Raw genomic sequence first — 71,920 nt, forward strand, 5'->3', positions numbered from 1 at the left:
AGTGACACCCCCATCTGGTGGCAGGCATGGTGGCAAGTGACATCCGCATCTGGTGGCAGGCATAGTGGCAAGCGACACCCCCATCTGGTGGCAGGCAGCGTGGCAAGTGACACCCCCATCTGGTGGCAGGCAGCGTGGCAAGGGACATCCCCATCTGGTGGCAGGCAGCGTGGCAAGGGACATCCCCATCTGGTGGCAGGCAGCGTGGCAAGGGACATCCCCATCTGGTGGCAGGCAGCGTGGCAAGGGACATCCCCATCTGGTGGCAGGCAGCGTGGCAAGTGACATCCCCATCTGGTGGCAGGCATGGTGGCAAGTGACATCTCCATCTGGTGGCAGGCAGCGTGGCAAGTGACATCCCCATCTGGTGGCAGGCATGGTGGCAAGTGACATCCCCATCTGGTGGCAGGCATAGTGACAAGTGACATCTCCATCTGGTGGCAGGCATAGTGGCAAGTGACATCCCCATCTGGCAGTGACAAGAGATGGTGGCAAGTGACACGCTCAGGGCTCCCAATGATTCTGCATTATGGTGAGTTGAACTATTTCAGTTTATATTACAATGTAATGATAGAAATAATGTGTTTCAATTATCCTGACACCATAACAACCATGGTGCCGGGGATGATTGAAGCACTAACACCAGCCATTGCCTTGAAAATTTGCCTGCGAAAAATCCTTACCCCTCGCGTGCTTACCATGAAGTATTTTTAGTCTACAATTAAAGCCAGTTATTTTCAGTGTTCTCGTGTATGGAGATATGTTTTTAATTGATCTATTGTAGAAGTCATTGATAAAGGACGTGGTGTGTGTGTGTGTGTGTGGGCGGGGGGCAGCATTGAAGGACCCGGCCTTGGGGTGGCAAAGGGAGTAAATCTGGGCCTGATTGTACTCCCAGCTGTCTTTGAGGTTTGTGGCCCAAACCCTCCAGAAAGGAGGCCATCCTGGCTCCTACTGGAAGATACTGGTTGGGCCTACCTTCAAAGTCTTTCCACATGTCTAGCAACCTGAGCTACCTTTACTGTGATTTGGTAAATTCCAGCCTGGCCTATAAGATTTGGCCTCCTGAACCCTTCTCTTATTAGACTGTGGCCACGCTCTGGACATCTCTTCTGTCACTTGCTTCGTCCAATGTTTTGCCAAACAACAAACCTCCCATTATAGAGAATGTTATAAAGGGCTTGTGTGGAGGCTTCATCCACCCTCCAGTGGTACAACCAAAGCTCTTATCACTGTGACTTAATGTGCCAGCCCTAGATCTAGGTCTATTGAAGCCTCCGCCAAAAGTCAGCAGCCAGGTTCCAGTCCTCAATAACCATGTCCACAACTGCAGGTTCCACTTGAATTAAAGGCCATTTCTTAATGCTTCAACATCACCGTTTACCCTGTTGTTAGTCAACAGGTAAAAAAAACTCTGCCACCGTATAGATTTTCTGCAAGTCTGCGGGCAAGTTCACCACAATTTCAAAAAGGTCTTTCTGTATGCACATTTTTTAGGTGCTTTTTCAATGCATTTTGCCATGTTACAGATGCAGTCCATAGAGAAAAAAATGCAACATGTTCTCCTTTAGTTAACCGTACAGGAATACACTGCACTGGTGTAGCATTGGCCATTGGAATCCATGGTAAACACTGCATTTTTTACTCAAATAAAAATGCATTGGACTGTATCTGGTGTGAACCAGCCTTAAGTCCACTTTTCAAACCGTAGGATTCCAAAAGGTATTGAAAGGCAAAGACACTTGCATACCAGACGCTGGCAGGCCCCATCCACTCCTGGAAGTGCGTTGCTTAAACATGCATCAGCCAGCTTCATTGGATAAAGCTTGGGGACCTTTACCTGTAAATTGTCTTCTTATCACATTTCTCTCATTCTTCATCAATGAGCTTTTAACTCCGTCATTATGGGAAAAGAAGCCCTTCCCTTGGAAATATCTGCGTGCGTTTGCGATGGTTGGGCCTGCGTCTTGCCTGTGGCATGGATATTTGTCACATACTTTCCGCTACAGCCTCTAGGCTTTGAAATTTGTGCATAGGCTTCCTTATCCATTGGCATTTGAGGCAATCAATGCGAATTAATGGCCAATATGCATGGAGGGCTGGGCAAGGCATTTTCTATTGCGCTGATTTAAACGCTTGTGAGCCATTGCCACGTAAGCTGCTTGAGGAACATGAAAGCCGCCCTGTGCAGGAATGTGAGGAATGCATATTGTCCTGGTCAGCGGATGACCAGTGGCGGGTCTTATGTTTTCTGGAGTGTTTGTGTTTAGGGCTTCTGCGCCTAAAATAATGCTAAACACTATACTGTGCCTTCCAGGAGCATACTTTGATCACTCTTTTTAAAATATGTCCCACCCTGCCCCCTCTTATCTTTGCTAGTCTTCTGTGCCAATGACAGGTGTGGGAGCTCATACTGTATCTGCAAAAAAATATGGAAAAAAAAAAACATTCTGTCACCAAGAAAAAAACAGGTACCTTGTCTCTTTAAGACCCATGTGCTTTTATCTACTTACTTCAGAAGCAGCAGCAGGTGAGTCCAGGCAGCCTTCTAGAGGCAGACAGGAGACACAGAATCTGAAACAAAAACCAGTCAGACTGTCTAACATAAAAATGCCATAAAAATGCCATAGATCTTTCCCATAGTTTGTAGACACTATAACTTTTGCGCAAACCAATCAATATACACTTATTGTGATTCTTTTTTTACCCAAATTATTTAGAAAAATATATATTGGCCTAAAAATGATGAAGAAATTTGTTTTTTAAAAAAAATTGTCAGATATTTATTATACCAAAAAGTAAAAAATATTGTTTTTTTTCTCAACATTGTCGGTCTTTTTTTGTTTATAGCGCAAAAATTAAAAACCGCAGAGGTGATCAAATACCATCAAAAGAAAGCTCTATTTGTGGGTAAAAAAGGACTCAAATTTCGTTTGGGTACAGCATTGCATGACTGCGCAATTGTCAGTTAAAGCGATGCAGTGCCAAATTGTAAAAAGTGCTCTGGTCAGGAAGGGGGTAAAATCTTCTGGGGCTGAAGTGGTTAACTACAATATTCTATCCATACTCCCCATGTTGAAAAATATATATGTGCATATCCTTATCAGAAAAATGTTATATATGTTCCTTGTTAGGTGTAAATATGATATTCCACCCATAATCCCCATGTAGAAAAATAATTATATGCATATTCTTATCAGAAATAGGTTAAATATATTCCTAGGTATGTTTAACTACAATATTCCACCCATAATCTCCATGTATAAAAAGTAATTATATGCATTTTCTTATCAGAAATAGGTTAAATATTTTTTTTTTTCTATTTTTTTTTTTTTTTTTTGTATTGAGTTTTTTTGACATAACAAGGAAAGTAATATACATCATGGAGAAGTTACATGACTAATACGGTTTAAATGTGTACAGAACGATTTCAGTACAGTAGTAGAAGTATAGTAATCACTAAACAACATTTCTATCAGTAAAACCAAACCAAATAATGGATCTTGTGGAATTTGTGAAGAGGTCATCACGTATGGTAAGAAAAAGTCTCCCCCAGTGTTATTGGAGCAAGGAACAAGGTCTAGTGTGCATGTTTTGGTAAGGGTTAAAGCCAGGTAAACTTATATCTGCTCCCTTGGCATCCAGACACCCCGATCGGGTTCTTATTGTACAGACAGAGGAGTGTTATATTTTCTGCCAGTGGGACAAAGTGGTAGATTGGGTATCTTCAAGGGGGGTATAGCTAGGGAAGCACTTTTAGTACCGAAGGTCAATACAGTGAGGGGGATATAGTCATATAAATACCCAATGTTGTCAGGACCAGCCTGGACAACATCAGGTAGTGGTAGAACAGAAGGGTGAATAAGGGTGTGAGGGAATTTTTCTCCCGTGTGTGCAAAGAATAGGGAGGTAGCATTTTGCGGGTTGCCCCGGGTTGAATAGCAGCGTGTTAGGGTATGGAGTTGCGGTAGTCGGTTGTTTCTTTAAAATGTGACCAGCAAGCCCAGATTTTCTGGAATTTTGTGGGGTTATCTCTAGACTGATGGATAAGGGCCTCCATTTCTACAATTCTTTCTATGCAGCGAAACCACTAAGAAACAGTTGGGGGGTTGCTCTGTCTCCAAAACACTGGTATGCATTGTTTGGCCGCATTAATGAGGTGGAGAGTGAGTGATCTTTTGTATGCTGAACGTGGTATAGATGTGTGGTGGAGTTTATATTGGGCGGGAGTATAGTCAGGTGTGAAAGTTGTGATTTGGGCGGTTAGGCGGTGCACTTCCTTCCAGAAAGGTTGTATGAGTGGTCATTCCCACCATATGTGGAGTAGGGAGCCCTGTGTTACATTGCATCTCCAACAGAGTGGGGAGATGCTGGGGAGGTATTTATGTATCTGTACTGGGGTCCTGTACCATCTGGAGTATAGCTTGTATCCGTTTTCCTGTGCGGATATATTGATGGAGCCTTTGTGAATGTGTTCAAAGATCTGGTCCCATTCAACATTAGCTAGATCTAAAGAGAGTTCTCTTTCCCATTGCTGGCTGATTGTGTTAGACTTGGGACTGCAATCTAAGAACAGCAATGAGTATATAGTCGAGATCAGATGTCTTTGTGGTTCTGTGGCGGAGCATATGGCTTCGAAGGGAGTGTATTCTCTATGCCATTTGTTTAGAGGTTTGGAGCTTTGGATAAAATGCCTAACCTGTAAATATTTGAAGAATGGAATAGTCTGTTTAGGAAAGCGAGAGTAGAGGGTTGCATACATCGTGAACTCGTTCTTATGGAAAAAGTGTTCTGCTCTAAGGGAAGGGCACTGTCGTGTAGTGTCTATGTTGATTGGTAAGAAGCCAGGAGGGAAATCAGGATTTTGATCGATAGGGGTCAGGGGTCCAGGCGAGGATGCTATGTTGTGGTAATTACATGCCTTCCGGAAGTGGAGGAGGGTGGATTGTATAAGTGGGTGTTTTGTACAGTCCTTAGAGATCGTTTTCTGTGAGATCCATGGTAGGTGTGAGATCGGAATCCCTGCAAATGACTCTTCGAGTTTAACCCAGTCCTTAGTGTCAGCGTGAACCTGCCAGTCGACGATTCTGGTCAAGAGGCAGGACCGATGATATTTGTAGACATCTGGAAGACCAATTCCCCCCTTTGATTTTGGAAGGGTTAATCGATCCCACCTTAGTCTGGGTGCTTTGGAGGACCAGATAAAATTTCTGCAGAGTCGCCTGTAGGTCGTGAAGAATGTCGTGGGGATTCGGATCGGGTTGGTTTGAATAAGGTATAGGATTCTGGGCAGAATATTCATTTTTATGATGGATGTTTTTTCGAACCATGAGAAGAGGCCCAAGTTCCATCTGTGGAGGTCTTTTTAAATAGACTTGAGAATAGGCAGGATATTTTTGTGGTACAGGTTGGAGAGGTTTTTGGGGATCTGAATACCTAGATAAGTTATAGCATGGGGCTCCCATTCAAAGGGAAAATTAGCTTGACATTGCGTCACTGTTTCGTTAGGAAGGGAAACGTTTAATGCGTTAGATTTTGAGAAATGAATTTGGAGATTAGAGAGAGATTTGAATAGTGTAAGGTCTTTTAATAGGTTGGGTATGGATGTGATGGGGTCTGTAAGGAAAGGTAGTATGTCATCAGCGTAAGCTGCTATTTTGTATTGTTTGCATTTAATATCAATTTACTTGATATCGGGGTTGGCCTTCAGTCGGCGAAGGAGGGGTTCTATAGTAAGAATAAAGATAAGGGGCGATAGAGGGCATCCTTGGCGCGTGCCATTTGAAACGGAGAAGGCGTCCGACAGGTGACCATTGATTCTAATTCTGGCCGATGGTGTTGAGTAAAGTGCTAAAATTAGTTGAAGTAAGCGGTCTGGGAATCCCAAGAAATAGGTTAAATATGTTCCTATGTACGTTTAAATACAATATTCCATCCATAATCCCCATGTAGAAAAATATTTATATGCATTTTCTTATCAGAAATGGGTTAAATATGTTAAAATGTATGTTTAACTGTAATATGTCACCCATAAACCCCAATGTAGAAAAATAATTATATGCATATTCTTATCAGAAATAGCTTAAATATGTTCCTATATATGTTGAACTGTAATATTCCACCCTTAATCCCCATGTAGAAAAAATAATTATATGCATAATCTTATCAGAAATAGGTTAAATATGTTCCTATGTATGTTTACCTACAATAGCTGCTCTGAAAAAAAATGGTGTGGTTGTTTCAAGGAGCACAATACAATGATACTTGAACAAAAATGAGCTGCCTGGTGAAGCTTCCAAGAAGCCTTTATTACGCCAATGTTACAAAAAAGCTTGGTTACAATATGCCCAACAGCACCTTGAAACATCTCACAGGTTCTGGCACACTGTAACCTAGTCATTTAAGAAGAAACTGAGGTGGTCCTGTGCATATGGCTGATATTGGTTTCTGTGGGAGCTACTGCCTCTACTGGGACAACTATCGAGGTAGAATCTGTGATAAAGAGTTAACCCTTTCACACTGAAGCGCTGCTAAAACAACCATCAAAGTGCCAGACCTTTTTTGCGGTGCTTTAGTGGCGTTTTAGCAGAGCTTTTGCAGCGCCTTTTTTCAGGCGCTAGCGGGGCGGGTTTTTTAAGGACCTTAAAGTGGTTGTAAACCCTTTACAACCACTTTTTACTACAGGCAAGCCCTTTTTTCTCAGAGAATAGGTTCAGGAACCCACCCTCCCCAGTCAATTCTCCGCCCCCTCACCCCCCCAACCTCCCCCTATTCCCACCCCCAATACCGCCATTCCTTGGGAAAGAGAAGTAAAGTGTTCTTTACCTTCTCCCTCCCTGTCCACAGCTCACCTCCCCATCCACAGGTCACCTTCTCTTCTCTCGTCCACAGCTCACCCCCCACACACACACACAGGTTACCTTTCCCTCCATGCACAGCTTACCTTCTCTTCTCAGTTTACCCCCTCCCCTCTCCACAGCTCACCCCCTCCTCCCTCTGGTTACCTTCTCTTCTCTCGCCCACAGTTCACCCCCCCACAGCTCACCCTCTCCACAGTTCACCTCCCCCCCACAGCTCACACTCTCCCCCTTCCTCTCCACAGTTCACCTCCCTCCACAGCTCACCCTCTCCCCCCTCTCCACAGTTCTCCCCCTTCTCCACAGTTAACCCCCCCACAGCTCACCCTCTCCCCCTTCCTCTCCACAGTTCACCTCCCCCCCACAGCTCACCCTCTCCCCCCTCTCCACAGTTCACCTCCCCCCACAGCTCACCCTCTCCCCCCTCTCCACAGTTCACCTCCCCCCACAGCTCACCCTCTTCCCCTCTACAGTTCACCCCCCACAGCTCACCCTCTCCACAGTTCACCTCCCCCCACAGCTCACCCTCTCCCCCCTCTCCACAGTTCACCTCCCCCCACAGCTCACCCTCTTCCCCTCCACAGTTCACCCCCCACAGCTCACCCTCTCCCCCCTCTCCACAGTTCACCTCCCCCCACAGCTCACCCTCTTCCCCTCCACAGTTCACCCCCCACAGCTCACCCTCTCCCCCCTCTCCACAGTTCACCTCCCCCCACAGCTCACCCTCCCCCCCTCTCCACAGTTCACCTCCCCCCACAGCTCACCCTCTTCCCCTCTACAGTTCACCCCCCACAGCTCACCCTCTCCACAGTTCACCTCATCCCACAGCTCACCCTCTCCCCCCTCTCCATAGTTCTCCCCCTTCTCCACAGTTAACCCCCCACCGCTCACCCTCTTCCCCTTACTCTCCACAGTTCACCTCCCCCCCACAGCTCACCCTCTCCCCCCTCTCCACAGTTCACCTCCCCCCACAGCTCACCCTCTCCCCCCCTCCACAGTTCACCTCCCCCCACAGATCGCCCTCTTCCCCTCTCCACAGTTCACCTCCCCCCACAGCTCCCCCTCCACAGTTCACCTCCCCCCACAGCTCACCCTCTCCCCCCCTCCACAGTTCACCTCCCCCCACAGATCGCCCTCTTCCCCTCTCCACAGTTCACCTCCCCCCACAGCTCACCCTCCCCCCCTCTCCACAGTTCACCTCCCCCCACAGCTCACCCTCTTCCCCTCTACAGTTCACCCCCCACAGCTCACCCTCTCCACAGTTCACCTCATCCCACAGCTCACCCTCTCCCCCCTCTCCATAGTTCTCCCCCTTCTCCACAGTTAACCCCCCACCGCTCACCCTCTTCCCCTTACTCTCCACAGTTCACCTCCCCCCCACAGCTCACCCTCTCCCCCCTCTCCACAGTTCACCTCCCCCCACAGCTCACCCTCTCCCCCCCCCCCACAGTTCACCTCCCCCCCACAGCTCACCCTCTCCCCCCTCTCCACAGTTCACCTCCCCCCACAGCTCACCCTCTCCCCTCTCTCCACAGTTCACCCCCCCCACAGCTCACCCTCTCCACAGTTCACCCCCTTCCCCCACACAGCTCACCCTCTCCACAGTTCACCTCCCCCCACAGCTCACCCTCTCCCCCCTCTCCACAGTTCACCCCCCACATCTCACACTCTCCACAGTTCACCTCCCCCCACAGCTCACCCTCTCCACAGTTCACCTCCCCCCACAGCTCACCCTCTCCCCCCTCTCCACAGTTCACCTCCCTCTCCACATTTCACCCTCTCCACAGTTCACCCCCCATTTCATCTCCCCCCCACATCTCACTCTCTCCACAGTTCGCCTCCCCCCACAGTTCACCCTCTCCCCCTTCCTCTCCACAGTTCACCTCCCCCTCCACATCTCACCCTCTCCTCAGTTCATCCCCCCATTTCACCTCCCCCCCACATCTCACCCTCTCCACAGTTCATCTCCCCCCCACAGCTCACCCTCTCCACAGTTCACCCCCCCTCATCTCACCCTCTCCACAGTTCACCTCCCCTCCCCACTGCTCACCCTCTCCACAGTTCACCTCCCCCCCATTTCACCTCCCCCCCACATCTCACCCTCTCCACAGTTCACCTCCCCCCACCACAGCTCCCCCTCTCCACAGTTCACCTCCCCCCACATCTCACCCTCTCCACAGTTCACCTCCCCCCACAGCGCCCCCTCTCCCCCTCCACAGTTCACCTCTCCCCACAGCTCACCCTCTTCCCCTCTACAGTTCACCCCCCACAGCTCACCCTCTATACAATCCCCCCACAGTTCACCTCCCCCCCACAGCTCACCCTCTCCCCCCTCTCCACAGTTCACCTCCCCCCACAGCTCACCCTCTTCCCCTCTACAGTTCACCCCCCACAGCTCACCCTCTCCCCTCTCTCCACAGTTCACCCCCCCACAGCTCACCCTCTCCACAGTTCACCCCCCCCACAGCTCACCCTCTCCCCCCTCTCCACAGTTCACCCCCCCACATCTCACACTCTCCACAGTTCACCTCCCCCCACATCTCACCCTCTCCACAGTTCACCTCCCCTCATTTCACCTCCCCCCCACATCTCACGCTCTCCACAGTTCACCTCCCCCGATTTCACCTCCCCCCCACATCTCACCCTCTCCACAGTTCTCCTCCCCCCCACAGCTTACCCTCTCCCCCCTCTCCACAGTTCACCCCCCCTCCATCCACAGCCAGCTCACCCCCTCCACATTTCACAATTCACATTACCATGCCAGTCCCCTCCCCCCATCCACAATTCCCCTTTTACCTCTGTCACCATATCACCTCTGCACACCCCCCATGCACAGCTTACACCCCCAGTCCACAATCACCTCTGCACTCCCATCCACAGCCTATCTTCCCCCCCCCCTCCACATTTCACTTCTGCACCCCCATCTACAGCTCTAACTCTCTACAACCCCCCATCTTCCACCTCTGCACCCCAAGCCCCCCCCCCAGCACTCTTGACCCTGTGTACATTTCCCCCTTTCCATCCACAGCTCTCTCACCTTCATTAGAGCCGTGCTGAGCAGACTTCCGTTCTGTCAAATCAGGCCTCCCCCCCTTCAGCTCATTGTGCAGTCTCCTCCGTGCAGCTCCGCCTGTCAGATCAGTGTAGCAAAGAACGGAGGAGGAGTTTCAGAGAGCTTGGCTCCGTGCTACAATGATCTGAGACTGACAGACAGCAGGTGGGGAGAGCTGCCTTTAAAACCCGCTCAGTCAGCTGTGGAGCACATTCCCTGGATGCCTAGCATACAGAAGATGGTGGAGGAAGTGAGTGGTATAGAGAATTTCCTCTACCGGCTTCTGTTTTATGTGACAGACTGCAGAGGAGAGGGCTGCCTGAGGTGGCGGAACTGCGTTCCGGCAAGTTCCGGTAGAAAAAAAGCCCTGGGCAAGCCTATAATTAGGCTTACCTGTAGCTACACTGGATATCTCCTAAACTTGCACGGTTTAGGAGATATCCCCTGTATTTGCATGTGCCAACATCATCGGCACATGTGCACTTAAGCAAACTGAAGCAACAACACGTACGTGCCGTTGCTTCAGTTAGACTGTGCCAATACCGGCGGCTCCTGCGCTTCGACCAGCCGCGACACCCGGAAGTAACCCCCGGGAGCGATGTCGGCCGCCAGAGCAGTGAACGAGGACTGCTGCGGGGGCTTCGATCTCAGGTAAGTAATTCATAATGAGCTAGAATGCTATGCAGGTTTTTTTTTTTGTTTTTTTTAAGGTTTACAACCACTTTAGAAAAAAATAGAAAAGACCCGTTTTGCGGCGCTTTCGAATTACTTTTAAGGCCCTTTGGAAGCGATGCCCATTCACTTCAATGGGCAGGAGCGTAATTTGGAGCGCTATTTACAGCGCTCCAAACATGCCCCAAAGATGCTGCTTGCAGGACTTTTTCTATCGCCCCACAAGCGCACCACCCCAGTGTGAAAGCACCCATTCAAATGAATGGGAGACAGTTTTCAGGCGCTTTTCCTATTTTTAGTGCTAAAACGCCTGAAAACTGCCCCAGTGTAAAAGGGGTCTTAAGGAGTAACAAGTGTGGCTCCCCTCTACTAATAATGTTATATATGTGTGGTTCCCTTTAACATAGAAATTGAATTAAAGTGAAATAAGATGAAATAAAATGTCTTCAAAAACATGTCTGGTGCTCTGTGATTTGCAATGCGGTCTCCATAAAAAAAAACGACACATTTGAATCGCCAAACTGAATCAGTGAAAAATGATAAGTTTGTAAAGTGACAGGTGCTCTTATGGTGCTCTCATTATACTCTATAACAGTACAAATGACCAATTAATAATATGTGCAAGAAAGTCATTGAATAAGTAATCAGTCCATATATATAATTGGCAAATAGAGTGACAGGTGCTTGTTATTCGTGCGTAACCTCTTCTTCACAGCGGAATGGGACTGAGATCTGAAGGTATCTAAAGGAGAAAGAGAGAGGAGAAGACATTTACAAGCGTGGATCTGGGTCCTGCCTTACAGCAGTGCAGCTGTGATTTCGAGATACCTCCTTGAGGGGATAGCTCTCTGGTGAGTGCAATAGTATAAGGGAGCACAAAGTGGAGCACCAGAACAAGCATGAATTTGTGATAGGCATGAATAAAGAGCACCTGTATAACTTTATTAGTAGAGCAGCCCAACACCCACTACTCCTTAACTCTTTTATGCCCCGTACACACGGTCGGACATTGATCGGACATTCCGACAACAAAATCCTAGGATTTTTTCCGACGGATGTTGGCTCAAACTTGCCTTGCATACACACGGTCACAAAAAGTTGTCGGAAAATCCGATCATTCTGAACGCGGTGACGTAAAACACGTACGTCGGGACTATAAACGGGGCAGTAGCCAATAGCTTTCATCTCTTTATTTATTCTGAGCATGCGTGGCACTTTGTGCGTTGGATTTGTGTACACATGATCGGGAATTCCGACAACGGATTTTGTTATCGGAAAATTTTATAGCCTGCTCTCAAACTTTGTGTGTCGGAAAATCAGATGTAAAATGTGTGATGGAGCTCACACACGGTTGGAATTTCCCACAACAAGGTCCTATCACACATTTTCCGTCGGGAAATCCGACCGTGTGTACGGGGCATAACACTGTAATCTGTAGTGAAGAGACCTAAACAGAGCTTTATGGTTACAATCATAAGCGCTATGTTTGGAGAGGGGTCAACAAGGCCTATAGAGACCAGAATACAATCCCCACTGTGAAGCATGGTGGTGGCTCACTGATATTTTGGGGGTGTGTGAGCTCCAAAGGCACAAGGGATCTTGTGAAAATTGATGGCGAGACAAATGCAGCATGTTATCAGAAAATACTGGTAGACAATTTGCATTCTTCTGCATGAAAGGTGCGCATGGGATGCTCTTGGACTTTCCAGCACAACAATGACCCTAAGCACAAGGCTAAGATGACCCTCCAGTTGTTACAGCATAAAACGGTGAAGGTTCGGGAGTGGTCGTCTCCTCACTTTAATATTATCAAGCTCCTCAGGGGAGATCTCAAATGTGCGGTTCATGCAGGATGACCAAAGACTTTGCATGACTTGTAGGCATTTTGCCAAGACGAATGGGTAGCTATACTACCTGCAAGAATTCAGGGCCATGTAGACAACTATTACAAAAGAATGCATGCTGTTATTGATGCTAAAGGGGGCAATAAGCAATGTTAACCTCCTGCCAACCAGCCGCTATCATTATACTCCATTGGTGTACAGTATGTCGGTCTGTAAAAGGAGGACAGCGAGCGTGCACACCGCACACCGCTTGAGCGTGCCCGCGGATCCCGTGGACTTGATGTCCACCGGCAACCCACGATCACTGTGTACAGAGGCAGAATGGGGAACTGCCTATGTAAACAAGCTGATTCCCCGTTCTTCCTAATGACATGTCAGAGATCTTCTGCGATCCGGATCGGGAACAGCGATCTCTGTCATGTCCCAGTGAGCCCATCCCCCCTACAGTTAGAATACACCCAGGGAACACAGTTAACCCCTTGATCGCCCCCTACTGTTAACCCCTTCACGGTCAGTTCATTTTTACATTGATCAGTGCATTTTTATAGCACTGATCAATATAATAATGTCACTGGTCCCCAAAAAGTGTAATTTGGGGTCAGATTTGTCCGCCGCAATGTCGCAGTCCTGCTAAAAATCACACATTACCAGTAGGGATGAGCTTCGAGTTCGAGTCGAACTCATGTTCGGCTCGAACATCAGCTGTTCGCCAGTTCGCCAAACAGCGAACAATTTGTAGTGTTTGCGGCAAATTTGAAAGCCGCGGAACACCCTTTAAAAGTCTATGGGAGAAATCAGAAGTTCTAATTTTAAAGGCTTATATGCATGGTATTGTCATAAAAAGTGTTTGGGGACCTGGGTCCTGCCCCAGGGGACATGGATCAATGCAAAAAAAAGTTTTTAAAATGGCCGTTTTTTCGGGAGCAATGATTTTAATAATGCTTAAATTGAAACAATAAAAGTGTAATATTCCTTTAAATTTCGTACCTGGGGGGTGTCTATAGTATGCCTGTAAAGGGGCGCATGTTTCCCATGTTTAGAACAGTCTGACAGCAAAATGACATTTCAAAGGAAAAAAAGTCATTTAAAACTACTCGCGGCTATTAATGAATTGTTGGTCCGACAATACACATAAAAGTTCATTGATAAAAACGGCATGGGATTTCCCCACAGGGGATCCCCCGAACCCAAATTTTTAAAAAAATGGCGTGGGGGGTCTCCCTAAATTCCATGCCAGGCCCTTCAGGTCTGGTATGGATATTAAGGGAAACCCGGCCAAAATGTTTTTAAAAAAATGGCATGGGGGTTCCCCTCAAAATCTATACGAGACCCTTCAGGTCTGGTATGGATTCTAAGGGGAACCCAGCACCAAAATTTTAAAAAAATGGCGTGGGGTCCCCCCAAAAATCCATACCAGGCCCTTATCCGAGCACGCAACCTGGCAGGCCGCGGGAAAAGAGGGAGGACGAGAGAATGCCCCCCCTTCTGAACCATACCAGGCCACATGCCCTCAACATTGGGAGGGTGCTTTGGGGTAGCCCCCCAAAGCACCTTGTCCCCATGCTGATGGGGACAAGGGCCTCATCCCCACAACCCTTGCCCGGTGGTTGTGGGGGTCTGCAAACGGGGGGCTTATCGGAATCTGGAAGCCCCCTTTAACAAGGGGACCCCCAGATCCCGCCCCCCCTGTGTGAAATGGTAAGGGGGTACAAAAGTTTAACGGTGTTTGCGCGTTCGAACAAAGTTTTTGCCTGTTCGCATGTTCTGGTGCGAACCGAACAGGGGGGTGTTCGGCTCATCCCTACACCAGTAAAGACAATGAAAAAAAATTTTTAAGTCCCTAAATCTATCCCGTAGTTTGTAGACGTGATAACTTTTCAAACCAATCAATATATGCCTATTGCAATTTTTTTTACTAAAAATATCTAGAAGAATATATATCAGCCTAAACTAATGAATACATTTGTTCTTTTATATACAGTATTTTTTTGTATATGTATTATAGCAGAAAATGAGTTTATAGCGCAAAAAAAAAACCAGAGGTGATCAAATACCACCAAAAGAAAGCTCTATTTGTGGAAAAAAAGAGTGTCAATTGTTTGGGTACAACGTCTCACGGCTGCACAATTGTCAGTTAAAGCGGCGCAGTGCCGTATTGCAAAAAATGGCCTGGTCATTAAGGAGTTAAATTCTTCCGGAGCTGAAGTGGTTAAGAACTAAGGGGAGCAGACTTATGAACAGGGCTCATGTGATTTGTTTACTTGTTGCCATGTTTTGATTTATGATTGTGCCATTCTGGTATGACCTACAGTTATAGAATATGATCCCCATATGAAATACATGGGGGTTGCAAAGGCCTGGAAAATTCCTCATTTTAATATTACAGAAACTAAAAACAGAATTACCAGGGCCATGATACACGCTAAGGTTGAAGCTGCCCTACTGGACAGGATCAAGGAAAATTAAAGTATGTGTTAACAATGGGACCATTACCTCCCAGCTGACTTTGATGAAATGTTATTATCTCCTTGACTACCTTAGGCACACCTTTTAGGAGATTCCATGTAAGGTCTTCTGGATTCCCCCCCCCCCCACCCCAGTCTTTTCTTCCTCTATTCTACTTTCTCCTCCCTTCTGTTTCTTCTTTCTTTTCCGCTTCTTTTCTCTCTTCTCTTTCCTTGCTCCCCTACCTGTGGGCTTCCCTTATTAGTGATTGCCCATCTTACAGGATGCTACCCAATATGCCACCAGCCTCATCTGATTTCACACTAGTTCAAGACCCAACTCATGGGATAGTAGTTTATCTCCCTTCTGCATTATCAAGACCCTTCGTGCCTCTTTCACATTATAAGATATCTTATACCCCTCGTGACCTATACATTACTATACGGTACCAACCATTGGTTCAGATGCCATGAGGGTTTGCAATTGCATGATCTCAATGGGCACTAGTGGCAGTTATTATTATTATTATTTACATTGTTGCACTGCAGTTGTCAAATGTTTAATTCCACTGTTACTTTTATGCACTTTTGGGCTGCGTCCCTTTCATCTTGATGCGTTATTGTGCTTCCTGTTCCTTCCCCCTCTTTTTGGGGTGTATTGTCCTGTGTCTTTATTCTTTGTATGTTTACCTGTTTTTTTAATAAAGGCTATCTGGGCTCTCATGCATCACTCAGCCTGTAGTTACAGCTCCCTGTTTATGGGCCCACTCCCTGGTCCCTTCACAGGGTATCTCCTAGCACCCCAGGCTCTCTCACTTCTCAGAGACTTACCGATTCCCCCAGTCCCCCTGGACACGCCTAGTTGACCCTACTCTCCCAGTCTCCCAGATTCTCTCCCAGTCTCCCAAACTCACTTAGCCGCCTCAACTCTCTTGGTCCGATGGACATGGAACCTTTCCTCCAGCATGGAGTGCTGTCTTCTGAGTAGAGGATCTCTGTCTCCTAACAGGAACACACACCTGTCTCCAACAGTGAGCCTTGAGCTATGCCCAAGCCTATCAATATAACAGCTGTTTACATCTGCACACTCAGCCTGTTGACTGGCAGTGGGTTGAAGATTTCTTCCCTGCCAAAGAAGCACTTTGAAAATTTCCAAACTACAGAGCCCAATCCAGGAATACCAAAATCTGGAGAAAGCTGTAAAAGCATTTTTTTTCCCACTCATGATCGATACTCCAAAGTCCCACACTCTGCATAGGTGTGAACCCTGTGACCTTTTTATAACCATGTTCACAGTCACAGGGCCTCACACTATATGCATTCTAGACCACGTGTGTCAAGCCGGCCTCTGTTCAGGTATGGTCAATGTAAATGCTGATTCACCCAGAAAGGTTCAAACAATAGAAACCAACCAAAGTTCAACACAGTAAAGGAAAAAGTCATTCATTCTTCACACAATACATTGTGTCAACATGTGAGTGTGTAAGCAGTAGAGGATGTATATAAGGACCAGTTTCATCAAGGCAATTACTGGTGCAAACAGCGTGGAGCACATTGACAAATCCAGCAAAATGGCAAAGGTAAGGGCATAAGAACACTTAGGGGTCCCATTTCGAGAGCAAAACAGGCATCAGTATCCATTCTTCACTGGAGAATGCATAGTCCTCCACATTGAGTCCTGTTTTTTAGGTTTCATTTATAAAAACTACATTTGGAAGCCATTGTGTTTTCTGTAGGCCGATATGGAGTAGAGGCCAGGTACATGAGTTTGACAGGTCACATGATCAGGTTTACTAATGTCTTCATTTTTATCTCTATTCACTTGTACAACCCATGGCTTTGGAATTCTGCTAAGTAAATTTGGAAATTACTCCTCTCTGCTTTATAGTTGTGCATTTTTTTAAACGACAGTATGGTGGCAGTAGGTTGGGGTCCTGATTTTTATAAAACTAAAAATGAGTATCTAATTTTGATTCTACAAATTCTAAGACAAAAGCCTTCATACATGGTTTGATATTTTCTCATTCAGCCTGGGCACTGTATAAGAAAAAAAAAATTCAAATCCCCTATCTGTGCTAACAGCGTGGATGGAGGAATATCCACTGTCGACTATTGTATTCAGGCAGCCGTGGCATCTGAATACAACGACGTTGCTGAACAATAACTGTATCTGAAAGTTCAATCAAACATTTTCCACCTGACTTGTCGATTTTTCAATGTAACTTTAGACAAGCCAGGTGCTGCTTTTAGGGTCAACCACAACTAGAATGATTAACCAGGAATCAGATAAAAGTCAAGCCATCTATGGGGACCTAACTTTTATCTACATGTTTAGTAAGGAGAAATCCATCTACTCAATTTCTACATGTTATTCTTCATATCATATTAGACCTCCTGCTAAGATTTAACTACTATCTTGGTCCCTATAAAGGGGGTCCCCCCTCATTTCCTTTTCAGATGATGGGTGTTTTTAAAATATTATTATTATTATTATTATACAGGATTTATATAGCGCCAACAGTTTGCGCAGCGCTTTACAATATAAAAAGGAGACAATACAGTTATAATACAAAAAAATACAAAAGGATTAAGAGTGCCCTGCTCAGAAGAGCTTACAATCTAATAGGGTGGCGCAGGTGGTACAAAAGGTTGTAACTGTGGGAAATGAGCTTCTGGAAGTGGTAGAAGATTAGTTGGAGACTAATAGGCTTTCCTGATGAGATGAGTTTTCAGGGATCGTCTGAAGGTAGCAAGAGTTGGGGATAGCCGGACCGGTGAAGGTAGCAAGTTTCAGAGGATGGGAGAGGTTTCGGAGAAATCCTGGAGACGAGCGTGGGATGAGGAGACATGAGGACAAGTCACATGAAAGGCCACATGAAAGGTAATCAATGGGGATACAAGGGGTCTAACACTTCTCCACCCTATTCAAAAGTAAAGAAAAAAATGTTTTGCCTGATGTTGGGGTTTATTTAACTCTGAGCCTGAGTGTGTTCTCTCGACAGCTTTTAGATATACAGTATACTGAGTATTAAAAATCTATCCAAGAAGTATAGCCAAGAGGAGAGTTCTTTTTGAGGCTTAAAAATACATTTCTAGCCTTTTATTCCTCAGATCATCTTCTACGAGGACAGGAACTTCCAGGGTCGCTCCCACGAGTGTAGCTCGGAATGCTCTGACCTGTCCTCATACTTCAGACGCTGCAACTCCATCCGTGTGGATAGTGGGAACTGGATCCTGTATGAGCAGCCCAACTACAGAGGACACCAGTACTTCCTCCATAGAGGAGAGTATCCTGACTTCCAGCAATGGATGGGCTATAATGACTCCATTAGATCTATGCGTCTGAGCCCCCAGGTAACTCAACACCTGTGTTCTCTATATTAAAAATGATTTTGTTTACTCAGTTTATTTATTTATTATTTTAGATACACATATAATAGGGATCAACTTCCTGCAAAGTGTCTTAGCAATTTTAATCGAACAGAAAGGACTGCTTTGCGAGAACCTTTTGGATCCTACATCTACAGTGGATTCTTGTTTTGTTCCTGTGGTAATTTTTGGAGGGTGGTGACATCCCAGTGAATTTTTCTTTGGAATATATGGATAATGTTCTTTGAAAAGTGTTTTATGGAACTTTGTTCTATTGAACTTTGGCTGTCGTGATAGGACAGGAGACGGAAAGAGATGACTGTGCTGGGTTCAAGGACAGCAATAAAAATGAGGCATTGCACTGTATTCCTACCTCCTAAATCCAAAACTCTGCTAAAAATGATTGGATTAGTGTCAGTTGTATGATCACTTGCTTTTGCTGTTAATACCATTTTTTGTATTTTTGTGGTGTAATTTATTTTAACAGCACCAAGGTTCCTTCAGAATCAGGATCTACGAGAGAGAAGACTTCAAAGGTCAGATGATGGAGTTCACTGAGGATTGTCCTCATGTCCATGAGAGATTCCACCACCATGACATCCACTCTGTCCATATTCAGGAAGGCTACTGGATGTTCTATGAGGAGCCCAACTACAAGGGACGTCAGTATTACCTGAGACCTGGAGAGTACAGGAGATACAGCGACTGGGGAGCCGCAAGCCCCAGAATTGGATCCTTTAAACGTCTCCACCATTTCTATTAAAATTACAGAATCATAACTTACAGTATTTTCTGCACAATAAACTTGGTTAAAATTACTTGTGGTTATTACATTTTTTTTTGGTAAATATTTAATTATGTTTAAAGTAGACTTGAACTCAAACTGTAAAGTCTCTTTGTTAATGTAATTTCAAGGGTTTTCAATCCTTTTAAATCAAAAGTAGTCATTAGGTATTCCTTTCAGGAAGATCCTTGCTTGTCCATGGAACAGCAAATGTATTTCAAATGTACTCCTGCATTGTCACCCCATCACACCTTGTGACATGGTGGAGAGTACAGGCAGCTCTGCTAACACACATTATGAATGCATTGTCCACCATGGTCACTATCCAGAAGTTCCAAGCAATAAAGTGCAGCCAGTGTTGGGGAGAGTGCAAATAAACAGGAAGTTGATCTAGGAAGCTCCAGGAGATCAACCGCACTAAGATGCCAAAAGGGAATACAGAAGGGTGAACAGAATATGCTATAGAAAAAAATGACAACTGGTCATTATACACAGTGCTTTAGAAAACCCATAACAGACTCTCATCTAGGATAAGGGTCTAGTATAGATGAAGGCAATGCCCTTTGCTTACAAAGAGAGGGAAGCAATGTAAATGGTATTTTATTGTAAATGTCACGTTTACTTTAATCTAATAAACTTTATATATATATATATATATATATATATATATATATACACACCATATTACCAAAAGTATTGGGACACCTGCCTTTACACACACATGACCTTTAATCGCATCCCAGTCTTAGTCCGTAGGGTTAAATTTTGAGTTGGCCCACCCTTTGCAGCTATAACAGCTTCAACTCTTCCGAGTCCACAAGGTTTAGGAGTGTGTCTATGGGAATGTTTGTTTTTTCCAGAAGCATATTTGTGAGGTCAGGCACCAATGTTGGACGAGAAGGCCTGGCTCGCAGTCTCCACACTAATTCATCCCAAAGGTGTTCTATCGGGTTGAGGTCAGGATTCTGTGCAGGCCAGTCAAGTTCATCCACCCCAAACTCGCTCATCCATGTCTTTATGGACCTTGCATTGTGCACTGGTCCAAATCATTTGGTGGAGGAGGGATTATGGTGTGGGGATGTCTTTCAGTAATACTCCATATTCCCATCTCACATGTTCCTGGTATAAGCTCTCAAGGTTTGGGTGCTGCAGCAACAACCAGCTGGATACTGGTTCAAGTCACAACGTAGATATTTTCCAGCACACCAAGGATCGCCACAAAGTGGCGTCCAAATGGGTAGTTTATTGCATGATCACAACACAAGAAAGGTGCAACGTTTCGGAGTCACGCAGGACCCCATCACATGCCTGACGATGGGGTCCTGCGTGACTCCGAAACGTTGCACCATTCTTGTGTTGTGATCATGCAATAAACTACCCATTTGGACGCCACTTTGTGCAGATCCTTGGTGTGCTGGCAAATATCTACGTTGAGATGTTTTTCAGGGCTTGGGCTTGGCCCCTTAGTTCCAGCGATGGGAACTCCTAAGGCGTCAACATACCAAGACATTTTGGACCATTTCATGTTCCCAACTTTGTGGGAACAGTTTGGTGATGGCCCCTTCCTGTTCCAACATGACTGCGCACCAGTGCACAAAGCAAGACATGGACGAGCGTTTTTGGGCTGGAGGAATTTGACTGGCCTGCACAGAGTTCTGACCTCAACCCGACAGAACACCTTTGGAATTAATTAGAGTTTAGACTGGGAGCCAGGCCTTCTCGTCCAAAATCAGGGCCTGACCTCACAAATGTGCTTCTGGAAGAATGGTCTAACATTCCCATAGACACCCTCCTAAACCTTGTTCCCAGAAGAGTTGAAGGTGTTATAGCTGTAATAGCTTCAACTCTTCTAGGAAGGAAATAAATAAAAGAATTTTTGGAAAAAAGCTAAAAAAAACTCACCATGGCTCTTACTAAATACCTTGGACTGTCTACTCTCCAAAAAAGGGATCATTTGGGGGGTATTTGTACTGTCCTGACATTTCAGGGCCTCAAGAAATGAGATGAGGCCATCAGTACATCAGGGGTGATCAAATTTTTAATGATTTGCACCATAGCTTGTAAACTTTATAACTTTCACAAATAATATACAGAACACTAATTTGGGTTACTTTTACCAAAGATATGCAGCAGTATCACTACTGCCAACAAAATGTTCAAAAAGTTTCTTGGTGCTGTCTCAATTCTAAAAATGGCAGACACCTGAACTGGAAGTGATCACTGGTCACTGTAAATCTCTGATGTCTCTGGTGTTACACACAAATAGGTATGTGGAAGTATACATCAGCCAGATCGATTGACTCTAACCGGTCCTCATGCTGAACTATCTGTTTGCACGGACTCCATCTTGAACCTTTTGTTGTGTATGTACCCATTCAATTTCTTCAAACCCAGACAGTAGGGAAAACTCCTGATGCCTTGGGTACTAGAAAGAATGGGGAGAAACCCCCAGATTTGTTCTTTTAGTGGCAGCAGCACTATGGACTTGTTGCAGTATAATTCTTATACATAACCTTGCAGTAATTTCTTTCTTCTTGAGATCTGTTGGTCATGGATTTGGTGATTGTACTCCCAGCTGTCTTTGAGGTTTGTGGCCCAAACCCTCCAGAAAGGAGGCCATCCTGGCTCCTACTGGAAGACACTGGTTGGACCACATGTCTAGCAACCTGCTCTGGGTTTGATTCCATGCAAACAGGAAGTTTGAGCTCCCTTTACTGTGATCTGGTAAATTCCAGCCTGGCGCTTTTCCTATTTTTAGCGCTAAAATGCCTGAAAACTGCCCCAGTGTGAAAGGGGTCTTAAGGAGTAGCGGGTGTGGCTCCCCTCTACTAATAATGTTATATATGTGTGGTTTCCTTTAACAAAAATAAAATGTCTTCAAAAGCATGTCTGGTGCTCTGTGATTTGCAATGTGGTTTTAATAAAAAAAAACAACACATTTGAATCGCCAAACTGAATCAGTGAAAAATAATATACATGCAATTGATAAGTTTGTAAAGTGACAGGTGCTCTTATGGACCAGATATTGCGTAAACATTATACTCTATAACAGTACAATGACCAATTAATAATATGTGCAAGAAAGTCCTTGAATAAGTAATCAGTCCAAATATATAATTGGCAAATAGAGTGACAGCTGCTCTTTATTCGTGCGTAACCTTTTCTTCACAGCAGAATTGGACTGAGATCTGAAGGTATCTGAAGGGGCTAACGTTTTAAAGGAGAAAGAGAGTGGAAAAGACATATACAAACGTGGATCTGGGTCCTGCCTTACAGCAGTGCAGGTGTGATTTCGAGATACCTCCTTGAGGGGATAGCTCTCTGGTGAGTGCAGTAGTATAAGGGAGCACAAAGTGGAGCACCAGAACAAGCATGGATTTGTGATAGGCACAAATAAAGAGCACCTGTATAACATTATTAGTAGAGCAGCACCACACCCACTACTCCTTAACTCGTTAACACTGTATTCTGTAGTGAAGAGACCTAAACAGAGCTTTATGGTCACAATCATAAGCGTTATGTTTGGAGAGGGGTCAACAAGGCCTATAGAGACCAGACTACAATCCCCACTGTGAAGCATGGTGGTGGCTCACTGATATTTTGGGGGTGTGTGAGCTCTAAAGGCACAAGGGATCTTGTGAAAATTGATGGCAAGACGAATGCAGCATGTTATCAGAAAATACTGGTAGACAATTTGCATTCTTCTGCATGAAAGATGCGCATGGGATGCTCTTGGACTTTCCAGCACAACAATGACCCTAAGCACAAGGCTAAGATGACCCTCCAGTTGTTACAGCATAAAACGGTGAAGGTTCTGGAGTGGTCGTCTCCTGACTTTAATATCATCAAGCTCCTCAGGGGAGATCTCAAATGTGCGGTTCATGCAAGATAACCAAAGACTTTGCATGACTTGCAGGCATTTTGCCAAGACGAATGGGTAGCTATACTACCTGCATGAATTCGGGACCATGTAGACAACTATTACAAAAGAATGCATGCTATTATTGATGCTACAGGGGGCAATAAGCAATGTTAACCTCTTGCCGACCAGCCGCTGTCATTATACTGCGTTGGTGTACAGTATGTCGGTCTGTGCAAGGTGGATAGCGTGCACACGGCAAGCCGCTTGAGCATGCCCACGGATCCCGCGGACTCGATATCCACTGGCAACCCACGATCGCTGTGTACAGAGGCAGAATGGGGGACTGCCTATGTAAACAAGCCGATTCCCCGTTCTGCCTAATGACATGTCAGAGATCTTCTGTTCCCAGTGATCGGGAACAGCGATCTCTGTCATGTCCCAGTGAGCCCATCCCCCCTACAGTTAGAAGACACCCAGGGAACACAGTTAACCCCTTGATCACCCCAACTGTTAACCCCTTCACTGCCAGTGTAATTTTTACATTGATCAGTACATTTTCTTTTTTTTTTTTTTTTTTTTTTTAACTGACAATTTTTTATTATTTTCCACAGAAAAACAATACAGCATTATAGCATTGGGTACAGGGAGAGAAAGAGATCATATTGTCACATTTCAATTCGACATAAAATCACCCAAACGTTGGGCGGAGAAGCCTTTCAGTATGAACAGTTAGTGAGAAAGTGAAGTGGGTCTACTGGATTATAATACATCTCAGACATTGTATCTGTTAGTACCCTTTGCATAAATGTATAAATTCACAAAAAGAAAAAGGAAAGAAAAGAGTAGAGAAAGGAAGAAGAAGGGGGAGGGGACGACCACCCATCTCCAGAACCCGGGACAAGTCGGTGGGGGATGGGTCATAACTACATAAATGACACATATCATTAGGTCGCAGGAGTCTCCAACAGAACCCAGGGTTCCCAAATACGGTTATGCTTTTCAAGAGTATCATTTAATGAGGCCGTAAGATATTCCATTCTCTTGACATCTCTGATCCTGGAATGCAGCTCAGTCAGTGAGGGGGTCTCTCTCTTTTTCCACTTTAGAGCCACCAAACAACGTGCTGCAGTGAGCACATGGGCTAGGAGTTTTTTGGATATTTTAGAGAAGGTGGCAGGTGGAAGGCCCAAGAGAAAAATCCTCGGATCAAGGAGCACCTCAGCATCAAAGATGGTCTGGAGTAGGGATTGTACCATACCCCAGTAGGGGATGATTAGAGGGCAGGTCCAATAGACATGAAATAGTGTTCCCCTATCCTTATAGCATCTCCAACAGCGGGAGTCAGCCGTGGGGTATATGGAGTGGAGCAGGTCAGGGGTCTGGTACCAATGAAATAGAATCTTATATTGATTTTCTTTATAAAGCGTACATATGGAGCTTTTAGTAGCCTGGGTCCATATGGATTGCCAGGTCTTTAAGGATAAGTCTGTGCCCAATGCCTGCTCCCACTTAGCCATATATGAATGTCGCGGTCCATCTGGTGAGATATCAGTGACCAGTATCTGATAGGTGCGGGAAATCATGCCTTTGGGGGACGAACCCTCCAAACATAGCTTTTCAAAGTCCGTTAGAGGAGAAAATCTTAAATTCGACCTCAATGATTGTGCATAGTGGCGTATTTGTAGGTAACTGAAAAAGGCCTGTTTGGGAATACCAAAAGTCTCTTGCAGTTCTTGGAAGGATCGTAGCATTCTGGTTTTAGGGTCAATTAGTTGTCCATAGCGGAATATGGCCTTATCCATCCAGAAATGGGACATCTGTGAGGTTAAGCTGTCAGGGATATTGGGTGTAAATGGAATGAAGTAACTGGGGAAGATGTAGTGGAGAGCGGGTATTTCAATTTGGCCCGTCGCCATAGTGTATGTAAGAGAGCCATTGGTCCTAGCAATTGTGCGCTGCCGGGAGGAATATCAGAGCTCCAGAGCATGGAGTTTGGGTGTATGGGGGCTAGCCACAACTTTTCTATCTGTGTCCACCTATTGTAAGCATGTAGGGTGCACCAGGAGGCTATAGGCCTTAATTGAGCTGCTAGATAATACTTAGCTATGTTGGGGAACGCCAGTCCACCTTGGTTACGTGGAGCATATAGAACCGATCTAGCAACGCGGTGTCTTTTGTAATTCCAGAAAAAGTTTATCAGGTCACCCTGAAGTTTTTTTAGATGTGAGCATGGGATGGGGATAAAAAAGATATAGAAGTCTAGGTAGTATTGTCATCTTCAAGGTTGCAAGTCTACCAAAGAGGGACAGTTTCAGAGATTTCCATTTAGTTAGAGAGGCTCTGATAGAAGCGAACATTTGGGGGAAGTTGGCCTTGTATAGAGTATCGTATGTGGGTGTGATATGTATTCCCAGGTATTTTAAGGAAGAGGATCGCCAAGAGTATGGGAATGTTTGTGAGAGTGTTGAAAGTGTATGGGGGGATAAATTAAGAGGAAGAACCTCCGTCTTAGAACTGTTAATTTTATAACCCGAGAGGGTGCTATATCTCTCCAGCTCCACTTGTAAGTTCGGGAGAGATATGCGGGGCTGGGTGAGAGTGAGGAGAACATCATCCGCAAATAGGGATATCTTAAAATCTCTAGTACGAACTGGAATACCATGAATACTTGGGTTATTTCTGATATGGGCTGCTAGTGGTTCAATGCATAGGGCATATAAGAGAGGGGAGAGTGGACAACCTTGGCGAGAACCTGGGCTGTTGGGGCCGAGTATAGATGGGTGATAGCTCGGAGGAATGGGCCCTCAATACCAGCCCGGTTGAGAGTCGCGAACAGGAAAGGCCAGCCCAGCCTGTCAAAGGCTTTTTCGGCATCTAGACTGAGCAGTACTGCCTCCATTGTGTTCCTGTTCGCGACCTCCACCAGGTCAATAACTCTACGGGTGTTATCCCCAGCCTGTCGACAAGGGATAAAGCCCACCTGGTCCCTATGGACCAGGGACGGCATGAAGTTGTTTAATCTATTTGCCAGTAGTTTTGTAAAAATTTTTAAGTCTGTGTTGAGAAGTGCTATCGGTCTATAATTGGACGGAAGAGTGTGATCTTTCCCTGGTTTTGGGATTAGTGTCAGGTAGGAGTTTTGCATATCTCTGGGAATAGGTGTGTCAGAGAGAAATGAATTAAAGAGATTTGTCATATGGGGAAGTAAATGTGGTAGGAACGTCTTATAATAGAGGTACGGTAATCCATCAGGTCCAGGGGCTTTATTATTTGGCAACAGTTTAATTGTTTCCGCTATCTCCTCCTCTGTAATGGAGGCGTTAAGAGTCTCCAGAGCAGAGGGGGTAAGCCTAGGAGTGTCCATTTCCGCTAAATAGGTATGGATGGCCTGTGATAGGTCAGAAGGGGGTGGGTTGTGCGGAACATTCGGATCATTATACAGTGCAGAGTAGAAGTCATGAAAAAGTTGTGCTATTTTGTCAGGGTGGGACCGAAGGACGCCATTTGCCTCCCTAAGTTGTGTAGTAGCAGTTGTTGCTGCTTTGTCGCGAAGTTGCTTCGCCAAAAGCGTATGTGGTTTGTTGGCTTTGTCATAATAAGTCTGTCTAAGCCTAATCAACGCCTTTTCTATCTTACCCAGTTCGATGTCCTTCAGTCCAGCCCTTATACTAGTGAGTTCTCTAAGAATTGTTAGGGACGGGGATATGAGCAAGCGTGCTTCTAGATGTTTAAGTCTGTCTAAAAGGGCGCTACGTGTTGCATTAGCGTTTCTTTTCAAGGCTGTGGAGAGCGAGATGCATTGGCCTCGGAAGACCGCCTTATGGGCTTCCCACAAAGATGAGGCGGAGATCTCAGAGGAGCAGTTTTCCGCAAAGTACAGCTTCAAAGTTTGCTCTAATTCTATTCTAGAGGGATCATGCTTAAGTAGAAAATCATTTAGACGCCAATGGCATTTACGAAAGGAGCTTGGGGAGAGTGCCAGGGAGAGTGTAATCGGGGCATGGTCTGACCAAGAAATGGCTTGGATGTCTGAGTTCGTACATGTTCGCAACGTCGGGGCATTAACAAAGAAATAATCAAGTCGTGAGTGGGACATATGGGGATGAGAGTAGAAAGTGAATTCTTCAGCTGATGGGTAGGTGGTACGCCAGGCATTAAACAGGGCATATTTCCTAGTAAGTTGGCGAAACTGGGTGGTTGCTCTATTGGCGGTTACTTGGGATTTCCTCTGACCCATTGAGTGTTTATCAAGAGTGGACCAGATTAAAATCTCCTCCGATCACCAGGTATTGATGGGGGGTCTTAAACAGACGGTCAAAGACCCTAGACAAAAAGGGGATTTGATTCGTATTTGGGGCATAGACATTGCAGAGAGTGATATTCACCCCTCTCCAAAGGCCTCGGAGGATGAGGTAGTGTCCCAATGGGTCAGAGTATAGAGATTGTAACTGGAAGGGGGAGCCTTGCCTAAAAAGGATTGCTACCCCTGCCCGTTTATGTGGGCCAGAGGCCTGGTATATGTGAGGATATTGTCGTCGTGCAAATGTCATGGTGCCCGTTTTATCAAGGTGGGTCTCCTGAATAAAAATAATGTCGGCTTTAGACCGCTTGAACTCTCGTAGCGCTAGGCTTCTCTTAAAATTTGAGTTAAGGCCCTTTACGTTTAGTGAAAATATGTCAATCATGGTGGGTGATTTGTGGAGAGAAACGGTAGCTTACCTAGCGGATGTGGTAGAGTCTTGGAGTATAGGAGGTCCCTATAGTGGGTCTCCATGGTGATTGCGTTTTGGAGGTCTGCGGCCCCCCGAACATGAATCCGGTCCCGGAGATGGGCGGTGCCCAAAAAGTTGAAGAGGGGGAGAAGAATGAGGATAGTAGTAGGAGAAGAGCAGAGAAAAAAGTACAAAAAACAGAAAAAAAACACAAAGGTTAGTGCAAAATGAAGGTTAGTTAACCATTCACAATATAACCCACCTATCCAAAATGATGGGGTGGGGAACTCCGGAGGGCCCCCTCTGACACGGGAGGCAAAAGTGCCATTGCCAGAGAGAGTAGAAGAAGGAGCCATTCGGAGAGCCCCGGGGGGGAGGAGAGGATGGGCCCAAGGAGGGGATAACCCCCTTCCGGACCCGCCTGCATCTAAATTCAAAAAATTAAAAGTTAAATAACAGGAAAATTATGGAACCTGCAAGCGTCAACTGGTAACCGACATATCTATACTCATGACTATGGCCCGTATATAAGAATAACCCATTGAAGCTATTGATTCGTAAGATTTGGAGCAATAGTAAGATATGTTTTGTGAATTCAAAAACGATGATATAAAAATACAAGTATAAGAGATATCTCTCTTCGTAATAGTATATCCTCCCAACTAACCATGCCCCACCTCTGAGACAGAAAATAGGAGGAAGAGGAAAGAGAGAGAGTAAGTGAGTAGGTGTAGGTAGATGCAGAAAGGGTTAGATGGGAAGGGGAAGGGAAAGGGGGGGGGGAGGGGAGAAGAAGGAAGGGAGAAAAGGGGAAGAAGAAAAAAAAAAAAAAAGGGGGGGGGGGGGTATGAGAAAGAGGAGGAGCATGGGGGGGAGGATGGCATAACCCGGCTAGCTATGCAAGACCTATCTAAACCTTATAGTCACAATCATACATGTGATGTTAACTTAAGAGAATCTGGTTGCTGAGTAGGTCCATACTATGGATGAGTGGGATAAGCAGGATATGTCTCCGGGTTCTCAGGTAGAGAAATAGGAAGAGACAGACCGTGTAAATCTGGAGTCAGACATCTAGGCAAGGAAGGGATTCAAATGGGCAACAGTTCATCCCTGACAAGGTGGTGGGGAAGGGCCCCCAGATCGCGGTCTTGTACGTTTCCTGCCTGTGACTTGGATCCAAGGTTCTGAGCGAGAAGGGGGTGCTGACAGCGGTTCCCATCCAGGGGTAGGTGGTACCGGAATGTCCAATTCTCTGCAGAAAAATTGAAGATCTTCCGGGTATCGGAGGGTTGTGGACTTTCCATCTTTTTTTGCCGTGAGGCTAAAGGGGAAACCCCAGTGATAGCGAAAGTCATGTTCCCTTAACAGGGTGAGGAGTGGTTGCAAAGATCTTCTTTGTTGGAGGGTGATCCATGAGAGGTCTGGGAAAAGTTGTAGGGAGGCCCCGTCAAAATCAATGGCATGCATATTTCGCGCCTTTCTCATAATGTCCTCTTTGAGGGTGTAGTTGTGTACCCTGCAGATCACATCTCGCGGGCGGGATCCTGGCCCACGGGGACGAAGAGCTCGGTGTGCCCGATCAAGCTTAACTCGCTGGTGTTCTGGGCGACCTAGAATGCTGTTGAAGATGGCTTGCAAAGTCACATTCAGGTCTCCTTCTTGTGTCGCCTCAGGTAGGCCTCTGACCCTAATATTGTTACGCCTACCTCTATTGTCGAGGTCTTCAAGGTGGCGTTGGAAGTCTCTAAGGGTGGCGGCTTGTGAAGTTAAGCGATCATGTATTTGTGAGATTTCAAATTTAGTGTCGTTTGTTTCTTCCTCTAAGGATGCGACTTTGGTGGACAACTGGTGAAGATCAGTGCGAAGCATGCCAATCTCAGTTCTACAAGTGTCCCGCACTTCTTGAATTAGCATACGGAAGTCCTGTTTTGTGGGCATACAACGAACGTAATCTCGCCAAGATGTACATGCTTCAGGGTCAGGGTCAAAATCTGATACAATGTGGGCATGGGAGCCCTGCACTACAGCTGAATAGGAAGCTGGCATGGGGGGTCCCCTCTGAGGTGGAATTGAAAGGGGGGTAGTGCTGGAGTGCTTAGCTAGCAATGAGCCCTGCGGGCCCTTCGTGTGTGAATAAGCCCCCTGGGATCCTGATGTCCTTGGGGCCTGGGAAGGTGCTGGAGCCTAGGCTGTGTCCCTCTGGAGGGGGGAGAGAGAGGAGGTTCTGTCCCTATGCGGTTGAGAGCGTTGTGGCAGGGAGCGGGGGTCCCATTCTGGAGCACAGGAGTCACAGGAGGGGGATGGCTGGTCGGAGGATAGAGAGGGCGCAGGCCCTATGAGGCATGAGGGGAAAGTCTGCGATAGGCTGCCCAGTATATGGCCTCCGGAGGGGGGGTCGGTTGAGAGGTCAGCAGGGGGGATCGGAGAGTGGGCAGTGTGTAAGTCACCCTCGGATCCATACCTGTTGCTCCTGTAGTCTGGGGAGGCTTGCAGAGGAGGAGATGGATAGATTGCTGCGTGTGGCGCCGGCGCCATCTTGGCCTCGTGGTGTCCGGCCGTAGCTCCCTGCCCGAAATACTCGGTAATGAGTGGTGGGGGGACCGAGGAGGAACGGGTAGCATGTCCTCTGGGATCCGGTTCCTTATTTTTGCGCGGTTTGCCCATGATTAGTGGCGGATAGATGCAGGTTCCAGCTCTATGCAGGCAGGCCAGAGCGGGAGCTTCAGTGAGACACGTCTGCTCGGGAAGCCATCCAAGCCACGCCCCCCGATCAGTACATTTTCATAGCACTGATCAATGTAATAATGTCACTGATCCCCAAAAAGTGTCATTTGGGGTCAGATTTGTCCACCGCAATGTCGCAGTCCTGCTAAAAATCACACATTACCAGTAAAAACAATTAAAAAAAATTAAGTACCTAAATCTATCCTGTTGTTTGTAGACGTGATAACTTTTGCGCAAACCAATCAATATACGCCTATTACGATTTTTTTTTACTAAAAATATGTAGAAGAATATATATCAGCCTAAACCAGTGTTTCTCAACTCCAGTCCACAAGGCGCCCCAACAGGTCATGTTTTCAGAATTTCCCTCAGATGAAACAGCTGTGGTAATTACTAAGGCAGTTAAATTGATCAAATCACCTGTGTAAAATTATGGAAAGCCTGAAAACATGACCTGTTGGGGCACCTTGAGGACTGGAGTTGAGAAACACTGGCCTAAACTAATGAATACATTGGTTCTTTTATATATTTTTTTTGTATATGTATTATAGCAGAAAGTACGTTTATAGCGCAAAAAATAAAAAAACACAGAGGTGATCGAATACCACCAAAAGAAAGCTCTATTTGTGGGTAAAAAAGGACGTCAAGTGTTTGGGTACAACGTCTCAGGACCGCGCAATTGTCAGTTAAAGAGGCGCAGTGCTGCATCGCAAGAAAAGGCCTGGTCATTAAGGGGGCAAATCCTTTCGGGGTGAAGTGGTTAAGAACTAATGGGAGCAGACTTATGAACAGGGCTTATTTGATTTGTTTACTTGTTGCCATGTTTTGATTTATGAATGTGCCATTCTGGTATGACCTACAGTTATAGAATATGATCCCCATATGAAATACATGGGGGTTGCAAAGGCCTGGAAAACTCCTCATTTTACTATTACAGAAACTAGAAACAGAATTACCATGGCCATGATACATGCTAAGGTTGAAGCTGCCCTACTGGACAGGGTCAAGGAATATGAAAGTTTGTGTTAACCATGGGACCATTATCTCCCAGCTGACTTTGATGAAATGTTATTATCCCCTTGACTACCTTAGGCACACGTTTTAGGAGACCCCATGTAAGGTCTTCTGGATCCCCCACCCCGGTCCTTTCTTCCTCTCCTCTATTCTACTTTCTCCTCCCTTCTGTTTCTTCTTTCTTTTTTTCTCTCTTCTGTTTCTTCTTTCTTTTCCGCTTCTTTTCTCTCTTCTCTTTCCTAGCCCCCCTACCTGTGGGCTTCACTTTTTAGTGATTGCCCATCTTACAGGATGCTACCCAATATGCCACCAGCCTCATCTGATTTCACGCTAGTTCAAGACCCAACTCATGGAATAGTAGTTTATCTCCCTTCAGCATTATCAAGACCCTTCGTGTCCCTTCCTCACACTTTAAGATGTATTATACCCCTCGTGACCTATACTATACGGTAGGGATGAGCCGAACACCCCCCTGTTCGGTTCGCACCAGAACATGCGAACAGGAAAAAAGTTTGTTCGAACACGCGAACACCGTTAAAGTCTATGGGACACGAACATGAATAATCAAAAGTGCTAATTTTAAAGGCTTATATGCAAGTTATTGTCATAAAAAGTGTTTGGGGACCTGGGTCCTGCCCCAGGGGACATGGATCAATGCAAAAAAAAAGTTTTAAAAACGGACGTTTTTTCAGGAGCAGTGATTTTAATAATGCTTAAAGTCAAACAATAAAAGTGTAATATCCCTTTAAATTTCGTAGCTGGGGGGTGTCTATAGTATGCCTGTAAAGGGGCGCATGTTTCCTGTGTTTAGAACAGTCTGATAGCAAAATGACATTTCAAAGGAAAAAACCCATTTAAAACTACTCGCGGCTATTGCATTGCCGGTTCGACAATACACATAGAAGTTCATTGATAAAAACGGCATGGGAATTCCCCACAGTGGAACCCCGAACCAAAATTAAATGACGTGGGGGTCCCCCTAAATTCCATACCAGGCCCTTCAGGTCTGGTATAGATATTAAGGGGAACCCCAGCCAAAATTTAAAAAAAAAATGACGTGGGGGTCCCCCTAAATTCCATACCAGACCCTTCAGGTCTGGTACAGATTTTAAGGGGAACCCCGCGCCAAAAAAAAAAAAAAAAACGGCGTGGGGTCCCCCCAAAAATCCATAATAGACCCTTATCCGAGCACGCAACCTGGCAGGCCGCAGGAAAAGAGGGGGGGACGAGAGAGCGCCCCCCCTCCTGAACCGTACCAGGCCACATGCCCTCAACATTGGGAGGGTGCTTTGGGGTAGCCCCCCAAAACACCTTGTCCCCATGTTGATGAGGACAAGGGCCTCATCCCCACAACCCTGGCCGGTGGTTGTGGGGGTCTGCGGGCAGGGGGGCTTATCGGAATCTGGAAGCCCCCTTTAACAAGTGGACCCCCAGATCTGGCTCTTCTGGTTCTTCCTCCGGTGTTCTCATCCAGCATCTCCTCCACGGCATCTTCTATCTTCTTCTCCTCGGGCCGCTCCGCACCCATGGCATGGGGGAGGCTCCCGCTCTTCTCTTCATCTTCTTCACCTTCTTCTCTTCTTCTCTTCTTCATTTTCTTCTCCGGGCCGCTCCGCATCCATGCTGGCATGGAGGGAGGCTCCCGCTGTGTGACGACGTCTCCTCGTCTGACGGTTCTTAAATAACGGGGGGCGGGGCCACCCGGTGACCCCACCCCCCTCTGACGCACATCGACTTGACGGGACTTCCCTGTGACATCACGGGGAATGCCACAGGGAAGTCCCGTCATGTCCTGTGCGTCAGAGGGGGCGGGGTCACCGGGTGGCCCCCCGTTATTTAAGAACCATCAGACAAGGAGACGCCGTCACACAGTGGGAGCCTCCCTCCATGCCAGCATGGATGCGGAATGGCCCGGAGAAGAAAATGAAGAAGAGAAGAAGTGAAGAAGAGAAGAAAAGAAGAAGAGAAGAAGATGAAGAAGATGAAAAGAAGAGCGGGAGCCTCCCCCCATGCCATGGGTGCGGAGCGGCTCGAGGAGAAGAAGATAGAAGATGCCGCGGAGGAGATGCTGGACGAGAACGCCGGAGGAAGAACCAGAAGAACCAGAAGAAGATGAAGAAAGATAGAAGAAAGAAGAAGCATTTAAATAAAGGAATTGTCAAAAACCGTCTCTTGTCATTTTTAACATTTTTGACAGTTTTTTAGTGAAATGATAGGGGTAAGTACCCCCTTACCATTTCACACGGGGGGAGGGCCGGGATCTGGGGGTCCCCTTGTTAAAGGGGGCTTCCAGATTCCGATAAGCCCCCCGCCCGCAGACCCCCACAACCACCGGCCAGGGTTGTGGGGATGAGGCCCTTGTCCTCATCAACATGGGGACAAGGTGTTTTGGGGGGCTACCCCAAAGCACCCTCCCAATGTTGAGGGCATGTGGCCTGGTACGGTTCAGGAGGGTGGGGGGGCTGCACTCTCGTCCCCCCCTTCTTTTCCTGCGGCCTGCCAGGTTGCGTGCTCGGATAATGGTCTGGTATGGATTTTTGGGGGGACCCCACGCCGTTTTTTTTTTTTTTTGGTGTGGGGTTCCCCTTAAAATCCATACCAGACCTGAAGGGTCTGGTATGGAATTTAGGGGGACCCCCACGTCATTTTTTTTTTAAATTTTGGCCGGGGTTCCCCTTAATATCCATACCAGACCTGAAGGGCCTGGTATGGAATTTAGGGGGACCCCCACGTCATTTTTTTTTTTTAATTTTGGTTTGGGGTTCCCCTGTGGGGAATTCCCATGCCGTTTTTATCAATGAACTTCTATGTGTATTGTCGGACCGGCAATGCAATAGCCGCGAGTAGTTTTAAATGGGTTTTTTCCTTCGAAATGTCATTTTGCTGTCAAACTGTTCTAAACACGGGAAACATGCGCTGCTTTACAGGCATACTATAGACACCCCCCAGCTATGAAATTTAAAGGGATATTACACTTTTATTGTTTGACTTTAAGCATTATTAAAATCACTGCTCCTGAAAAAACGGCCGTTTTTAAAACTTTTTTTTGCATTGATCCATGTCCCCTGGGGCAGGACCCGGGTCCCCAAAGACTTTTTATGACAATAACTTGCATATAAGCCTTTAAAATTAGCACTTTTGATTTCTCCCATAGACTTTTAAAGGGTGTTCCGTGGCATTCAAATTTGCCGCTAACACCCCAAATTGTTCGCTGTTCGGCGAACTTGCGAACAGCCAATGTTCGAGTTGAACATGAGTTCGACTCGAACTCGAAGCTCATCCCTACTATACGGTACCAACCACTGGTTCAGATGCCATGAGGGTTTGCAATTGCATGATCTCAATGGGCACTAGTGGCAATTATTATTATTATTATTTACATTGTTGCATTGCAGTAGTCAAATGTTTAATTCCACTGTTACTTTTATGCACTTTTGGGCTGCGTCCCTGTCATTTCCTGTTCCCCCCACCCTTTTTGGGGTTTATTGTCATGTGTCTTTATGCTTTGTATGTTTACCTCTCTTTTTTTTTTTTTTTTAATAAAGGCTATCTGAGCTCTCCTGCATCACTCAGCCTGTAGTTACAGCTCCCTGTTGTATGGGCCCACTCCCTGGTCCCTTCACAGGGTATCTCCTAGCACCCCAGGCTCTCTCACTTCTCCGAGACTTACCGATTCCCCCAGTCCCCCTGGACTCGCCTAGTTGCCCCCGCTCTCCCAGTCTCCCAGATTCTCTCTCAGTCTCCCAAACTCACTTAGCCTCCTCAACTCTCTTGGTCCGATGGACATGGAACCTTTCCTCCAGCATGGAGTGCTGTCTTCTGAGTAGAGGATCTCTGTCTCCTAACAGGGACACACACCTGTCTCCAACAGTGAGCTTTGAGCTATGTCCAAGCCTATCAATATAACAGCTGTTTACATCTGCACAATCAGCCTGTTGACTGGCAGTGGGTTGAAGATTTCTTCCCTGCCAAAGAAGCACTTTGAACATTTCCAAACTACAGAGCCCAATCCAGGAATACCAAAATCTGGAGAAAGCTGTAAAAGCATTTTTTTTCCCACTCATGATCGCTACTCCAAAGTCCCACACTCTGCAAAGGTGTGAACCCTGTGAACTTTTTATAACCATGTTCACAGTCACAGGGCCTCACACTATATGAATTCTAGACCACGTATGTCAAGCCGGCCTCTGTTCAGATATGGTCAATGTGAATGCTGATTCACCCAGAAAGGTTCAAACAATAGAAACCAACCAAAGTTCAACACAGTAAAGGAAAAAGTCATTCATTCTTCACACAATACATTGTGTCAACATGTGAGTGTGTAAGCAGTAGAGGATGTATATAAGGACCAGTTTCATCAAGGCAATTACTGGTGCAAACAGCGTGGAGCACTTTGACAAATCCAGCAAAATGGCAAAGGTAAGGGCATAAGAACACTTAGGGGTCCCATTTCAAGAGCAAAACAGGTATCAGTATCCATTATTCACTGGAGAATGCATAGTTCTCCACATTGAGTCCTGTTTTTTAGGTTTCATTTATAAAAGCTACACTGGAAAGCCATTACGTTTTCTGTAGGCCGATATGGAGTAGAGGCCAGTCACATGACTTTGACAGGTCACATGATTAGGTTTACTAATGTCTTCATTTTTATCTTTATTCACTTATACAACCCACGACCTGCTTTGGAATTCTGCTAAGTAAATTTGGAAATAACTCCTCTCTGTTTTATAATTGTGCATTTTTTTAAACGACAGTATGGTGGCAATAGGTTGGGGTCCTGATTTTTATAAAACCAAAAATGAGAATCTAATTTTGATTCTAAAAATTCTAAGACAAAAGACTTCATACATGGTTTGATATTTTCTCATTCAGCCTGGGCACTGTATAAGAAAAAAAAAACATTCAAATCCCCTATCTGTGCTAGCAGCGTAGATGGAGGAATATTCACTGTCGACTAATGTATTCTGGCAGCCGTGGCATCTGACTACGACAACGTTGCTGAACCATAACTGTATCTAAAAGTTCAATTGAACATTTTCCACCTGACTTTCTATTTTTCAATGTAATTTTAGACAAGCCAGGTGCTGCTTTTAGGGTCAACCACAACTAGAATGATTAACCAGGAATCAGATAAAAGTCGAGCCATCTATGGGGACCTAACTTTTATCTACATTTTTAGTAAGGAGAAATCCATCTACTCAATTTCTACATGTTATTCTTCAGATCATATTAGACCTCCTGCTAACTACTATCTTGGTCCCCATAAAGGGGGTCCCCCCTCATTTCCTATCCAGATGATGGGTGTTTTTAAAATATTATTATTATTATTATATAGGATTTATATAGCGCCAACAGTTTGCGCAGCGCTTTACAATATAAAAAGGAGACAATACAGTTATAATACAATAAAATACAAGAGGATTAAGAGTGCCCTGCTCAGAAGAGCTTACAATCTAATAGGGTGGGGCAGGTGGTACAAAAGGTTGTAACTGTGGGAAATGAGCTGATGGAAGTGGTAGAAGATTAGTTGGAGACATGATAGGCTTTCCTGAAGAGATGAGTTTTCAAGGATCGTCTGAAGGTAGCAAGAGTAGGGGATAGCCGGACCGGTGGAGGTAGCGAGTTTCAGAGGATGGGAGAGGTTTGGTAGAAATCCTGGAGACGAGCGTGAGAGGAGGAGACATGAGGACAAGTCGCATGAAAGGTCACATGAAAGGTAATCAATGGGGATACAAGGGGTCTAACTCTTCTCCACCCTATTCAAAAGTAAAGAAAAAAATGTTTTGCCTGATGTTGGGGTTTATTTAACTCTGAGCCTGAGTGTGTCCTCTCAACAGCTTTTAGATATACAGTATACTGAGTATGAAAAATCTATCCAAGAAGTATAGCCAAGAGTAGAATTCTTTTTGTGGCTTAAAAATACATTTCTAACCTTTTATTCCTCAGATCATCTTCTACGAGGACAGGAACTTCCAGGGTCGCTCCCACGAGTGTAGCTCGGAATGCTCTGACCTGTCCTCATACTTCAGACGCTGCAACTCCATCCGTGTGGATAGTGGGAACTGGATCCTGTATGAGCACCCCAACTACAGAGGACACCAGTACTTCCTCCATAGAGGAGACTATCCTGACTTCCAGCAATGCATGGGCTATAATGACTCCATTAGATCTATGCGTCTGAGCCCCCAGGTAACTCAACACCTGTGTTCTCTATATTAAAAATGATTTTGTTTACTCAGTTTATTTATTTATTATTTTAGATACACATATAATAGGGATCAACGTCCTGCAAAGTGTCTTATCAATTTTAATCGAACAGAAAGGACTGCCTTGCGAGAACCTTTTGGATCCTACATCTACAGTGGATTCTTGTTTTGTTCCTGTGGTAATTCTTGGAGGGTGGTGACATCCCAGTGAATTTTTCTTTGGAATATATGGATAATGTTCTTTGAAGAGTGTTTAATGGAACTTTGTTCTATTGAACTTTGGCTGTCGTGATAGGACAGGAAATGGAAAGAGATGATTGTGCTGGGTTCAAGGACAGCAATAAAAATGGGGCATTGCACTGTATTCCTACCTCCTAAATCCAAAACTCTGCTAAAAATTATTGGATTAGTGTTAGTTGTATCACTTGCTTTTGCTATTAATACTCCTTTTTGTATTATTGTGGTGTAATTTATTTTAACAGTACCAAAGTTCCTTCAGAATCAGGATCTATGAGAGAGAAGACTTCAAAGGTCAGATGATGGAGTTCACTGAGGATTGTCCTCATGTCTATGAGAGATTCCACCACCATGACATCCACTCTGTCCATATTCAGGAAGGCTACTGGATGTTCTATGAGGAGCCCAACTACAAGGGACGTCAGTATTACCTGAGACCTGGAGAGTACAGGAGATACAGCGACTGGGGAGCCGCAAGCCCCAGAATTGGATCCTTTAGACGTCTCCACCATTTCTATTAAAATTACAGAATCATAACTTACAGTATTTTCTGTACAATAAACTTGGTTAAAATTACTTGTGGTTATTACATTTTTTTTTTGTAAATATTTAATTATGTTTAAATTAGACTTGAACTCAAACTGTAAAGTCTCTTTAATCCTTGTTAATGTAATTTCAAGGGTTTTCAATCCTTTTAAATCAAAAGTAGTTATTAGGTATTCCTTTCAGGAAGATCCTTGCTTGTCCATGGAACAGCAAATGTATTTCAAATGTACTCCTGCATTGTCACCCCATCACACCTTGTGACATGGTGGAGACTACAGGCAACTCTGCTAATACACATTATGAATGCATTTTCCACCATGGTCACTATCCAGAAGTCCCAAGCAATAATGTGCAGCCAGTGTTGGGGAGAATGCACATAAACTGGAAGTTGATCTAGGAAGCTCCAGGAGATCAACCGCACTAAGAAGCCAAAAGGGAATACAGAAGGGTGAACAGAATATGCTATAGAAAAAAATGACAACTGGTCATTATACACAGGGCTTTAGAAAACCCATAACAGACTCTCATCTAGGATAAGAGTCTAGTATAGATGAAGGCAATCCCCTTTGCTTACAAAGAGAGGGAAGCAATGTAAATGGTATTTTATTGTAAATGTGACGTTTGCTTTAATCTAATAAACAATCTGCTTTATATATATATATATCTATATATATATAGATATAGATCTATATATATATATAGATCTATATCTATATATATATAGATATATATATATATACACTGTATATATATATATCTATATATATATAGATATATCTATATATATATAGATATATATATATATACACTGTGTATATATATATATATATATATATATATATATATATATATATACACACACACACACACACACACACACACACACACACACACACACACACACACACACCATATTACCAAAAGTATAGGGACGCCTGCCTTTACACACACATGAACTTTAATCACATCCCAGTCTTAGTCCATAGGGTTCAATATTGAGTTGGCCCACCCTTTGCAGCTATAACAGCTTCAACTCTTCCGAGAAGGCTGTCCACAAGGTTTAGGAGTGTGTCTATGGGAATGTTTGTTTCTTCCAGAAGCATATTTGTGAGGTCAGGCACCAATGTTGGATGAGAAGGCCTGGCTCGCAGTCTCCACACTAATTCATCTCAAAGGTGTTCTATCGGGTTGAGGTCACGACTCTGTGCAGGCCAGTCAAGTTCCTCCACCCCAAACTCGCTCATCCATGTCTTTATGGACCTTGCATTGTGCACTGGTCCAAATCATTTGGTGGAGGAGGGATTATGGTGTGGGGATGTCTTTCATTAATACTTCATATTCCCATCTCACATGTTCCTGGTATAAGCTCTCAAGGTTTGGGTGCTGCAGCAACAACCAGCTGGATACTGGTTCAAGTCACAATGTAGATATTTGCCAGCACACCAAGGATCGCCACAAAGTGGCGTCCAAATGGGTAGTTTATTGCATGATCACAACACAAGAAAGGTGCAACGTTTCGGAGTCACGCAGGACCCTATCACATGCCTGACGATGGGGTCCTGTGTGACTCCGAAACGTTGCACCTTTCTTGTGTTGTGATCATGCAATAAACTACCCGTTTGGACGCCACTTTGTGCCGATCCTTGGTGTGCTGGCAAATATCTACGTTGAGATGTTTTTCAGGGCTTGGGCTTGGCCCCTTAGTTCCAGTGATGGGAATTCCTAAGGCGTCAACATAACAAGACATTTTGGAACATTTCATGTTCCCAACCTAGTGGGAACAGTTTGGGGTAGCCCCTTCCTGTTCCAACATGACTGCGCACCAGTGCACAAATCAAGACATGGACGAGCGATTTTGGGCTGGAGGAACTTGACTGGCCTGCACAGAGTTCTGACCTCAACCCGACAGAACACCTTTGGAATGAATTAGAGTTTAGACTGCGAGCCAGGCCTTCTCGTCCAAAATCAGTGCCTGACTCACTAATGCGCTTCTGGAAGAATGGTCAAATATTCCCATAGACACACTTCTAAACCTTGTTCCCAGAAGAGTTGAAGGTGTTATAGCTGTAATAGCTTCAACTCTTCTAGGAAGAAAATAAATAAAAGAATTGTGGGAAAAAACGTAAAAAAAACTCACCATGCCTCTTACTAAATACCTTGGACAGTCTACTCTCCAAAAAAGGGATCATTTGGGGGGTATTTGTACTGTCCTGACATTTCAGAGCCTCAAAAAATGAGATAGGCTATCAGTGCATCAGGTGTGATCAATTTTTTAATGATTTGCACCATAGCCTGTAAACTTTATAACTTTCACACAGACCAAATAATATACCGTACATTAATTTGGGTTACTTTTACCAAAGATATGCAGCAGTATCACTACTGCCAACAAAATGTTCAGCAAGTTTCTTGGTGCTTTGTCAATTCTAAAAATGGCAGACACCTGAACTGGAAGTGATCACTGGTCATTGTAAATCTCCGATGTCTCTGGTGTTACACACAAATTGGTATGTGGAAGTATACGTCAGCCAGATCGATTGACTCTAACCGGTCCTCATGCTGAACTATCTGTTTGCATGGACTCCATCTTGAACCTTTTGTTGTGTATGTACCCATTCAATTTCTTCAAACCCAGACAGTAGGGAAAACTCCTGATGCCTTGGGTACTAGAAAGAATGGGGAGAAATCCCCAGATTTGTTCTTTTAGTGGCAGCAGCACTATGGACTTGCAGTAATTTCTTTCTTCTTGAGATCTGTTGGTCATGGATTTGGTGATTGTACTCCCAGCTGTCAATTTTTTTGAGGCCCAAACCCTCCAGAAAGGAGGCCATCCTGGCTCCTAGTAGAAGACACTGGTTGGGCCTACCTTCAAAGTCTTTCCACATGTCTAGCAACCAGCTCTGGGTTTGATTCCATGTAAACAGGAAGTTTGAGCTCCCTTTACTGTGATCTGGTGAATTCCAGCCTGGCGCTTTTCCTATTTTTAGCACTAAAATGCCTGAAAACTGCCCCAGTGTGAAAGGAGTCTTAGACCCCATTTACACAGGGGCAAACGACTGCCCGGGCGACTTGCAAAACGACTTCTGTATAGAAGTCTATGCAAGTCGCCCCAAGTCACCCCCGAAGTCGTACAGGAACCTTTTTCTAAGTCGGATCGACTTGCGTCGCTCCCCTTAGAACGGTTCCATAGCACAGAACGGGGGGCGTCTTGTCAGGCGACTAGGTCGCCTGACAAGTCGTCCCTGTGTGAATGGGCTCTTAAGGAGTAGTGGGTGTGGCTCCCCTCTACTAATAATGTTATATATGTGTGGTTCCCTTTAACATAAAATTTAATTAAAGTGAAATAATTTGAAATAAAATGTCTTCAAAAACATGTCTGGTGCTCTGTGATTTGCAATGTGGTTTCCATAAAAAAACGACACATTTGAATCGCCAAACTGAATCAGTGAAAAATAATATACATGCAATTGATAAGTTTGTAAAGTGACAGGTGCTCTTATGGACCAGATATTGTGTAAACATTATACTCTATAACAGTACAAATGACCAATTATACTATGTGCAAGAAAGTCCTTGAATAAGTAATCAGTCCATATATATAATTGTCAAATAGAGTGACAGTTGCTCTTTATTCGTGCGTGACCTTTTCTTCACAGCAGAATTAGACTGAGATCTGAAGGTATCTGAAGGGGCTAACTTTTTAAAGAAGAAAGAGAGTGGAAAAGACATATACAAGCGTGGATCTGGGTCCTGCCTTACAGCAGTGCAGCTGTGATTGCGAGATACCTCCTTGAGGGGATAGCTCTCTAGTGAGTGCAGTAGTATAAGGGAGCACAAAGTGGAGCACAAAGTGGAGAACCAGAACAAGCATGAATTTGTGATAGGCACAAATAAAGAGCACCTGTATAACATTATTATTAGAGCAGCTCCACACCCACTACTCCTTAACTCTTTAACACTGTAATCTGTAGTGAAGAGGCCTAAACAGAGCCTTATGGTTACAATCATAAGCGCTATGTTTGGAGAGGGGTCAATAAGGCCTATAGCGACCACACTACAATCCCCACTGTGAAGCATGGTGGTGGCTCACTGACATTTCGGGGGTGTGTGAGCTCCAAAGGCACAGGGGATCTTGTGAAAATTGATGGCAAGACAAATGCAGCATGTTATCAGGAAATACTGGTAGACAATTTGCATTCTTCTGCATGAAAGATGCACATGGGATGCTCTTGGACTTTCCAGCACAACAATGAGCCTAAGCACAAGGCTAAGATGACCCTCCAGTTGTTACAGCATAAAACGGTGAAGGTTCTGGAGTGGTCGTCTCCTGACTTTAATATCATCAAGCTCCTCAGGGGAGATCTCAAATGTGCAGTTCATGCAAGATGATCAAAGACTTTGCATGACTTGCAGGCATTTTGCCAAGACGAATGGGTAGCTATACTACCTGCATGAATTCGGGGCCATGTAGACAACTATTACAAAAGAATGCATGGTGTTATTGATGCTAAAGGGGGCAATAAGCAATGTTAACCTCTTGCCGACCAGCCGCCGTCATTATACTGCGTTGGTGTATGTCGGTCTGTGCAAGAAGAATAGCGCACACTGCTTGAGTCTGCCCACGGATCCCATGGACTCGATGTCCGTCGGCAACCCACGATCACTGTGTACAGAGGCAGAATGGGGAACTGCCTATGTAAACAAGCTGATTGCCCGTTCTGCCTAATGACATGTCAGAGATCTTCTGTTCCCAGTGATCAGGAACAGCGATCTTTGTCATGTCCCAGTGAGCCCATCCCCCCTACAGTTAGAATACACCCAGGGAACACAGTTAACCCCTTGATCGCCCCCTACTGTTAACCCTTTCACTGCCAGTGTTATTTTTACATTGATCAGTGCATTTTTATAGCACTGATCAATGTAATAATGTCACTGATCTCCAAAAAGTGTCATTTGGGGTCAGATTTGTCCGCCGCAATGTTGCAGTCCTGCTAAAAATCACACATTACCAGTAAAGACAATAAAAAAAAATTTAAGTCCCTAAATCTATCCCATAGTTTGTAGATGCAATAACTTTTGCGCAAACCAATCAATATATGCCTATTGCGATTTTTTTTTTACTAAAAATATGTAGAAGAATATATATCAGCCTAAACTAATGAATACATTTGTTCTTTTATATTTTTTTGTATATGTATTATAGCAGAAAGTAAAAACACATTTTTTTTTTCAAAATTTTTTTGTTTATAGCACAAAAAATAAAAGACCGCAGAGGTGATCAAATACCACCAAAAGAAAGCTCTATAAAGTGACGCAGTGCCGTATCGCAAAAAATGGCCTGGTCATTAAGGGGGTAAATCTTTCCGGGGCTGAAGTGGTTAAGAACTAAGGGGAGCAGACTGATGAACAGGGCTCATTTGATTTGTTTACTTGTTGCCATGTTTTGATTTATGAATGTGCCATTCTGGTATGACCTACAGTTATAGAATATGATTCCCATATGAAATACAAGACATGGGGGTTGCAAAGGCCTGGAAAACTCCTCATTTTACTATTACAGAAACTGAAAAACAGAATTACCAGGGCCATGATACACGCTAAGGTTGAAGCTGCCCTACTGGACAGGGTCAAGGAATATAAAACTATGTGTATGCTGACTTTGATGAAACGTTATTATCTCCTTGACTACCTTAGGCACACGTTTTAGGAGATCCCATGTAAGGTCTCCTGGATCTCCCACCCCGGTCCTTTCTTCCTCTCCACTATTCTACTTTCTCCTCCCTTCTATTTCCCCTTTCTTTTCTCTTTCCTAGCTCCCTCTACCTGTGGACTTCCCTTATTAGTGATTGCCCATCTTACAGGATGCTACCCAATATGCCACCAGCCACATCTGATTTCACGCTAGTTCATGACCCAACTCATGGGATAGTAGTTTATTTGTGTCCCTTCCTCACATTATAAGATATCTTATACCCCTCGTGACCTATACTATACGGTACCAACCATTGGTTCAGATGCCATGAGGGTTTGCAATTGCATGATCTCAATGGGCACTAGTGGCAATTATTATTAATATTTACATTGTTGCATTGCAGTAGTGAAATGTTTAATTCCACTGGTACTTTTATGCACTTTTGGGCTGCGTCCCTGTCATTTCCTGTTCCTTCCCTCTCTTTTTGGGGTTTATTTTCCTGTGTCTTTATCCTTTGTATGTTTACCTCTTTTTTTTTTTTAATAAAGGCTATCTGGGCTCTCCTGCATCACTCAGCCTGTAGTTACAGCTCCCTGCTGTATGGGCCCACTCCCTGGTTCTTTCACAGGGTATCTCCTAGCACCCCAGGCTCTCTCACTTCTCAGAGACTTACCGATTCCCCCAGTCCCCCTGGACTCGGCTAGTTGCCCCCGCTCTCCCAGATTCTCTCTCAGTCTCCCAAACTCACTTAGCCGCCTCAACTCTCTTGGTCCGATGGACATGGAACCTTTCCTCCAGCATGGAGTGCTGTCTTCTGAGTAGAGGATCTCTGTCTCCTAACAGGAACACACACCTGTCTCCAACAGTGAGCCTTGAGCTATGCCCAAGCCTATCAATATAACAGCTGTTTACATCTGCACACTCAGCCTGTTGACTGGCAGTGGGTTGAAGATTTCTTCCCTGCCAAAGAAGCAGTTTGAAAAATTCCAAACTACAGAGCCCAATCCAGGAATACCAAAATCTGGAGAAAGCTGTAAAAGCATTTTTTTTTCCACTCATGATCGATACTCCAAAGTCCCACACTCTGCATAGGTGTGAACCCTGTGACCTTTTTATAACCATGTTCACAGTCACAGGGCCTCACACTATATGAATTCTAGACCACGTATGTCAAGCCGGCCTCTGTTCAGATATGGTCAATGTGAATGCTGATTCACCCAGAAAGGTTCAAACAATAGAAACCAACCAAAGTTCAACACAGTAAAGGAAAAAGTCATTCATTCTTCACACAATACATTGTGTCAACATGTGAGTGTGTAAGCAGTAGAGGATGTATATAAGGACCAGTTTCATCAAGGCAGTTACTGGTGTAAACAGTGTGGAGCACATTGACAAATCCAGCAAAATGGCAAAGGTAAGGGCATAAGAACACTTAGGGGTCCCATTTCAAGAGCAAAACAGGTATCAGTATCCATTCTTCACTGGAGAATGCATAGTTCTCCACATTGAGTCCTGTTTTTTAGGTTTCATTTATAAAAGCTACATTTGGAAGCCATTGTGTTTTCTGTAGGCCGATATGGAGTAGAGGCCAGGCACATGAGTTTGACAGCTCACATGATCAGGTTTACTAATGTCTTCATTTTTATCTCTATTCACTTGTACAACCCATGGCTTTGGAATTCTGCTACGTAAATTTGGAAATAACGCCTCTCTGCTTTATAGTTGTGCATTTTTTAAACGACAGTATGGTGACAGTAGGTTGGGGTCCTGATTTTTATAAAACTAAAAATGAGTATCTAATTTTGATTCTACGAATTCTAAGACAAAAGCCTTCATACATGGTTTGATATTTTCTCATTCAGCCTGGGCACTGTATAAGAAAAAAAAAATTCAAATCCCCTATCTGTGCTAACAGCGTGGATGGAGGAATATCCACTGTCGACTATTGTATTTAGGCAGCCGTGGCATTTGAATACAACGACGTTGCCGAACAATCACTGTATCTGAAAGTTCAATCAAACATTTTCCACCTGACTTGTCGATTTTTCAATGTGACTTTAGACAAGCCAGGTGCTGCTTTTAGGGCCAACCACAACTAGAATGATTAACCAGGAATCAGATAAAAGTCAAGCCGTCTATGGGCACCTAACTTTTATATACATATTTAGTAAGGAGAAATCCATCTACTCAATTGTAGAGTGTGTACTCTCGACAGCTTTTAGATATACAGTATACTGAGTTTAAAAAATATATCCAAGAATTATAGCCAAGAATTCTTTTTGAGGCTTAAAAATACATTTCTAACCTTTTATTCCTCAGATCATCTTCTATGAGGACAGGAACTTCCAGGGTCGCTCCCACGAGTGTAGCTCGGAATGCTCTGACCTGTCCTCATACTTCAGACGCTGCAACTCCATCCATGTGGAGAGTGGGAACTGGATCCTGTATGAGCAACCCAACTACAGAGGACACCAGTATTTCCTCCATAGAGGAGAGTATCCTGACTTCCAGCAATGGATGGGCTATAATGACTCCATTAGATCTATGCGTCTGAGCCCCCAGGTAACTCAACACCTGTGTTCTCTATATTAAAAATTATTTTGTTTACTCGGTTTATTTATTTAATATATTAGACACACATATAATAGGGATCAACTTCCTGCAAAGTGTCTTATCAATTTTAATCGAAACAGAAAGGACTGTCTTGTGAGAACCTTTTGGATCCTACATCTACAGTGGATTCTTGTTTTGTTCCTGTGGTAATTCTTGGAGGGTGGTGACATCCCAGTGAATTTTTCTTTGGAATATATGGATAATGTTCTTTGAAGAGTGTTTTATGGAACTTTGTTCTATTGAACTTTGGCTGTCGTGATAGGACAGGAGATGGAAAGAAATGATTGTGCTGGGTTCAAGGACAACAATAAAATTTTGGGATTGCACTGTATTCCTACCTCCTAAATCCAAAACTCTACTAAAAGTGATTGGATTAGTGTTAGTTGTATGATCACTTGCTTATGTTGGTAATACTCCTTTTTTGTATTATTGTGGTGTAATTTATTTTAACAGCACCAAGGTTCCTTCAGAATCAGGATCTACGAGAGAGAAGACTTCAAAGGTCAGATGATGGAGTTCACTGAGGATTGTCCTCATGTCTATGAGAGATTCCACCACCATGACATCCACTCTGTCCATATTCAGGAAGGCTACTGGATGTTCTATGAGGAGCCCAACTACAAGGGACGTCAGTATTACCTGAGACCTGGAGAGTACAGGAGATACAGCGACTGGGGAGCCGCAAGCCCCAGAATTGGATCCTTTAGACGTCTCCACCATTTCTATTAAAATTACAGAATCATAACTTACAGTATTTTCTGCACAATGAACTTGGTTAAACTTACTTGTGGTTATTATGTTTTTTTTTGTAAATATTTAGTTATGTTTAAAGTAGACCTGAACTCAAACTCTAAAGTCTCTTTAATCCTTGTTAATGTAATTTCAAGGGTTTTCAATCCTTTTAAATCAAAAGTAGTCATTAGGTATTCCTTTCAGGAAGATCCTTGCTTGTCCATGGAACAGCAAATGTATTTCAAATGTACTCCTGCATTGTCACCCCATCACACCTTGTGACATGGTGGAGACTACAGGCAGCTCTGCTAACACACATTATGAATGCATTGTCCACCATGGTCACTATCCAGAAGTCTCAAGCAATAAAGTGCAGCCAGTGTTGGGGAGAATGCACATAAACAGGAACTTGATCTTAGAAGCTACAGGAGATCAACCGCACTAAGATGCCAAAAGGGAATACAGAAGGGTGAACAGAATATGCTATAAAAAAATGACAACTGGTCATTATACATAGTGCTTTAGAAAACCCATAACAGACTTTCACCTAGGATAAGAGTCTAGTATAGATGAAGGCAACAGACCAAGACATTTTGGACCATTTCATGCTCCCAACTTTGTGGGAACAGTTTGGGGACGACCCCTTCCTGTTCCAACATGACTGCTTGCCAGTACACAAAGCAAGACATGTATGAGCGAGTTTGGGCTGGAGGAACTTGACTGGCCTGCACAGAGTCCTGACCTCAACCCGACAGAACACCTTTGGAATGAATTCGAGTTTAGACTGCGAGCCAGGCCCTCTCGTCTAACATCAGTGCCTGACCTCACAAATGCGCTTCTGGAAGAATGGTCAAACATTTCCATAGACACACTCCTAAACCTTGTTCCCAGAAGGGTTGAAGGTGTTATAGCTGTAACAGCTTCAACTCTTCTAGGAAGGAAATAAATAAAAGAATTGTGGGAAAAAAACTTCAAAAAACTCACCATGCCTCTTACTAAATACCTTGGACTTTCTACTCTCCAAAAAAGGCGTCATTTGCGGGGTATTTGTACTGTCCTGACACTTCAGAGCCTCAAGAAATGAGATAGGAGGTCAGTACATCAGGTGTGATCAAATTTTTAATGATTTGCACCATAGCTTGTAAACTTTATAACTTTCACACTGACTAAATAATATACATTAATTTGGGTTAATTTTACCAAAGATATGAAGCAGTATCAATTTTGGCCCAAATATATGAACAAAAATTATTTTTTTTGCAAAATGTTATTATAGAAACTAAAAAGAAAAGTTTTTTTTTTTTAAATCTCGCTCCTTTTTTACTTATATCGCAAAAAAAATTTAAAACCCAGTGGTGATTAAATACCATGAAAAAGAAAGCTCTATTTGTGTGAAAAAAAATTATAGAAATTTTGTTTGGGTACAGTGTTGCATGACTGAGTAATTGTCATTGAAAGTGTGAGAGTGCTGAAAGATGAAAATTGGTCTGGGCAGGAAGAGGGTATAAGTGACTGGTATTGAAGTGGTTAATATAATAATAATATAATGTAATATAATAATAATAATAATAATAATAATAATAATAATAATAATAATAATAATAATAGAAACTGCCGTTGGCACATACAAAGTGCAATAACCCATGCCACCAAAAAGTTGTATATCCGACCATCAGAGGTAAAATCCAATCCACATAAATTGTGATAGTTTAGGAAAAACATTAATTATTGAATGGGAAAAAGAATTATGAATAAAGAATAAAAAAATATTATATAAAAAAAAATGTTTTATACTAAACAAATTAAATTACAGAGGCAATAAATAATATTCCAGAAAAAAAAAATATTTGCAAACGTTTATAATAGAAACTAAAAAAAGTGTTTTTTTTTTCAAAAAATGACGCTCTTTTTTTACTTATATCGCAAAAAATAAAAAAAAATTAAAAACCCAGTGGTGATTAAATACCACGAAAAAGAAAGCTCTATTTGTGTGAAAAAAATTATACAAATTTTGTTTGGGTACAGCATGGCATGACTGAGTAATTGTCATTCAAAGTGTGAGAATGCTGAAAGATGAAAATTGGTCTGCGCAGGAAGGGGGTATAAGTGCCCTGTATTGAAGTGGTTAATATAATAATAATATAATGTAATATAATATAATAATAATAATACTAATAATAATAATAATAATAATAATAATAAAATAAACTGCAGTTGTCACATACAAAGTGTAATAACCCATGCCACCAAAAACTTGTATATCAGACCATCAGAAGTAAAATCCAATCCACATAAATTGTGATAGTTTAGGAAAAACATTAATTATTGAATGGGGAAAAAATATGAATAAAGAATAAAAAATTATTATATAAAAAAATAAAATGTTTTATACTAAACAAATTAAATTACTGAGGCAACAAATAATATTCCCCAAAAAAATATAATACATTATAATATAATATAATATAATATAATATCATATACCGGTAATTATAGTGTAGGTTGGCCAATGCTGACCATGTTGCTTCTTTTTCCATAATAAAGCAATAAACTCCTTTATTCAATGTCAGCAGTGACAATAATATTATTCTTGCAGTCTTTTAATTACACTCCACTTTTTAGGCACATTTTGTCTCCATTTTTTTTTCTTATATAAAAAATATATAGCTAAACTCATGTCACTGTTTATAGAAGTCAAATACTACTTAAATTTTGCGTTCCTTTTTTTTCCCAAAGTCCCTCTAATGCAAAATTAAAACATTACAATTGCACATCTTTTTTTGTTTCATGGTAAAGTAAAAATAATGTTTTTTTTTTTTTTTTTTTTTAGCAGAGTTAATCTTGTAGTTACAAAATTTAAGAGTTTCCTTATCAATTATCAATCGATTATTATCAGACGCTCATTCGCCAACTAAATTTGCCAAGTAAAACTCAACTTTTTTTGAGAAAACAAGAACAATCCCCTCTGGGTGATCTTTGTACTGTTCAAGAATATTAATACGGTATGTGGATAATTTAAAGTCACAAAATGAAGTCCCGCTAGGTCACTTCATTCTGCCCCCTTTTGCAGGCATAGCTATGTAAAACATTAGAAATAAGTCCCTATACTGCTGACAATCCAGCAATGCACTGCCTCACCCTGCTCTGCACATGCTCAGTTGCTCTCTGTTCTCGGCACTGTGCCGAAAATCAGAGCTACCAGAGGCCGATCGGCTGACAGCTTTAAGATTTACTGTTGCTGTAGGGGGAAAGAAAACAACAGGAATGACACAGACTGTGCTGAGGGAACACAGATTAACCACTTCCCGCCCGCCGTATGCAGAATGGTTCTGTTATCCTGACTGGGCATCATATGACGTCCAGCAGGATAAGCTGCAGCAATCGATAGTGTTGTGTGTCGCTCTGACACACCGCATCTCCGATCTTGGTAAAGAGCTTATGACGTAGACTCTTTACCATGTAATCAGCTGTGTCCAATCACAGCTGGTCACATCATAACAGGTAAGTGCCATTTATCGGCTTTTCCTCTATTCACGCTGACAAGGCATGAGTAGAGGAGAGCCGATCAGTGGCTCTCCTGACGGGGGGGATCTGTGCTGATAATCAGCACGTTGATTATCAGTTCAGATTCATCAAGGATGCCCACTAGAGCCCACCAGAGATGCCCACTGGAGACCACTAGGGATGCCAACCTGTGCCCACCAAGGATGCCTCTCAGTGCCCTTCAAGGATGCCAATCAGTGCGCATCAGTAATGCCTGTCAGTGCCTCTTCATCAGTGCTGCCTATCAGTACCATCTATCAGTGCTCATCAGTGCCCATCGATCAGTGCCCATCGTTGCCCATCAGAGCCACCCATCAGTTCCCATCAGTGCGGCCTATCAGTGCCCATCAGTGCCACCTAAAGTAGCAGTGCCACCTATGAGTACCCATCAGTACCACCTATCAGTGCCCATCAGTGCCACCTATAAGTGCCACCTATCAGTGCCCATCAGTGCTGAATAATAGTGCCTCATTATTGATGTCCATCAGTGCGGCCTATTAGTGCCCATCAGTGCCACCTACAGTAGCAGTGCCACCTATGAGTGCCCATCAGTGCCGCCTATCAGTGCCCATCAGTGCCACCTATAAGTGACACCTATCAGTGCCCATCAGTGCTGAATAATAGTGCCTCATTATCAGTGCCCATCAGTGCCACCTACAGTAGCAGTGCCACCTATGAGTGCCCATCAGTGCCACCTATAAGTGCCACCTATCAGTGCCCATCAGTGCTGCATAATAGTGCCTCATCATTGGTGCCCATCAATGCCGCCTCATCAGTGCTCATCAGTGAAGGAGAAAACGTACTTATTTACAAAATGCTATAATAGAAAAGAAGAAAAACATATTTTTTTCAAAATTTTTGGTCTTTTTTATTTGTTTAGCAGAAAATAAAAAACCCAGTGGTGATTAAATACCACCAAAAGAAAACTCTATTTGTAGGAAAAAATATAAAAATTCAGTTTGGGTACAGTGTTGCATGACCGCGCAATTGTCATTCAAAATGCGACAGCGCTGAAAGCTGAAAATTGGCCTGGGCAGGAAGGGGGTGAAAGTGCCTGGTATTGAAGTGGTTAAGGAATTAGAAAACAAAAGCAGAAGAGGGGACAGGACAAACTCTGCTGCCAGGGAGACAAAGAAGAGTTAAACTTATCAGGATAGTGTCTTATCTCATCTCCCTGATTCTCACTCCCTCATGGGCAGCCTGTGAACTTCACCTCTGCACATCTTCTGTCAGCCTTCCTCTCTGGCTTAGCCAAGACATACAATCAAGGCTGAAAATGTACATTTTTTTTATTGAGAAAAGTGATATATAGACAGTGGAGTCACTAGTAGACATGTGAAATTCATTTAGTTCCAAATTAGTTTTTTAAAAAATTTTGACAAATTCATTAATTCGGAAATATCCGAACAAAAATTTGTTTAACAAATTTTTTCGAACATTCGTAAATTTGAATATTCGAAAATTCGTAAATTTCAAAATTCTTAAATTTGTAAATTTGAATACTCGTAAATTCGAAAATTCAGAAATTCAAAATTTAAAAAAACTGAAAATTCGAAAATCTGAAATAATAACTACCGTATATACTCGAGTATAAGTCGTTCCGAGTATAAGTCGAGGCCCTAATTTACCACAAAAAAATGGGAAAAACTTAGTGACCCGAGTATAAGACGAGGGTGAGAAATGCACAGCTACTGTAAGTGGAAAAGAGGGTCAACAATGCCCATTTGCAGCCTCACTGTGCCCATTTGCATGCCTCACTGTGCCCATTTACAGCCATAGGTCCCCTGAACTTCGAACTCGGTAGTTAAGGGTTCCTAGATGCCCCCTTGCTGCAGCCAAAATTTGCGGTCTCTGAACCCAAAGGGTCCCGAAATGACATTGCTGCAGATGGACGCAGTTGACCGAATTTGGGGCCCAGTATCTCGGGGGCCACTTAGTGCTAAGAACCTCAAATTTGGTGTGCAAACTCAGTGGAACTAGCATCATTAAATTTCCAAAGCTGGTGTTTCTAGCACCAAGTGCCCCCGAGATACAGGGCCCCAAAATTCAGTTCAGAAAATGTCAAGCACTTTTCTGCAGCAGAGAATGACATTTTCTGAACCGGTTTTGGGGCCCCGTATCTCAGGGCCACTTGGTGTTAGGAACCCCAGCTTTGGATATGTTATGTTACCAGGTCCACTGGGTTTGCACACCAAATTTGGGGTTCCTAGCACCAAGTGGCCCTGACTAGGGATGAGCCGAACACCCCCCGGTTCGGTTCGCACCAGAACCCGCGAACGGACCGAAAGTTCGCACGAACGTTAGAACCCCATTGACGTCTATGGGACTCGAACGTTCGAAATCAAAAGTGCTCATTTTAAAGGCTAATTTGCATGGTATTGTCCTAAAAAGGGTTTGGGGACCCGGGTCCTACCCCAGGGGACATGTATCAATGCAAAAAAAACTTTTAAAAACGGCCGTTTTTTCGGGAGCAGTGATTTTAATGATGCTTAAAGTAAAAAAAAAAAAAGTGAAATATTCCTTTAAATATCGTACCTGGGGGGTGTCTATAGTATGCCTGTAAAGTGACGCGTGTTTCCCATGTTTAGAACAGTCCCTGCACCAAATGTCATTTTTAAAGGAAAAAATCTCATTTAAAACTGCTTGCGGGTTTAATGTCATGTCGGGTCATGGCAATATGGATGAAAATCAGTGAGACAAACGGCATGGGTACCCCCCAGTCCATTACCAGGCCCTTTGGGTCTTGTATGGATATTAAGGGGAACCCCGCACCCAAATTAAAATAAGGAAAGGTGTGGGGCCACCAGGCCCTATATACTCTGAACAGCAGTATACAGGCGGTGCAAACAAGACAGGGACTGTAGGTTTGTTGTTAAGTAGAATCTCTTTGTAATTTTGAACATTTTTAACGTGTTTAGCTCCAGCCAAAAAATCTTTTCTAAGCTTTTTGGAAAACATAGGGAAGGGTTATCACCCCTGTGACATTTGTTTTGCTGTCTTTCCTCCTCTTCAGAAGATTTCACCTCACTTTTTTGTCCCAATGAAAAATGTTTTTTGAAAATTTGGGTTTTTTTGTGGAACAAGGATTGGAAAGCATCAGTGGAAAGGAGAAATTGTTTTCCCATATTAACTCTTACAGGAGAGAATTTCCCTTCCTAGGGGTAGATTTCATCTCACTTCCTGTTGTCTCCTTCCGTTTGCAAGTAGGAGTCGTTTGTAAGTTAGATGTTTGAAAGTAGGGTCCTGCCCTATATACTCAGCAGAAATTTGGGCCTTAGGTGTTGCTGTGGCCACAACACTGTAAGCCCTCACAGGGCCCTGCTGTGAAATATTAGATCAAGAATTGTAATTACATGCCCCTGTTGAACAGGAGCTGAAAAATTAGGCCTTAGGCACTGGTGCTGGTGCCACAACACTGCAACCCCTCACAGACACTCTAGTTGGAACGCAGGAACGAGCCCTGCTGCAAAGTATTGCTTCAAAAATTGTAATTACACGCCCCTGTTAGACAGGGGCAGAAAAATTGGGCCTTAGGCACTGGTGCTGGTGCCACAACACTGCAACCCCTCACAGACACTCTAGTTGGAACGCAGGAACGAGCCCTGCTGCAAAGTATTGCATCCAAAATTGTAATTACACGCCCCTGTTAGACAGGGGCAGAAAAATTGGGCCTTAGGCACTGGTGCTGGTGCCACAACACTGCAACCCCTCACAGACACTCTAGTTGGAACGCAGGAACGAGCCCTGCTGCAAAGTATTGCATCAAAAATTGTAATTACACGCCCCTGTTAGACAGGGGCAGAAAAATTGGGCCTTAGGCACTGGTGCTGGTGCCACAACACTGCAACCCCTCACAGACACTCTAGTTGGAATGCAGGAACAAGCCCTGCTGCAAAGTATTACATCAAAAATTGTAATTACACGCCCCTGTTAAACAGGGGCTGAAAAATTGTGCCTTAGGCACTGGTGGTGGCGCCCAGAACCAAAAATGTTCTTACAAGCTATCAGCGTGATGATTGAGGAGGAAGAGGATAATTACTCAGGGATAGTCACTCAGCATCAGCATAGGCAGTCTTTGAAGGGATCTGAGATTTCAAAAAAAATTATTCGGTTACATCAGCATCAGGTGCTTGGTAGCTGGTGGTGATCCAAGACTCATTCATTTTTATGAAGGTCAGCCGATCGACCGAGTCGGTGGACAGACGCACCCTGTGATCGGTTACCACGCCTCCAGCAGCACTGAATGTGCGTTCCGAAAGAACGCTGGATGCAGGACAGGCCAGTAGCTCAATTGCATACTGTGCAAGCTCTGGCCAGTGATCCATCCTCAAGACCCAGTAACCCAGAGGATTTTCGGTGGGAAAGGTGTCCAAGTCTGATCTTGCCCCTAGGTATTCCTGCACCATGTAAAACAGACGCTGGCGATGGTTGCTGGAACCGATCATACCTTGGGGCTGCGGACCAAAAAATTGTCTGAACGCATCGGTCAGACGGCCACCTTCTCCACCGCTCCTTCTTTGACTGACCGAAGCCTCAGCAACACGTTGTCCAGAAACAGGAGTTTGTAACCTCCCAGTCTCTGGAAACGCGTTGCACAGACCTTTCTGCAAGGCCTCCCGAAGATGTTTCATCCTCTGCTCCCTCTGCGATGGCAAGATAAGGTCCGCAACCTTACCCTTGTAACGTGGATCAAGGAGGGTTGCCAGCCAGTATTGGTCCTTCTCCTTGATACCACGTATACGAGGATCCTTACGCAGGCTTTGCAGGATCAGGGAGGCCATGCAGCGTAGGTTTGCTGAGGCATTCGGTCCGGAGTCCTCTGGGTCACTAAGAACGACATGGTCCGCAGCCACCTCCTCCCAGCCACGTACAAGTCCATGTGTTTCTTGGGACTGATCCCTTAAAGACTGCTGCTGATGCTGAGTGCCAGGCTCCACCTCCATACTGACACAATCTTCCTCCTCCTCCTCTTCCTCCTCGTCCTCTTCCTGTGTGATCGGCGGGCACGCAGGAACACTGTCTGGATAAAGGGGGCCTTGAGAGCTAAGGAAGTCCTCCTCTTCCTGCCTCTGTTCTGCCTCAAGTGCCCTGTCCATTATTCCACGCAGCGTGTGCTCCAACAGGTGGACAAGGGGGACAGTGTCACTGATGCATGCACTGTCACTGCTCACCATCCTCGTGGCCTCCTCGAATGGTGACAGGACAGTGCATGCATCCCTGATCATGGCCCACTGGCGTGGGGAAAAAAAACCAAGCTCCCCTGACCCTGTCCTGGTGCCATAGTCGCACAGGTACTCATTGATGGCCCTCTGCTGCATGTGCAGCCGCTGCAGCATGGCCAACGTTGAGTTCCACCTGGTGGGCATGTCACAGATTAGGCGGTTCTTGGGCAGGTTAAACTCCTTTTGGAGGTCCGTCAGCCGAGCACTGGCATTATATGACCGGCGGAAATGCACACAGACTTTCCTGGCCTGCCTCAGGACATCCTGTAAGCCCGGGTACCTGCCCAAGAACCGCTGCACCACCAAGTTAAGGACGTGAGCCAAACAGGGCACATGGGTCATTTGTCCCTGTCGGAGGGCAGAGAGGAGGTTGGTGCCATTGTCGCAAACCACCATTCCTGCCTTAAGTTGGCGTGGCGTCAACTACCTCTGAACCTGCCCCTGCAGAGCTGACAGAACCTCTGCCCCAGTGTGGCTCCTGTCCCCCAAGCACACCAGCTCAAGCACCGCATGGCATCTTTTGGCCTGCGTACTTGCGTAGCCCCTTGAACGCCTACGGAGCACCGCTGGTTCAGAGGAAGAGGCCATGGAGGAAGAAGAAGAGGAGGGGGTGGAGGAGAGAGGTGTGTCACAATCAGCATTTTGGAGGCATGGTGGCGGAACAACCTCCAACACTACTGCACCTTGTCCTGCATCCTTCCCAGCTGCCAGCAGAGTCACCCAATGCGCCGTGAAACTTAGGTAACGTCCCTGTCCATGCCTGCTGGACCATGAGTCAGCGGTAATATGCACCTTACCGCTGACCGCCCTGTCCAGCGAGGCATGGACATTGCCTTCCACATGCCGGTAGAGAGCCGGAATCGCCTTCCGTGAGAAAAAGTGGCGTTTGGGTACCTGCCACTGAGGAACCGCACATTCCACAAACTCACGGAAGGGGGCAGAGTCTACCAACTGAAAAGGCAGCAGTTGAAGTGCTAGCAATTTTGCCAAGCTAGCATTCAACCGCTGGGCATGTGGATGGCTGGGAGCAAACTTCTTTCGGCGGTGCAGCAGCTGGGGCAGGGAAATTTGCCTGGTACAATCTGACGTCGGTGTACCAAAAGCAGATTGCCCACAAGTACTTGGCTGTGACACACCTAATTCTACACCTTCATTCCTCTCACTGCAGGTCTCAGAGAGGACTGAAGGTCTAGTGGGGTTGGAAATCTCAGCTGATGAGGAGCAAGGAGAGATCCTCTTTGTTCTTTGGTGTGGGTCTTTTAGATACGCTTGCCAACGAACTGCATGGCAGGTCAACATATGTCTGGTCAAGCATGTGGTACCCAAGCGGGAGATGTTTTGGCCACGCGAGATACGCTTGAGACATATGTTGCAAATAGCAGCGGTGCGATCTGATGCACTCGTCTCAAAAAAGGCCCACACCAAAGAACTTTTTGAATAACGCGCAGAGACTGCAGCGCCCTGCACATGTGGAGCTTTGGGGTGTGATGCAGTCAATGTGCTGCCCTTAGGCTGGCCCCTGGAGGGCATCCTGCCTCGTTGGTGATGTGCCGCCGCCGCCTCCTCCTCCTCCTCCTCCTCTCTCCTATCAGGCACCCACGTTGAGTCAGTGACCTCATCATCCCCTCCCTCCTCATCACTGGAGCAAACCTGGCAGTATGCTGCAGCAGGGGGAGCATGACTGCCAGATTGCTGTCCTTCTTGGGCACCCCCTCTGTCCATGCTCATGTTACTGCCTTCATCGAGCTCAGTATCGTCATCAGAGCCTTCCAAACGCTGGGCATCCTCCTGGAGCATGTACCCAACACTGTGGTCAAACAGTTCGAGGGAATCCTCATGAGGACATGGTGGAGCTAGGGAAGGAGTCACTGATGACATTGAGCTGAGGGAAGAGGCCGCTGCTTTGCCAGACAAAGCACCCTGGGCATGGGTGAGAGAGGATGAGGAGGATGAGGACGGCTTGGTCATCCACTCGACCAAGTCTTCCGCATGTTGCGGCTCAACACGGCCAGCTGCCGAAACAAAGGCCAAGCGTGTCCCATGGCCGCGTGCTGATGAGGATGCACCGTCTCCACGACCAGCACTAGACACAGAGCCTGCTTGCCCTCTCTTATTGGCTTGTGACTGTCTGCCTCTCCTTCTTGGCCTTCCAGACATACTAATGGCCTGTAGCTGCACTAAGCTGGGATAGAACACCTGTAATTTTCTTCAGGTAGCTTTATATACTGTAACCAGACAAGCCTGCCTGTCAGTAGGAAGATAACAGGAACGGATCTAGCTGAACACTGTGAGCAGGACGCACTGTACTAAATGTAAATAGTCTAGCTGCCTGACCGTGGTACTAATAGGATCAAATAGAACACCTGTAATTTTCTTCAGGTAGCTTTATATACTGTAACCAGACAAGCCTGCCTGTCAGTAGGAAGATAACAGGAACGGATCTAGCTGTACACTGTGAGCAGGACGCACTGTACTAAATGTAAATAGTCTAGCTGCCTGACCGTGGTACTAATAGGATCAAATAGAACACCTGTAATTTTCTTCAGGTAGCTTTATATACTGTAACCAGACAAGCCTGCCTGTCAGTAGGAAGATAACAGGAACGGATCTAGCTGAACACTGTGAGCAGGACGCACTGCACTAAATGTAAATAGTCTAGAAGATAACAGGAACGGATCTAGCTGAACACTGTGAGCAGGACGCACTGCACTAAATGTAAATAGCAGGAACGGATCTAGCTGAACACTGTGAGCAGGACGCACTGCATTAAATGTAAATAGTCTAGATAGAAGATAACAGGAACGGATCTAGCTAAACTGAATACAGTGTATATATATATATGCAACACCTGGGATGCATATATATACACAATACACTGTAAGTGCAGCTAACTGACTGACTGTTCTGCCTAATCTATCTAACTCAAATCAAATGACACTGTCTCTCTCTCTCTCTATCTCCCAGCACACCGGAACACACACTACACAGGGCCGCCGTGCAGGCGGCCTTATATAGTGTGGGGTGTGTACTAAATCCCCTGAGCCATAATTGGCCAAAGCCACCCTGGCTTTGGCCAATTACAGCTCTCTCTACTGACGGCGCTGTGATTGGCCAAGCATGCGGGTCATAGTGCATGCTTGGCCAATCATCAGCCAGCAATGCACTGCGATGCCGCAGTGAATTATGGGCCGTGACGCGCCACACGAATTTAGCGCGAACGGCCCATATTGTTCGCAATTCGGCGAACGGGCGAACAGCCGATGTTCGAGTCGAACATGGGTTCGACTCGAACACGAAGCTCATCCCTAGCCCTGACATATGGGGCCCCAAATTCGGTTCGGAAAATGAAATTTTTTGCTGCAGAAAAGTGCTTGACTCGAGTATAAGTCGAGGGGGGCACTTTCAGCACAAAGAAATGTGCTGAAAAATTCGACTTATACTCGAGTATATACGGTAACTAATAATAACTTAACTATTACTAACTATTAGATTGTAAGCTCTTCTGAGCAGGGCCCTCTTAATCCTCCTGTATCTTATTGTATTATAACTGTATTGTCTCCCTTTTATATTGTAAAGCTCTGCGTAAACTGGCGCTATATAAATGCTGTATAATAATAATAATAATAATAAATTATAGATATTGGAATTTCCTTTCAAATTTGGCTGTTAGTGAACGTAACGAATACAAAGTTACAAATTATCCGAAATAACGAATGCTGTATCTAAACAAATGAAACGTAACAAATTATTAATAATAAATAATAATTATTTTTATTATTTATTATTAATTTGTTCCACTCCATTTGTTTAGATGCAGCATTCGTTATTTTGGATAATTCATAACTTTGGATAAATTCTTATTGGTTACATTCACTAACAGCCAAATTTGAAAGGAAATTTCAATAACAATAATTTATTGGTTAGTTATTATGAGTTAGTTAGTTATTCTTTCAAATTTTCCGATTTTCTTTCTTATTTTTGGATTTTCGCATTTTAAAATTGAAGAGTTTACGAATTTTGGAATTCTTGAATTTAAGAATTTTTGAATTTACGAACTTTCGAATTTGCAAATTGCAATCATAACGAATAACCCGAAAAACAAAAAAAAATGAATGAAACAAAAATGAACACATTTTTCGGCAGCGCACATGTCTAGTCACTTGGGTAGGTTTCACCTGGTGTGACAAAATGATCCAATAATTTTTGCAACCTGCTTTATGGGTGTCGTTAACTTTGCTCTGACTCCCGCAGCAGATCGCAGTGCAACTGGAATGCAGTGTGCAAAGTCTCACGGAAGCGTGGCTTTACCGCACCAAATTCTAGTGTGAAAGTCCTGCCTCCAGGGTTTGCTGCTCCAAAAGACTCCACACTGCTCCATTTTCCCGGCATTGGACCATTGTGCTGTCCATCATAGGAGCCAATCCAGGAGGCAGTACTTTGTTTGGCAGCGGCCTGTATACCATGAAGACACCGGCGTCTCAGCTCCAAGCGGTGATAGATCCCCTCTCTATCTTCTCCGGCCGGCTCTCCTCCCCATTTAGGCTGTGACCAGATGCAGTATGTCACAGGTTTTTTTTAATGACTGATTGCTTCTCCACCACTTCCGCCGGCCCTACATGTCTGCGGCGGAAGTGGTGCGGCCTTTCAGCAGGCATCAGAGCACCCCCACCCAGCCCAGTCAGCCCCTGGTGTCTAGTCGGTGTCACCTGGGTGCAATCCGCACCCCCATAGCAACGTCACATCATAGAGCATCTGGGAGCACCATGGCCTGTATGCACGCTCACCACACAAGACTCCAAGCATGAAGAAAAAGCATGTTGAAGCTCCTTTAAAGTTTGCTGTATAACATTTAGGCAAGCCTGTAAAATACTGGGAGAATATAGTCTGGTCAGATGAGACCAGATGCAATAATACACACCATGTTTGGAGGTCAAATGGCACATCACCCAAAGATAAACTCTGGATATGACGCTGAGCACGTGCACTCAACTTCTTTGGTCGACCATGGCGAGGCCTGTTCTGAGTGGAACCTGTCCTGTTATACCGCTGTATGGTCTTGGCCACCGTGCTGCAGCTCAGTTTCAGGGTCTTGGCAATCTTCTTATAGCCTAGGCCATCTTTATGTAGAGCAACAATTCTTTTTTTCAGATCCTCAGAGAGTTCTTTGCCATGAGGTGCCATGTTGAACTTCCAGTGACCGGTATGAGAGAGTGAGAGCGATAACACCAAATTTAACACACCTGCTCCCTATTCACACCTGAGACCTCATAACACTAACGAGTCACATGCCACCGGGGAGGGAAAAAGGCTAATTGAACCCAATTTGGACATTTTCACTTAGGGGTGTACTGACTTTTGTTGCCAGCGGTTTAGACATTAATGGCTGTGTGTTGAGTTATTTTGAGGGGACAGCAAATTTACACTGTTATACAAGCTGTACACTCACTACTTTACATTGTAGCAAAGTGTCATTTCTTCAGTGTTGTCACATGAAAAGATAGAATAAAATATTTACAAAAATGTGAGGGGTGTACTCACTTTTTTAGATAATATATATATATATATATATATATATATATATATATATATATAATATACACATGCACAAAAACATACATATACACATTCTAGTCCATGTGTGTCAGCCTTGTCTCTGTTCATGTATGGTAAATTTGAATGCTGATTCACCCAGAAAGGTTCAAACAATAGATACCATCCAAAGTTCAACACAGTAAAGGGGAAAAAGCCATTCATTTGTCAGACAATGCACAATGTCAGCATGTGAGTGTGTAAGCAGTAGAGGATGTATATAAGGACCAGTTTCAACGAGGCGGTTACTGGTGCAGTGTTGAGCACGTCGACAAATCAAAGCAAAATGGGAAAGGTAAGGGCATAAGAAGACTTAGGGCCCAATGAGTAGGGATGGTCTGGATGTTCGAGTCGAACGTAAGTTCAACTCGAACATCTGCTGTTTGTTTGTTCACAGAACAAACAAACATATGGGGTGTTCGCGCCAAATTCGAGCGCCACGGGGCACCCCATAAAGCACTGCGAGATTGCAGTGCATTGAAGGCTGCTGATTGGCCAAAGCATGCACCTGACCTGCATGCTTTGGCCAATCACAGCTCGATCTGCTGTGAGAGCTATGATTGGCCTGTTGTGTAAATTTTATTAAGATGTATTTAATATGTATTGTCAGGGCTTTTATTTTCAGCTGGAACTTGGTGGAACTCAGTTCCACCACCTCTGGCTCAGGCCCTCTGCTCCCTGCTCACCACTATTACTTGCAAACATTGAAGTCCGGTTTCTGTGTTTACAAGGGACAGCTTGTCTCTCAATGGTTCCCACAGATCTGATCTCCTGAATGGCCAAGGAAGATGCAGGTGCAGAGCAGATCCCAACTCCCCCACTGGATCACCTCCATACAAGTGAGAGAGGAGCCACCTATAGTGTGTGGGGAGGTACTAGAGCCAACAGGGTGCTTCAGTTTAATACAGAAACACAAGTAAGACATGTGGAAAATGGTGAAGCTTTTAAGGAGGGAGGGAGAAGATGGGGCAGTGGAAGGGAGGTTGCATGCAGAGGTCAGAGCTGAAGAGGGGTGAAAGTGGGATGTGGATGGGGGGGGTGCACAGGTAAGCAGCTGCGGAAGAAGGCTGAACTCTGCACTCTGTGTGTAGTGCTCCGCTGAACTTTGCACTGTGTGTGTAGTGCACACACACTGGAACGCTGCACTCTGTGTGCAACATCCCCCGAACTCTGCACTCTGTAATTAATGCACTCAGGGCATTTAATGCCACTTTAAGACCCTTACACTGTTAGTGAAATTTGACCACACCCACTATTTGATGCGGTTTAAAGGGTGTGCATACAGGGGCGAAGGTTGGTTTTGGGGGGGTTGTAGTCGAGTTCCTGCACCTATTTTCTGAGAAAAAAAGCCCTGTGTATTGTCATAGTGTCTCCCAGTGTTAGTTTTCCCGCAGCCCGCTCTAAAGAGCTGACTGGGGCAGACTGGCGCTGGTTGAGATCAGTCTGGTAGTGAAAAGCTTCTTGGGGATGCAGAGAAGTGTTTGCAGAGTGGGGATATGTCCGCCAGCGAAGGGCCCCTGTGCGGTGCACAGAACGAACATCTGAGGGGGAAGTGTTCGCTCTCCAAAGACATTATTGGTTTAGGGGATGTACGCTCGTGTGTCTCTGTGTGATCAGCACATAGCGGGACCGTAGCGTGCACCTGCAGATAATCTCCCATCCACAGGAACGGTAGTATAATCCGGGTATTGTTTGTTCTCTGAACAACGCAGAATAAGGATTCACGCCAACGCTAAAAACGGAAGCCTTTAAATTGTTATGGTCGGGGAGAGCGTCCGTGATTTCAAGCCATGCGGCTTCCTCTGTCTTACTGGAGAGCATGGCTTCCAGGTACAGGGGGTGGGAAATCTTACACACTGCCCCCGCCCAGACACGCCCATAAGACTCCCCTAGTCATTGTTCATTGGTTGTTGTATAACCCCTCCTGTTTGAAGGAATGCCTGTGCTTGATTGGTCGATTGTGAAACCACCAGGCTCTATTGTTATATGAATAAAGATTGCTCCCAGGATCAGGGCAGTTGTTCGAGTGATGGACCTAAGAATGTAAGAGGACGGTGACTATGTCAGTTTACTTGTGGAAATGTGGGAGAAAGGGGTTGATTAAGATGCATTATACCAAAAGGCTAAAAGGGTGCTTCTTAGCGCAGGTGAGATGGATTACGCGTATCGTATAGTGTAATTTCCAAACAACAGGCCAAAGGAGGTGAATGTAAAGGAGCACCCGAAATGCAGTAGTTGTGGAATAAAACCACTTTATTTGGAGTAAGTAGAATATAGCCAACGCGTTTCGGGGGACAAAAGACTCCCCCTTCCTCAGGGCTGCTGGTTAAATATGGATCCCTTTAGGGTCTGTCTGGCACCTGACTGTCAGCTTAGGCTTGAGAGGCTGCCTCTCAAGCCTCCGCTATGGGAGCGACCACCTGGCCGCACCCTGAGGTAGCAGCCCACACCCATAACAGGGTTTACCATCATGTGACCTCAGAGGGGGCGGGGTCACCTGATTGTGTCAGCGGGTGGCCCCGCCCTTGCCTATATAAGAGCTGTCAAAGTGAAAAGACAGCAGTTGCCGAGAGGCCTCCCCTCGAGGCGGGGCTTTTTCATTTTTTTTCTTTTTCTATTTTTTAGGTCCATCGGGAGGCGTGATTGACGATGGATTTACATCATGGGACGCTTTTTTTTTTCTCTTTTAACCGCTTCCTGACCGCCTCAGGCAGATATTTCGCAGCAGAAGGGCACGTACAGGCAGATTATTGTACCTGTATGTTACCCTTTAAGAGGTGGCTCGCGAGCGTGCGCGCGGGAGCTCCGTGACCGTGATCGCGGGTCCTGCGGACTCGATGTCCGCGGGCATATCCGCGATTGTCTTGCGGTGAGGAAGAACGGGGAGATGCTAATGTAAACAAGCATTTCCTCGTTCTGCCTAATGACACTGACACTGATCACAGCTCCCTGTAATCGGGAGCGGTGATCAGTAATGTGTCACACACAGCTCCTCCCCCCCACAGTTAGAATCACTCCCTAGGACACACTTAACCCCTACTGCGCCACCTAGTGGTTAACCCCTTCACTGCCAGTGACATTTTTACAGTAATTAATGCAATTTTTTAGCATTAATCGCTGTATTAATGCCAATGGTTCCAAAAATGTGTCAAAATTGTCCGATGTGTCCACCCTAATGTTGCAGTCACGATAAAAATCACTGATCGCTGCCATTACTAGTAAAAAACTATCAATAAAAATGCCATAAAACTATCCCCTATTTTGTAGACGCTATAACTTTTGCGCAAACCAATCAATAAACGCTTATTGCGTTTGTTTTACCAAAAATTTGTAGACGAATACGTATCAGCCTAAACCGAGGAAAAAAATGTTTTTTTTATATATTTTTTGGGGATATTTATTATAGCAAAATGTAAAAAATAATGTGTTTTTTTTTCAAAATTGTCGCTATTTTTTTGTTTATAGCGCAAAAAATAAAAACCACAGAGGTGATCAAATACCACCAAAAGAAAGCTCTATTTGTGGGGAAAAAAGGACAGCGTTGCACGACTGCGCAATTGTCAGTTAAAGCGACGCAGTGCCGAACTGCAAAAAGTGCTCTGGTCAGGAAGGGGGTAAATCCTTCCCGGGACTGAAGTGGTTAATAAATAACCAAGAAGCAGAATTCCTTTTGAAGCTCAAAATAACATTTCTGCCCTCTTATTCCTCAGATCATCTTCTACGAGGACAGGAACTTCCAGGGTCGCTCCCACGAGTGTAGCTCTGAATGTTCAGATCTGTCCTCAAACTTCAGACGCTGCAACTCCATCCGTGTGGAGAGTGGGAACTGGATCCTGTATGAGCTCCCCAACTACAGAGGGCACCAGTACTTCCTCCATAGAGGGGCGTATCCTGACTTTCAGCAGTGGATGGGCTACAATGACTCCATTAGATCTGGTCGTCTGAGTCCCCAGGTAATAACACAGAGATTGACATTGTCAAGAACTCTAAAATAGATCTAGAACACTTCTAAGCTTTTTATTACGTTAATATATTTCAGTATGGATTAAGGAGTAAAATCATCTCGATGACTGAAATCCACACACATTGTTCAAACTACACAAATGAAAGCACATACACTAAGGGAAGAACTGGGATTGGAGGTATGGGGCAGTTTACCAATCAAGTCAGTACCAATGGGATATCTTGAGCTAGTGGTCCTGAGTAACGTTACTTCACCATTTAGAGTAGACATTGATAATAGCGGGACACGCAGTCAGTATTCATATCTGCACTCACCACACGTGTCCTTGAGTTCAAGGACAGCAATAAAGATGTGGGAGGCACTGAATTATTCCCTAGTTCAAAAATCCAAAACTCTGCTTAAAATGATCTGTTTGGTGTTTCAGTATACAGTTTGACCACTTTGCCTCTGTTATTAATACTCTTTTTTTTTTTTTGTTTTATTATGGTGTAACCTATTTTAATAGCACGAAGGATCATTCAGAATCAGGGTCTACGAGAAAGAAGACTTTAGAGGTCAGATGATGGAATTCACTGAGGATTGTCCTCATGTCTATGAGAGATTTCGCTATCATGACATCTACTCTGCCCATGTCCAAGATGGCTGCTGGATGTTCTATGAGGAGCCCAACTACAAGGGACGTCAGTATTACCTGAAACCTGGAGAGTACAGGAGATACAGCGACTGGGGAGCCACAAGCCCCAGAATTGGGTCCTACAGACGTCTCCAACATTTTTAGGTTATAGTAAGGTGACTTTCCTACAATAAACTTGTGAAAAAATAATGAGGTGTGTTCATTTTATGTATGTAATTATTCAACTTACTGCCATAAAGAAGAATTCTAATAAGCAAGGAAGACCTGAAAACCTTTGGCTTGGGGAACAAATCAAGAAAATGTACCATGGGGCCGCTTTGATTGGTGGACATGGTGAAAGGTGAGTGTTATTAAAGGACATATATATATATTATTGTATATATTACAATAATATTATAGTATATTATAGTATATTGGGACACAACATTTCAAAACTTCAGCATCAGACCCCTTTGTGGATTGGCATTCATTCACATGACATCTCAGAGCTTTTAAGGAGCTTCAGAGACTCCTATATGGCAGATGCTATAGTACTGGCCCAGAGAGAACAAGTGTCCAGTTCTCTTCTGTTAATAAGTAAAGTGAAGTAATACACATGCAATACATCACAGGTCCCTCTCTGTTAAGGAGCGTGTCTATGGGAAAGTTTTACCACTCTACCAGAAGCACATTTGTGAGACACTGATGTTGAACGAGAAGGCTGGGCTCGCAGTCTCCACTCTAATTCATCCCAAAGGTGTTCTATAGGGTTTATGTCAGGACACTGTGCAGGTCAGTCAAGTTCCTCCACCACAAGCTCCCTCATCCATGTCTTTATGGACCTTGCTTTGTGCACTGGTACGCAGTCATGTTGGAACAGGAAGGGGCCATCCCCAAACTGTTCCCACAAAGTTGGGAGCATGAAATTGTCCAAAATCTCTTAGTATGCTGACGTCTTAGTTCCCTTCACTGGAACTAAAGGGCCAAGCCCAACCCCTGAAAAACAACCTCACACCATAATCTCCCCTCCACCAAATGATTTGGACCAGTGCACCAAGCAAGGTCCATAAAGACATGGATGAGTGAGTTTGGGGTGGAGGATTTTGACTGGCCTGCACAGATTGAGGTCCTGACCTCAACCCGATAGAACACCTTTGGGATGAATTAGAGCTGAGACTGCGAGCCAGGCCTTTTCGTCAAACATCAGTGCCTGACCTCACAAATGCACTTCTGGAAGAATGGTCAAACATTCCCATAGATACACTCCTAAACCTTGTGGACAGCCTTCCCAGAAGAGTTGAAGCTGTTATAGCTGAAAAGGGTGGGCCAACTCAATATTGAACCCTACGGACTAATGCCCCGTACACACGGTCGGACTTTGTTCGGACATTCCGACAACAAAATCCTAGGATTTTTTCCGACGGATGTTGGCTCAAACTTGTCTTGCATACACACGGTCACACAAAGTTGTCGGAAAATCTGATCGTTCTGAACGCGGTGACGTAAAACACGTACGTCGGGACTATAAACGGGGCAGTGGCCAATAGCTTTCATCTCTTTATTTATTCTGAGCATGCTTGGCACTTTGTCTGTCGGATTTGTGTACACACGATCGGAATTTCCGACAACGGATTTTGTTGTCGGAAAATTTTATCTCCTGCTCTCCAACTTTGTGTGTCGGAAAATCCGATGGAAAATGTCCGATGGAGCCCACATACGATCGGAATTTCCGACAACGATCCGACCGTGTGTACGGGGCATTACACTGGACTGCTATTAAAGTTCATGTGCGTGTAAAGGCAAGTGTCCCAATACTTTTGACAAAATAGTGTACACATAGATAACAAATACTTTACTGTTGTTAACCACTTCCCGCCCATCCCATAGCAGATGACGGCCGGGCGGTGGTTTAGTTATCCTGACTGGGCGTCATATGACGTCCAGCAGGATAACATGCCACCGCGCGCCCGCGGGGGCGCGCATCGCGGTGATCGGTGGATCGGTGTGTCAGTCTACGGCGGAGGCTCTTTACCATGTGATCAGCCGTGTCCAATCACGGCTGATCACGATGTCAACAGGAAGAGCCGTTGATCGGCTCTTCCTCACTCGCGTCTGACAGACGCGAGTAGAGGAGAGCCGATCCGCGGCTCTCCTGGCAGGGGGGGTCTGCACTGATTGTTTATCAGCGCAGCCCCCTCTCAGATCACCACACTGGACCACCAGGGATCGCCACTAGGACCACCAGGGAAGGGGCAACATGTGGATGGCCAGGTATGTACCCCATGGCCATCCACATGTGCCCAGTGTGCCCAGTCAGTGCCCAATCTGTGCCAATCAGTGCCCACAAATGGGCACTGATTGACACCATTATGTTGCAGTGATGCCCAGCAATGCCACCCTTACGGGCATCAGTGCAAACAATCAGTGTCATCAGTGCCACCCATCAGTGTCCATCGGTGCCACCTGTCAGTGCCCATCCGTGCCCATCAGTGCCCACCTATCAGTGCCCATCCGTGCCCATCTGTGCCAACTATCAGTGCCACCCATAACTACCCATCAATGCCACCCATAAGTACCCATCAATGCCACCTATGAGTGCCCATCAATGCCGCCTATGATTACCCATCGGTGCCACCTATGAGTGCCCACCAGTGCCACATACCAGTGCCACCTATCAGTGCCCATCAGTGCCACCTATCAGTGCCCATCAGTACCGTCTATCAGTGCCCATCATCAGTGCCCGTCAGTGCCACCTCATCAGTGCCACCTCATTGGTGCCACCTCATCGGTGCCCATCAGTGCCGCCGTGTCATTGAAGAAGAAAATCTTACTTATTTACAAAAATTTTTAACAGAAACAAAAAAACTTGTTTTTTCTCAAAATTTTCGGTCTTTTTTTATTTGTTGCCCAAAAAATAAAAACTGCAGAGGTGATCAAATACCACCAAAAGAAAGCTCTATTTGTGGGAACAAAATGATAAAAAATTTGTTTGGGTACAGTGTAGCATGACCGCGCAATTGTCATTCAAATTGCGACAGTGCTGAAAGCTGAAAATTGGCCTGGGCGGGAAGGTGTCTAAGTGCCTGGTATTGAAGTGGTTAAGCAACAAACACTGGGGGTCATTTACTATAGTACAGCGGTGCTAATTATCGCTAATTACCTCGAATTAGCGCTAATCGCAGTAATTAGCGCTAAAACAGTATTCACTATATCGCTGGTAAAAAAATACTCCCAAAATTGAATTTACTATAGTTCCCTGAAACCAAATAGCGCCCAAACCCTTACTCTGCTAAAACCTGGAGAATTGCACATGGAAATAATGTTTAGAACATGATATAATTGCCTAAATGGTACTGAAATATGCGGTATATTATTTAAAGACATAAGAAAGACAAGCAGCGCCAGATCTAAGTGCAGCAATGAGTTAACATGCTAGATAAGATCAGATTCGGCGACAGGGTCCAAATATGAGCCTCCGGATGGCGTTGCAGGATCTTTCTCAAGGGCGCCCGGTGGTCTCCTGTGTCCCGTGCTTGAGGCTGCAGAGCGCACAAGGAGGACGTCAGTTGGAGAGTTCCAGGTGTGTTGATGCTGTGATGTGCACACATTTGGAGCATGCATGCTCCTTCATCAGGCATGAGATGCCTGATGAAGGAGCATCAGATGCCTGATGAAGGAGCATGCATGCTCAATGCGTGCACGTCACAGTATCATCACACCGCGACCTGGAACTCTCCAACTGACGTCCTCCTCGTGTGCTCTGCAGCCTCAAGCCCGGGACCCGAAAACCACCGGCGCCGCCAAGAAAGATCCTGCAATGCCATCCGGAGGCTCACATTTGGACCCTGTCGCCGAATGTGATCTAAGATGTGCCTGGTTTCACTTTGTTTTTAGTAAGTGCATTACTTTTCATTAAAACATGTTAACTCATTGCTGCACTTAGATCTGGCGCTGCTTATCTTTCTTATGCTTTTTGCCGGAGGTTCTTCTACCCTTCAGCACGCTGCTTTCTCAGTGCCAGCTACACCCCCTGTGGTAAACCACCCAGGCTACAGACCCCCACCAAATATATCCCTATCAGAAATCCTCCTTATATCAGTTCTAATTTAATATTGACTTTCTGATTTCCGACTTGGACTACATGTTCAGATCTCAGACAATTTCTACCCTTCCCCCATCCCACGGATGACATAACCTTGTATGGTCCAAATACCTTAGCGCAACAATTTTGTGTGTTTTCTCATTATATTATTTAAAGATAATCTGCTTTTAAACTGCGTGAAAAAGTGATTTCTACACTGAAATATCTTAAGTCTGAGAAGAGATAAATTCCCCGTGTTTGTATAACTAGGTGCCAACACAACTGAGCATGCTCAGCAAATAGCTCTCATTTTAGCTCTTATTTTGGTTCGGTATTCCCCTGTGGGGAATTCCCATGCTGTTTTTATCAATGAACTTTTATGTGTATTGTTGGACCGGCAATTCATTAATAGCCGCGAGTAGTTTTAAATGACTTTTTTTCCTTTGAAATGTCATCTTGCTGTCAGACTGTTCTAAACACGGGAAACATGCGCCCCTTTACAGGCATACTATAGACACCCCCCAGGTACAAAATTTAAAGGAATATTACACTTTTATTGTTTCACTTTAAGCATTATTAAAATCACTGCTCCCAAAAAAACGGCCGTTTTGAAAACTTTTTTTGCATTGATCTATGTCCCCTGGGGCAGGACCCAAGTCCCCAAACACTTTTTATGACAATAACTTGCAAATAAGCCTTTAAAATTAGCACTTTTGATTATTCATGTTCGTGTTCCATAGACTTTAACGGTGTTCGCGTGTTCGAACAAATTTTTTGCCTGTTCGCATGTTGTGGTGCGAACCGAACAGGGGGGTGTTCGGCTCATCCCTAATGAGCGCTGAGTTAAAGAGCATTTTTTGGAAGTGAAAATCGGTGCTATTATAGTCCAATGCAAGTTTTAGCCATTGATTCTAATGGTACAATTGTAACTTTCCCAAATAAATGCTTTTAATGTTGAGATGAAATGTATATTTCTCTGAAATAAATTTTCCTTTGCAACATTGTTGCGTCTACTTCAAATATTTTGTTTTTAAGAATGCTAGAATGTGGAATGTTTTGATAAAATATTTTTTTCCTCTGTCACTTATACTCTCCATCTCACAACAATCTTTACCCAAACTCACACAGGTGTCTTTACAATCCACAAACAATACCATTGCTGATGGAAATTTAAAATGAGTCACAATTTTTTGTGCTTTTTATTATTTCCAAATAATTATAATTTGAGCTAAAAAAATGTGATATGTGTACCAATATCAGAAATCAAAATGTAATTCCCCAAAATTTGAGGGTAACATCACTATTCTACACTCACCCACAAAGAACCAGCAAATATCCCAGAATAAATCAAGAATAACTCTTGAGTAATGTAATTCCATCACCTGTATGTCCAAAGAAATGCAGTATTTATGTGTAGGAAAATCTCAAATGTGGCAGCTCTGTGGGTTAGAGGTTAGAGGTTAGAGGTTAGAACTTCTGCTTAGCATCCCTGAGTGTCTGGGTTCAAATCCCAAACATGCCGCTTCATGTAGAGAAGTTGTCTCATCT

General features: G+C 44.6%; 4 protein-coding genes across 4 annotated transcripts; all 4 read left to right on the forward strand.

Annotated features, from left to right (window-relative positions):
* The first annotated feature begins 13,898 nt into the window (after window positions 1–13,898).
* LOC141128323 (gamma-crystallin-3-like) lies at window positions 13,899–19,001 on the forward strand. The gene is made up of 3 exons (XM_073615547.1): window positions 13,899–13,949; window positions 17,981–18,223; window positions 18,726–19,001. Exons 1-3 carry the CDS (start codon window positions 13,899–13,901, stop codon window positions 18,999–19,001), a joined length of 570 nt encoding a protein of 189 aa, XP_073471648.1.
* Window positions 19,002–35,669: 16,668 nt separating this feature from the next.
* Window positions 35,670–38,298, forward strand: LOC141128325 (gamma-crystallin-3-like). Its single transcript, XM_073615561.1, has 3 exons — window positions 35,670–35,753; window positions 37,272–37,523; window positions 38,023–38,298. Exons 1-3 carry the CDS (start codon window positions 35,670–35,672, stop codon window positions 38,296–38,298), a joined length of 612 nt encoding a protein of 203 aa, XP_073471662.1.
* Window positions 38,299–45,345: 7,047 nt separating this feature from the next.
* LOC141128333 (gamma-crystallin-3-like) lies at window positions 45,346–47,357 on the forward strand. The gene is made up of 3 exons (XM_073615574.1): window positions 45,346–45,429; window positions 46,326–46,577; window positions 47,082–47,357. The coding sequence occupies exons 1-3, from the start codon at window positions 45,346–45,348 to the stop codon at window positions 47,355–47,357; spliced, it is 612 nt and encodes a 203-aa protein (XP_073471675.1).
* An 18,052-nt stretch (window positions 47,358–65,409) lies between these two features.
* Window positions 65,410–66,456, forward strand: LOC141128340 (gamma-crystallin-3-like; the record flags this gene model as incomplete). Its single annotated transcript, XM_073615586.1, has 2 exons — window positions 65,410–65,667; window positions 66,184–66,456. Coding segments are annotated over 2 exons (531 nt in total), but the record flags the coding sequence as incomplete, so codon positions are not given.
* Between the last annotated feature and the right edge of the window lie 5,464 nt (window positions 66,457–71,920).

The sequence above is a fragment of the Aquarana catesbeiana genome, linkage group LG01, assembly GCF_042186555.1.
Source record: "Aquarana catesbeiana isolate 2022-GZ linkage group LG01, ASM4218655v1, whole genome shotgun sequence".
Lineage (NCBI taxonomy): Eukaryota > Metazoa > Chordata > Amphibia > Anura > Ranidae > Aquarana > Aquarana catesbeiana.

What these genes read in the sequence shown, in the direction of transcription:
- LOC141128323 (XM_073615547.1), top strand. Translation starts at nt 13,899, where the DNA reads ATGCCCCCCCTTCTGAACCATACCAGGCCACATGCCCTCAACATTGGG. An exon ending in ATGCCCTCAACATTGGGAGG is followed by an intron (nt 13,950 to 17,980) that starts GTGCTTTGGGGT and finishes TTTATTCCTCAG; the next exon opens with ATCATCTTCTACGAGGACAG. An exon ending in CTATGCGTCTGAGCCCCCAG is followed by an intron (nt 18,224 to 18,725) that starts GTAACTCAACAC and finishes TTATTTTAACAG; the next exon opens with CACCAAGGTTCCTTCAGAAT.
- LOC141128325 (XM_073615561.1), top strand. Translation starts at nt 35,670, where the DNA reads ATGTATATAAGGACCAGTTTCATCAAGGCAATTACTGGTGCAAACAGC. An exon ending in AATCCAGCAAAATGGCAAAG is followed by an intron (nt 35,754 to 37,271) that starts GTAAGGGCATAA and finishes TTCTAACCTTTT; the next exon opens with ATTCCTCAGATCATCTTCTA. An exon ending in CTATGCGTCTGAGCCCCCAG is followed by an intron (nt 37,524 to 38,022) that starts GTAACTCAACAC and finishes TTATTTTAACAG; the next exon opens with TACCAAAGTTCCTTCAGAAT.
- LOC141128333 (XM_073615574.1), top strand. Translation starts at nt 45,346, where the DNA reads ATGTATATAAGGACCAGTTTCATCAAGGCAGTTACTGGTGTAAACAGT. An exon ending in AATCCAGCAAAATGGCAAAG is followed by an intron (nt 45,430 to 46,325) that starts GTAAGGGCATAA and finishes TTCTAACCTTTT; the next exon opens with ATTCCTCAGATCATCTTCTA. An exon ending in CTATGCGTCTGAGCCCCCAG is followed by an intron (nt 46,578 to 47,081) that starts GTAACTCAACAC and finishes TTATTTTAACAG; the next exon opens with CACCAAGGTTCCTTCAGAAT.